This window comes from Periplaneta americana, chromosome 17 (assembly GCF_040183065.1).
Source record: "Periplaneta americana isolate PAMFEO1 chromosome 17, P.americana_PAMFEO1_priV1, whole genome shotgun sequence".
Classification (NCBI taxonomy): domain Eukaryota; kingdom Metazoa; phylum Arthropoda; class Insecta; order Blattodea; family Blattidae; genus Periplaneta; species Periplaneta americana.
This window is the reverse complement of record NC_091133.1, coordinates 29,969,577-30,041,665: the sequence shown is the minus strand read 5'-3', so window position 1 is coordinate 30,041,665 and position 72,089 is coordinate 29,969,577. Positions and strand designations below refer to the sequence as shown.

General features: G+C 35.9%; 1 protein-coding gene across 1 annotated transcript; it reads right to left on the bottom strand.

The window, feature by feature from the left end:
- Positions 1–15,075: 15,075 nt before the first annotated feature.
- Positions 15,076–30,933, bottom strand: LOC138693080 (glucose dehydrogenase [FAD, quinone]-like). The gene is made up of 2 exons (XM_069816670.1): positions 30,803–30,933; positions 15,076–17,137 (listed from the first exon to the last, which is right to left on the bottom strand). The coding sequence occupies exon 2, from the start codon at positions 17,125–17,127 to the stop codon at positions 15,235–15,237; it is 1,893 nt and encodes a 630-aa protein (XP_069672771.1). The 5' UTR covers positions 17,128–17,137; positions 30,803–30,933; the 3' UTR covers positions 15,076–15,234.
- Between the last annotated feature and the right edge of the window lie 41,156 nt (positions 30,934–72,089).

Sequence of the window (72,089 nt, the reverse complement as noted above, 5' to 3'; positions counted from 1 at the left end):
CATAACAACACTGTAACTGTTAACAGCCTCTTGTTACAGTGTGCTTAACCCAGATAAGACTGACGTCCTATATATAGGACGGAACGTTTTATTTTTTTAACATTGCTGTGTAAGATTTTCATAGTCGGCAATCATGATACCATAATCCTTATGTGTTATAAATTGCCTCCAATTTTTCTTCTTATATTTAGTCTGTCATAGTCATTGTTATTAACATATTTGTGTGAAACGTCCGGTGTCCTATATATAGGACGTCAGTCTTATCTGGGTTTATGAATTTCATCACAGCCCATCTCGGCAGCTCAGATTAGAATGAGAATTTATTTACGAACTCTGATATGATTTCCGGTTCATATTGGAATGAAATAAGTGTGTGGACAAAATCTACGGATGAACTCTGATTTGATTTGCAGCTGATGCTGGAATGGAACTAATATGGACAAATTCTAAGAATAAACTCTGATTTGATTTGCAGCTGATACTGTAATGAAACTAATGTGGACAAAATCTAAGAATGGACTCTGATTTGATTTGCAGCTGATACTGGAATGGAACTAATGTGGACAAAATCTAAGAATGAACTCTGATTTGATTTGCAGCTGATACTGGAATGGAACTAGTGTGGACAAAATCTAAGAATAAATTTTGATTTTATTTTCAGCTGTTACTGCAATAGAAGTAGTATGTGGATAAAATATAGGGATGAACTTCGATTTGATTAGCAGCTGTTACTGAAATGGAACTCAGTTTGTTGACAGCAACTAGCGATGAACACTTATTTGATTTGCAGCTGATACTTGAATGGAACTGGTATGTGGACAAAGTCTAGGGATGAATTCTGATTTTTTTTCAGCTGATACTGGAATGGTATTATTATGTGGAAAAAATCTAACGATGAATTCTGATTTGATTTTCAGCTGATACTGGAATGAAAATACAAAATCTAAAGATATTGATAATCTGTCAGTAGCACATTTCTTCTCATTTCTTATGGTTTCGTCTTACAAAATCATTCATGGTATAAGGTGGCGTATTAAGTCTTTACTACCACTGAACATTAAAATATTACCTGACGCTGTGTTGGCGAATTCCTGTAACATAATACTGGAATCTTCCCGGTGCCAGTCGCAGACCCTCTGGCCGAGACTCGCCGGTGTACGATCTATTAAAGCGAAACAGCTAGATGATGCTGTGTATAGTATCTGGCGGCAGTTAGTGATCTGCGATATTTTCAGATCTAAAATCCATATGTAAAAATTTATCTTACTCTTCCCCTAGACCCTAGATGCTGAACTTATAATAGACCGATGATCCGTCAAGGAAAATTTTCAAAATCATAAAGTTAGAAACTCCCTTGAAAAGTCATATACGAGTACGTACTTTAAAGGAAATATTAAACAAAAAGGAGATGAAAATTCCGAGACACAAAAACATCTTCCAAAACAGCGTAAAATATAGCATTTTATTGGTCTTTCGTCAGACTGTTGGACCACTAGTGCTTGACACAGCTTTCAAGTATCTTACCCTTCTTATCTGCTATACTTGTAAATAAAATACCTACTAACTTCCAGTCTCAGACCTTCCGTATCATACAGGATTACTATTGGAAAATATAGGGCGTGTTTCTTAGCCCACAAATAGCTCCATTTCCCATGATCAGGAAGGACTTGGGGCTCCAAACCTCTTAGAAAAAAATGGTTTATTTAACGACGCTCGCAACTGCAGAGGTTATATCAGCGTCACCGGTGTGCCGGAATTTTATCCCGCAGGAGTTATTTTTTTTTGTAAATCTACTGACATGAGCCTGTCGCATTTAAACATACTTAAATGCCATCGACCTGGGCCGGGATCGAACCCGCAACCTCGAGCATAGAAGGCCAGCGCTATACCGACTACGCTACCGAGGCCGACCGAACCTTTAGATTTAACAGGCTACTCCTCCGCTAAATGGGACTTGACTCTATCAGGGATTGAGGCAGGATGGCCGACCTGTCACCATTGGATTCACGAATGTCACCCAGGCAGTTGGACTTTCTTCCGTCCCTCCATTCAGACACACAAACGTGAAATTTTGTGTTAAAATTTCTCATCTACTTTCAAGTTAGCCTATATTAAAATTTAATGACTACTTTGAAAAGGTTTTAGTTGATTTATTTCTTTCGTTTCGCTTTCCAATCAGTGTAGCTAAAAATTTTTATTCTGTGATATTTCTCTTCGACTTCTATATCTTTACTATGTAATATGAGGGCAATAATGATAAGAATCTGGTACATCGTATTTTAAAATAAAGAAATAAACAACGCGTTAGGGCATAGTCACATCTCCCTCAAAGTAGGTCAAACATTCGAAATGTTGGCGTATGGATCACAGCTTCAACAGCTTGTGAAGCTTTGCACCTGAGCTCGAGGAAAGCTAGACATTTTTGTCGTGGGATTACAGAAAGTGTGCTCAGAGATATCAGACAGCACCCGCATCTGACCCTGATGTCATTGTTTGCTGTAAAACCAAAGACGTAGACAAGGCAAATATCGGAGTTAACGTTTGCATTAGCGATACCAACAAAACAGATAACTGCGTTGTGGCAAGGTCCGTAGGCTATAATAGATGGTATAAAATGGTCGGTCGGACGTGTAATTTGTGGACATGGATACACTGCAATTCTAAATAAGAATAAAGCAATGGTACATTATTCACAAGAGGTGAATGGTTCAGTCTTGTGGATTTAGCAATTTGTAATAAGCTGAAAACTCTTCTCAACCGTTTGTTCATCTGAAGAATACGCTATGTTCTACCTTTAGCAGATTATGGGTTTTTTGCACTTTACCAGCAGTAGAAAAATTTCAAGCTACATATTCTCAGAAGTTTATTGTGATCTAGAACAAAATAATATCTGCTTTGGTGTGATTTTATTAAATAATTGTTCCTGAATTCCGTAATATATCCACAAGATATAACATCCATATTTCTTCTCCCTCTTTTTTTGCTAACTCAACTGAAATAATATTAACGTATGTGAAACAAAAACATATAAGCCTATTGTGCATAATTCACTAAACCTTCTAAAGAGATGTGGAGTAAAATTGTGAAACAAAGTGCTTTCATGTGTGGTATAAAAATTCCGGTGTATCCACATAATACTATTCAGATTTTGTACCGCACTACAGTTGTACAAACGTAGAACTACTTACCGCCTCCATCATCAGGGAATGCAAGCAAGTGCGAACCTACATTATCTCTTGAATACGTTAATAAGATTGAACCTAGCCTAAGAAGTAGGTTCCCCGTTCCTTGAATTCCTTAATTTTGGATTCTACAGGTCATTCCTAGACGTTGATGTTTGAACATCTGTTCCACAACGTAAAAACCGGAAACATTCTCACCATATTGTTTTTATGTACAAATGTGTGGGAATAAAATAAAATAATCTAAACATTGAAGGAAATTTTAAAAATGTCTTCTTATTGTGCTAAGTTTTGTAAAGTAAGCCTGCCTTATATAACACCATAAAGGTGAGTCTGAGGAAGTAAACACCGAAAAAATAACTGATGATGGGCGCACGTGGCGGTAAACAGTGCCATTTTGTGGAAGTATGGAAACGTATAGGACTACCTGTTACTAAAATTAAGAAAATTGTTGTTATTGTAATTAGAAGATCCTTGCACATATTAAAAAAGCATTGAATTTTTTCACATACATTCCTACAAAGTTAAAACCTGTATTTTTATATTTTATTGAGCTTTTAAAAAATTCAGTATTTTTTTTCACGGCTCTCTTGCAATGAAGGATGTACTGGTACCCAATATTTTGTCTTCTTCTTTCTAATTTCCTGCAGACAAATGACAAAGGCAATCTATTCCACGTCCTTTCTTCTTGACTGTCACTACAGTCACATGTGTGTCTCCTCGTTTAGTTGCTCTATTTCTGGTCTCTTTTAGACATATTTCGTATTGGAATATTACCTCACTTAATATATATTCACAACCCGCCATTACTGTTACAAATTTGTAGTTACAGTGACTTTGATATTTCTTACTCGTGGATGTTATTCAAACGTGCTTCATTTACTATAATATTGTAATACAACCTAAATCATCCAATCACTGCTCTGGTATATCGATCAGGTATTGTGGAATCTGTAGCTCCATGTAATCTCCCTTTACCCTCAGTAAATTAATTTCCGTGGCTGATAAAGTTGAGCTTTGCTACAAAAATTGTGTTCTGCGTTATAAATGTATGTATGGAAACGGAATATTGTTATCACGCACATAGGAAAACAAGCTCATCTCCGGTGCTGCTGGAACAAAAGTGTCATTAGTTGGACTGATTTATATAGCGCATTGTGGCGGCAAACTGCTGTATCCAACAGGATATTGTTGTGCTGCTTAAAGGGATCGCTTATCTGGAAATGTGACCGAACACTGTTCACAATCTGAGCTCGTTATAGAAATAAAATTTAAAAATCATGGAGTTACAAAATATGAAGTTGTGGCCGTATGTGAAAAACAAACCAAAAAACGATACCTGAGCATTGAAAGGTATGGTTACCGTTGTATATCCAATTAAACTAAAATACCAATTAGTTCGTATCGAAGCGGCTGATTGGACTTGTATTCTTCTTCTCCTTTAGAGCGACTAAATGTATAGTGTGATGAGCTTAGCTGTATCATTTTTACCAATTATGTGTCATCCAAGGCAACTCAGAGACAGATATAAATTTTGCAAAAAGTGACTGATTTAAACACCCTTAAATTCTCGCGCGTCAATCAGTAATTTCTAAGATACAGTAGCGACACTGTGGTCACTAGGTTAACAGCAATTGTACGGATTATACAATACAATCACGACGGTCAAGTTTGAGGCCGTTATGGGAAAGTTTCCTATCAAATGACCTGCCATACCAGAATATTGAATTTATGTCTTGCAATGAATGAAATAGAACAAACATTGTCTATTTCATAAATATAATATATACATCCTGTTTACATACTTTTAACACTCGTCTCGCAAATAATTTGTTAAATTTGTCAAATAAACAAGATTTTTAACTTTCCTGTGTTATTAATAAAACTGTTACGGTAAAATTATCTTAATTAATGACTAGTTTCGCCTTGTTCCCGCCATCTTCAGCTTTCTACTGAGGTCATGCGGTGTAAATTTCGTAATGCAGTGCGTTTAGTTTCTGGCTTTTCTGGTCAATGTTCAGATTTTCCATGTCAGTTTCTATATTGCTCTAGTTATGGTTGGTGTTGGTGATGTGTTCTGCATAGGGCGAAGTATTGTGTGGTCTGATGATGGTTGTGTTATGTTCCTTGTATCGTGTTTCAAAATAAATATATCTCAGTTCGTCGATATAGAAGTTGTTATAACTATTGCATGTTAATTTGTAAACTCCTGTTAGATTGTGTTTTTTTGTCTTGGTTATGTGTTGAGATGTTGTGTTGTGTGTTGTATTCTGTATGTAATGTTGTATTTTAATTTCCTGAATTGTAGCCTATATGCAATATTGTATTTGTTTTTATTTTCCTATATTAATGTCATGTATACACACACTATTTTAACAGTTACAAAATTGGATATTGGTTGTAGGATAGTGGTACAAGGGCAGTGTTTAAAAGAGATAAGAGCATCAGGAGCATTTGAGATTAATGCTTTAACGATAGCGATACGCAGTATTTGCTCTGTGCAGTATGTTTTACTATGGCATAAGCGACACGAATTTCTCGTGGTGGAAATACCCAGGTACTAATACAAATGAATTTATCCGGGCTATTTTTTATGGTTTCCTAAGTTCCCGTAAGAAATGGACCACTGCCATAATTATCCTACAAATTGAAATTCAGTTTATACAATTCGTGTTCTGTAAACGTTCACTTCTTTAGTCTGTGTTATCTTGGTTTGAAACCTAACTCTAAAGCAGCCGTGGCGAGAACGTGACTCGTGAGACATTGTGGCTCGCAGTGATAGCTGTGCATTTCGCTTGCTTCTAACCTCTGCCAACCCCTACCCTCTCACTCACTGGAGTCAAACTTGTATTTGTCTCTGACCTGCGAGTGGCATATGTCTCTCTCGAAACCATGTACGAAAGTTCCAAGTAGGATGGGAGGAAGCATTTTTTTGCTGTCAATATGATGAGAATATTAAATGTATGATTTGTTCACAAGTATTACGAGGAAAACGGTTGTATAACATAAAACGGCATTATACTACATGTTACTGATGAAACATTAAAAGGTTAAGTGTTATTGTTGTTATCATCATCATCATCATCATCATCATCATCATCATCATCTCTGTACGTTTACCCTTTTTCAGCAGATGTACGAATAATGCGGTTAGATCTTCAATTTGAACTCACTGATTTACCATGTGATATCAAATGAAAGCTAGATTAAGGACTTGACAAATGTTGAACTTTCAAATCTTTGCCAAAAAATAAATATCCGAAGCTTCGTTCTTTCGCTTGCTCTGTTGAAGCCATGTTTGCTACAACTTACGTTTGTGAAAAATTATTTTCAACAATTAAAATAGTAAAAACCAAATTTAGATCACCACTGACAGACAAATACCTTCGTGATCAACTACGACTGGCATTAAGTGACATAATTCCTGATTTTGAAACTTTGTCGCAGAGACATTCTGAAGACAGTTAATTTTAGGTTGTGATATTGTTCATTTCTTTCTTCGTTACACGTACTAAACATTAGTTTGTAGCCTTGTACTGTATAAAATTATATTAAAGTGCTTGACGTAAGGAAAATGAAAATCCGTTAATAAGTCAGAGAGTTGCTTCACTTCACCTTCGGGTGTCCGCCTCCTTCCATAGGTGCTATGCACGTTGCAGGTTACACAGTGACTCGGCGCACGATTACATTTTCGCCACCGCTGCTCTAAAGGAAGGAAGTAACCGAAGCCGTGGCATTTGACATAAGATAAATGATAGGTAGTGTTGCCCACAGACAACGAAAGAGAAATATTGAGTGTGTGTATGTAAGACAATGCACACCTTCCAATACTGTCATTTCTAATAATATTAGTATCACAAACACCACTGTTACCGCTTACTACCATTAGGTACTATTACTATACTAATAGTATTATCACTGACACTCTACAACTTAACTGCCAATGCTATAACTACTACCAACACTGACACTACTGCTAATACCCTGATACTTCCACTACCATTATTATCCACTACTGCCACTACTACTTCAGTACTTTGACAATCACCATGACCAACATATTTTTCAAGGCATTGTGTTACGACTGGCTTACTGGATATGGGTAATATCTACAAAACTGACTAATCATTTTAACTGTTGTTATTGTAGTTGATATTGTTTTTAATTAACTATCATATAGTTAATATTTAAAAAAATACAGGTTAGATGTTACAGTAATTATCGCAGGATGTTTATTGTGTAAATACGATCTATATCGAACACTGTGAAACGTATACATCATGTTTGGCCTTGACTCTGTTGTCTGTTCTGATCTGAAAACGCGATGTCAAAAGGTCACATAGTAGCAGATGGTTCACTAAATCAGCAAATACGAGGAGGAACACATTCTGCTGAATAAGATTAACGTGAGAAAATCTTATGCATGTTAGATGTATGTAGCCTATGTTTTCAAGTAACAAGCACATCGTATTAAAATGTCGAAGTTCTTTTGAATGACTCTATCTGTGCATCATAACTTTATCCGCCATAGATATTAGCCCATTATAATATTATCTTGTTAGACTGTAATATTAATAGATGGCTCAAAAAGTTGTTCATTTGTTAGACAATCTTTGTATATAGCCACTATGTTATGTAACTAAGAGTCCCATCAAACGAGGCTACTTTTAGTGGCGCGTTAGTGGCGCTGCTAAATTTTTGTAGAGAATTTTTCAGTCTTCCAATGAACATGGACGTAGAAGGTGATATACTTTTGGCAAATTTGCTCATACGGAGAAAAAATGGACGTAAAATTGAAAAAGAGTCAGGGTTCCTCCATAGTTTTGGAAAGACAGAATCGAGAACTATTCCATAGCCTACCTTGTTTGATGATTTACATCATGACTATAAAACAATTTTAATTTAAAATTACGCTAATGAGGAACGATATGGCATAAAACATATTTTTGTTTACTTTTTAAGAATTCAAAATTAAATATAATAGGCACCAAACACGAAACCAATCATAGCCCGTACGAGTAATTCAACCAATATACTAGAAATAGGTGTCTGTAGGATAATGGCAAAGTCAAAGGCCGTGGTGTAATTGAACCCAGATACGAACCTGAGATCAGCTAATTTTTCATCTCTTTGTTAATATTTTATTTATTGCATAATTCGCACTAGTGTAGCAATTTAGTAGTCTATGGTTATATTATTATTATTATTATTATTATTATTATTATTATTATTATTATTATTATCATTGTCATTATTATTATTATCGTGATTCTACATTATTCTGTCGTGACAAATTTTTCTAATTAAGCCTGTATACTGTCGTGACAGTGTAGGGAATTGGTGGCCCAACAGTCGTTCGTTACCAGCGCTACTGACGCGCGTTAGAAGCGTTACTAACGCGCCATAAAAAGTAGCTTCGTCTGAAGGGAAACATACTCCTAACATAAATAAATTGACGATTTTGTTACTACTGACGGGCTTCAGTTACTTCAAAATTATTTCAGACATTGTAATTCAAGACACGTTTTAAATACTTAGCTACGAAGCGCATCCAGAAACTAAATATTGATTATTTATTGACACATATAATTAAAACCACATTTGCTTCGTTTCATAAAGTACTTTGTAATATACAATAATCGACTATGGCACTCAGACAATTTTCGCAGGCAGTTTTTATACACTCTTTGTCATAGAAGTGAGCAACTAGTGACAAGTAAATTTTGAATGTTTTTCATCGTCTCTTCTCACATTATGGAATTCTGACAGAAACAGTAATCATTCGGCCCAGTTTCGAGCTTTGCGCAGGTTGATTCACAAGTTTCCTTCATTAGAGAGCAGTTGTGTCCTGGCCCGCGTCGTAGCTAACAATGTCTAGACTCGCATTCGAAATGCGCGCTGGTTCATATTCTTATGGAGAAGAAATTTTCTCATGAAATTTGGTCAGCGTGTGGGACCGTTGTATCCAGCATCGAGATTAATATGGTAACCCACGCTCTATGTAGCAAAATCCGTTTCGAAAACCAGCCCTAAAGGCTGGGGGATCATTGTGCCAACCATATGTTACGTTGGATGTTTCTTCACCTCTGCTGAAGCATGTGGACGCAGTGTTGCCACGACCTACTCACGAAAATCACGAGAAAACCATAGAAAAAAACAGGAGATTACAGTAGATTAATTAAACATGAATTTTCTCTTCGTATTATAATATTAATTACAAAACAGTGAATACTGTAAAAAAGATGATACTGTTGTATTACTATATCTAGCACATCCCTAACCAATGAAATGGAACAATTTTGCTGAATATTACTACTGTCATCTTTATTCAGCGTATGTAAATAAGTCATACAATTATGTTTTTACACAGTAATGTCTCATTGTCAATATTTCGCATCAAAATATATCAATCAGGAGTTTTCGTATATTGACAAGCGATTTTCGACAGAACAGATTTATTTTAAAGATGATATTAAAGACAGTACTTCATTAGCTGCGATTATAAGTCGAAAAATTATCCCTTTTCCTGTTTTTGCATAACTACCCTTTAAACTGTTCATAATTTTCCCACTCTGATTTATAATTCAGGGAAGGAGTATTTACTTTTCTTTCTTGCTGGGACGCTTTCACTCATTTTAAAAGATCACTGTGAGTCCACACCTGTGGAGTAACGGTCAGCGCGTCTGGCCGCGAAACCAGGTGCCCCGGGTTCGAATCCCAGTCGGAGCAAGTTATCTGGTTGAGGTTTTTTCCGGGGTTTTCCCTCAACCCAATACGAGCAAATGCTGGGTAACTTTCGGTGTTGGACCCCGGACTCATTTCACCGGCATTATCACCTTCATATCATTCAGACGCTAAATAACCTAGATGTTGATACAGCGTCGTAAAATAACCCAATTAAAAAAAAAAGATCACTGTGCACGATATGCAACACAAAAAGAAAATACCATTACCTACACTTTACTCTCTCACTGTTTCACGTGTTCTTGCTCCTTTAAGCATCATTGTGGCGAAGCATTATGAGCAAGGAGACACAACGAGCTAGAAGAATATTCTTACTTCTAGCTCGTTGGGGAGACAAATGAAAACATTGTTCGTTTGACTTCTTTATAAGATTCAAAAATAAGACATGGTGACATAGTATAATATGTAATAAATTGAAAATTCGGGCATAGAACCAGGTGACTGCAGCATGCCGAAAACGAAGGAGAAATTCGGACTTTTGACAAAAAAAAGTAGAGCAGTAGATTCAATGGAAAAACAGGAAATCTCCTGCTTAATCAGTAGGTATTGCAACACTGTGTGGACGTAAGGCGAGCAGTCGGTTGATCGGCCTTGGCCCTTCATGGACTGTTGCGCCATGGAAGATGGATAGTAATGTCTTAAGGTCCCCACACATAGTTACATATCTTTGAGTGCACTCCTCAGCGTTAGGAGTGCGCACTCTACTAACTCCCCGATTTGACCACAGACGATTCAGTTATGGCATGAGTGCACTCCCGAGCAAGCGAAATGCAATCCTTTCTATAAAAGAAAATGAGCAGTGGGTATCATGGCTATAGAAAGTGAGGAAACTAAAGGTAAAAGGGGGGAAAACAGGCGATATTTGACTAAGAATTGCAACTGGCTTCTACAGGGACATCATTTTATTTTTACTAACATTTCTAATATTAACCTGGCTATACCTTTCAATCAACGGTTAAGAACAGGAAACACCGTTTGCTACCTCCTTCCACGACTGGAGTTCGATGACATTGGCGTAATATACAAACAATTCACTTTACTAGGTATAGGAGGGAAGAAAAGTAGTTCATCCATTTACGTAAACTAGGAAATATCGCGATTTTGAGTTTGATAATTTTCATTAGGTTTTTGTTTAATCAAAATACAGTACAGTATTGATAGTGAGTATTTTTACTCACGAACTGAGCTTTCCATGCGGACGTATTCATTATGCAGTGTATATTATACTGTCTAAAACTCATTAGCGTACACTATAGAGAATGAAGTTAAATTGAAAAGTAATCATAATATGGATATTTAAACACATTTTTGAAAATGATGGCCGTTCATTTCAATACAGGCTTCAGTTCTGATGTGCATATTATCGCACTATAGACTATTGTATTAATTCCAATTACCAGGTTCGTACTTCGTATCAGTAACTCATGTTGCAATAATTCTGTACCTACTCTATAAAAGAGAACCTTACGTACTGTAAGTTCAATCTTCACTTCTGCCAGATCCGAAAAGACAAAATTACTCAGACATGCTATCTACTGTCCGTCCAAGTGGTTACGTAGCAGCGTCGTAGAAAGGGAGGAAATCACGTGACAGTTAATCAAAATACAGTACAGTATTGATAGTGAGTATTTTTACTCACGAACTGAGCTTTCCATGCGGACGTATTCATTATGCAGTGTATATTATACTGTCTAAAACTCATTAGCGTACACTATAGAGAATGAAGTTAAATTGAAAAGTAATCATAATATGGATATTTAAACACATTTTTGAAAATGATGGCCGTTCATTTCGACACAGGCCTTTTTATTGAAGTTATTTTAAACAATTGTATGGGTATAATATTACGTAGACGTCCAATTCCTAACAGAAATTAATGTTCTCAGAAAAGAGCTAAGACCGCCCAGCCACTAGCATTTACAGAGAGGCGAATAGAAGCAGGTGGGGGAAACCGGGATGCGACGTAGGCAAATGGAAAATGATGCAATATTGAAAGCTCTTTCGTCACTGGAAAACGCGAACATATTTTTGGAACGTACTGTTTACTATGACCGTAAGGGTACTATGACTGTATATGCGATCTTGGAAATGTGTGGAGGACGGTTGAACCTCATTAGTAGAAGGGGTGGGAGTGAAGTACATTCAAGAATTCAGGTACAATAACAATTGAAATAAAAATAAAATGATGTCCCTGTACAAAGAAATACACTTGGCCACATTTCAGAGCATTGTCCTCCTGACAGTAGTCAATGCAAAATATAAGTTTGTTTATGCTGATGTTGGGACAAATTGACGGATTTCTGATTGTGGGGCGATTGAACCTATGAAGAGCCAAGACCCACCAGTCGGCTTTTGCCCTCACGTCCACATGCATTAGCAGAAGTGAACGATCATCTTCCAACCAGAACGATGGTATCGTGTGTTCACCACCATGAACCCCCAGCCCTTATAGCGTAGCTCCCAAATATCATCACGGTGCTGGATGGGCATCGGTCTCATACAGTGGCCGAAATTTCACGAAGAAATTTCTTCCTCTTGATGACTTTATCCAGCGCACACTCCGTAACACGAATTATAGACATGATGCTTACTGTAGATCTCGACGTTACGGCACGGGATGATTGAGAAACACACTTGTATCAAAGTTAAATTTAAATAAGTTAAATTTATCAGAAAACAAAGACACTGTGGATAACTTGGATTTTGTGTTTATTGGTGCCTGAGCATTTTCTTTGCACAAGAATTTCATTAAACCATATCCTCAACGCGAACCCTCAAAAGAAAAATGAATATTTCGTTACAAAATATCTAAAACTATAGACCAAGAAGAGTGCTTGAAAATGCCTTTGGTATCTTAGCATCCACATTTAGGATCTGCCATACTCCAACTACCATCTCACTATAAAAATTTCGATGGCATTTCTCTGGCAACATATGTGCTCCAGAACTTTCTGAGACGCCATTCTAGACGTTCATACATTTATTCAGCCATAATACATGGTGAATTTGGAGTAGTTCCGTGAGAATGGAGACAAACTCCTGTAGCAGTAGCTGACATACAGAGAAATCAGCTCATTAGAAGCAACACTGAGGAAGCAAAACTATGTAGAAATAGCTGACAATATTTTACCAACAAGGGAGCTGCTCTATGGCAAGAAAAATGATCACGATATAGATCAATATGGATGAAAAATTTGCTGTAAGTTATATAGTTTGTATCTCACGATAGTAGAGTTAAATGACAAAAATTATGTATTCGATATCTGAATAATTAAATATGTGGTACTCGAATCTGTTCATTTATAATTACAATCTCGACATCCAAATTTGATACGCTGGTTCTTGGAGTTCCCTGTTTGCATATGAATAAAAGTAACATATATCAAAATATAATTAATTAGTATTGAGTCAATATGGCTTAAGCATTGAATTACATATGAAAGAAAAACATATGAGAAAAAATATTGATGTGTTACATCCTATTTAATCTTGATACAAACGCTTTCGCCTCTAATGGGGCATCTTCAGGTACAAATATAAGTATCATCTAAAATCAATTACAATACAAGCTTTACATTTGAAACTGCCTCGACTAGAATAAAATATGACATAGTGACAATATTATCTATACCAACATTAGATGTCCTGTCAAAATATTAAAAACAAATTTATTTTAAAACAATGTGAATTTGCTTAATTAAACACGCTTTTATGACTCCACATTTGATAATATTAGATTTTAATTTGTATAGTTTTAGTATTTTTGATGACTTTATTGACAACAACACAATACTTTTGAGATACCATACAAGGGATCTATTTCGTATAGCTAAGCACATTCACATTTTTTAAAATAAATTTGTTTTTAATATTTTGACAGGACATCTAATGTTAGTATAGATAATATTGTCACTATGTCATATTTTATTCTAGTCAAGGCAGTTTCAAATGTAAAGCTTGTATTGTAATTGATTTTAGATGATACTTATATTTGTACCTGAAGATGCCCCATTAGGGGCGAAAACGTTTGTATCAAGATTAAATAGGATGTAACACATCAATATTTTTTTTTTCATATGTTTTTCTTTCATATGTAATTCAATGCTTAAGCCATATTGACTGAATAATAAGTAATCATATTTTGACATATGTTACTAACACGAGGCTTAGTTGAACATTTTTCAACATGAATTGTAAATTATATGAATAAAAGTGAATTGAAGTACCACAATGATGGCTTTACACGCTGTCAACCCCAGGACTATATTGTTTAGATTTGTTCACTTTCATAACTCCTTCCGAAATACCACCTTTTTAATTAGGTTATTGTACGATTCTCAAATTCTCATTGTGCGCCCTATACGTATAAGGGATGATTCTCGAAGCCCGACGATTGTTCTGGCATAATTCCTGATTCCGATGATAACAGGCGGGCTATTCTTCCTCAGCTCTGATAGAGCCAGGTCACATCTCCAGATGGGAAACCGATATCTACTTTATAAACTCAAAATATTTAATTCCTATAGCAACATCAGAAACCTTATTACATTTTCACTTACATGGCTAGTCTACTGGTCTGACAGCTGTAAGAGGTGTTGTTGAGTAACAGATAGTACGATGTAACTCTAAATTTCTTAGAAGTAAGGGACGATTATGTAACGTTCATGATGGACGAAACAGACACTGAGTTCTATAATAGGACTAGCCAGAAGTGAAGGATGAACAGATAGAAATATACGGTCCTTCATGTCCACGTATCTCCCTTTTCATTGTAATTTGCAATGAAAGGCTTTTTTTTCATAATCAGTTACTTCCCCGCTTGTTCTCGTATGTTTTCTCACGTCACAGCCACAGAAATAGGGACGTTTAAAATTTTTAACTGCGAGAGCGAATCCTACACATCAAGCTGACATGGGAAGTTCTGAACAGACGAAAGAACGAAAGACAAAATATTATTTACTAACCACACGGATAGCAGAATTCGACATCATGGCTGCGATCGTGTACGTAGTTTTATTATATTTTTTACTTTATTTTTTAAGAAAGCGTAGTATAGAATGTAAGATGGTGGTGATATTCGTCCAATCATCACTTCTAGCTAGCCCTACTATTGTCATCATTAACTGTAAAATGTTGTGTGGAGACTCTATCATTATATATAAATCATTTAATCATTTGATGGAAATTAATTTGTATTTTTCGTTTACAAATATTGAAAAAAGATGTATATTAAATTTTAGTCCTTAACCATTGAGAAACAAACTTTTCGAGATGAAAAATAGCTCACTCAATTACAATAGTTAAATCATTACTTTAACCAATCATGTTTTATAAGATCGGCAGCCTTTTCACCGATCATGATAGTTGGAGCATTTGTATTACCGCTCACAATATTTGGCATAATGGAAGCGTCCGCAACTCTGAGCCCTTGAATCCCATAAACTTTGAGTCGTGAATCCACAACGGCGTCGTGGTCGGACTCTGGTCCCATCTTGCACGTTCCCACAGGATGATAACAGGTAGTGGACATCTGTCTTAAGGCGCAAGACCAGTAATCACGGGTGTTGAATTCAAACACGGCACACGCTTTAATCTTCAGTTCCTTCAGTTTGATTCCTAGTGCTTGGAAAGATTTCGTTTGTGCTAACTTCACAGCAAACTCAGTTCCTGATAACATTGTGTCTAAGTCATCCGGATGGCTGAAGTAATTTGGAAATATTCTGGGGTGTTCAAACGGATCGGAACTTCTAAGTAGTATCATTCCCTTGCTCTTGGGCCTGAGCAAAGTAGGAATAGGCGCTAAAATGTCATATTTACCACTTAACTTTGTATATGATTCTCTGATGTCTTCGGAATATCCAAAAGAATTTAAGTAACCTTGTAGAGCACTTCTATCATTCGCAGGGAATCCGTAAAAATGAATTTGTAAATCAGGGTAATCTTCCTGAAACTGAATGGATGAAATATTGGAATGGATGAACCCACAAACACTTAGAATTCCTACAGTTGATAATATTCCCGTGCCGTGTCTCAGGTATTCGTAAGAAGCTTCATGATAAAAATCATATATATCTTCTTCAGATGTAGATGACTCTTTCCCCAGCACGGTTCCAACGAATATCGTATGATCTTGAAGATTCTGTCCCACTTTCAGGTCTGCAATTACAGGATTTATTCCTATTTCACTTAAATGATCGTGCGGTCCAATTCCAGACAGCATGAGCAATTGCGGCGAATTTATGGCACCGGCTGATAAAATAACTTCCTTGGAGACCTTCACTTGATGTAAGCTATTCTTCCTTTGAAATTGAACTCCAAGTGTTTTCTTTGTATCTGGATCTATTATAATTTTTGTGACTTGAGCAAACTTAGCTACGTGAAGATTAAGTCTATCTTTTGCTGGATTAAGAAAACCTTTGGCCGTATTGCAGCGTCTTCCATTTCTGGTTGTTGCATGTAACACGCCAAAACCAGCAATATCCTTCCCATTGAAGTCTAGTTGTTCATTATAGCCGAGTTCTTTGGCACCGTTTATGATCATTTTAACTTGGGTATCCAAAAATTTGTAACGTTCTATCGTCAAATAGCCTCCTGAACTGTGATACTGCGATGTTTCTATATCTTTGAAATACTTGTCTGTCATATCTTCAGATTTCTTGAAGTATGGTAGAACATCTTCGTACGACCAACCTTCGTTACCATCCGATGCCCAAGCATCATAATCCTTCTTCATGCCTCTTATGTAAAGCATTGCATTGATTGTACTCGAACCACCGAGAACCTTCCCTCGCGGCCAGCTACAGCTATGATTCTTGAACGAGCGACATATCCCTTCGGAGGGCTCAGTCCTGTATTGCCAGTCATATGGAGTATTCTGTAGATAGGGGGCCATTAGCGGTACTTCAGAATCCAGCGAAGGGTCCCCTCCTGCCTCGAGTAGCAACACATTCCAGTTCGGCACCTCGCTGAGCCTACTCGCCACCACAGAGCCCGCCGATCCTCCGCCAACGACGATGAAGTCGTACTCCTCTCTCAGAGTCGCGATGTCCGCCGGGTATTCAGATGTGTCGGCAAGGTTGTCCTTTGCCTTCATAAGCGACGAGACCAGACTCGTAAAAAGAACGGCTGCAGCACCTGATACGCAAGAAGCTGCACTGGGGTCGCTCCAGTGTGAACTTCCGATGTGGCAGCTTCCTTCCATGTTTCTATGGCTGTAAGAACGGAAAAGAATGGCATTACTAAAAGAGATACGTGCTTTATACTGAGAATTGAGGAAAGTTATTCTGATGCTGTGAAATGGATTTCGCATGACGTAATTCTGTACCTTTGGGACATTTTTATATTCTGCGGTGAGAAGTTACTGTAAAACTTTTCTATGCTCATTCTATAAACCAGTATAAACAGATGTTTTTACGCCATTCAGAAATTTGCTAATATCCTACATCACACGGGTACATATTACAATAAAACATTTTAACTCACTTCGCTTCATTAGACCATAGATGATTCTTCTCATACGGATATTTGCGAATATCATACGACTGCGCGCTGAAAAGTAATAGTACATAGGACGCATAAGAACAAATGTTACGGAATTACCTGATTGGTGTAGAAACCAATAAATTATTCTTCGTCAGCAATACATGTCCGAGAATTGGTACTTTTAGCGATACGTCCGTCAATCATTACGTTACGTAAACCATGAAAAAACGTGTGGAGAATATCGCTTCAAGATTTTTCTAGCATTATTCACTACTTCTCACAGGACGAAATTTAAGGATATTATCTGTAAGGAAAAATTTTTCCTGTGAGAGAATTAAGTTAATAGAATTGGCCAATGAGCAACTAACAAGAACTGCGTGTGGTATGAAGCAGTAAAATAGAGTCGCGTTTGTGGCTCCAGGACTAGGTCGCTGATTTTTCTTTTAGGCTCCTCTGGTTCCGTCTCCTGCTAAATAGTGATGGAATTTGTGGTTGACAAAGTAGACTTTGCAGAGAGTTTCTCTCAGGGCACTCTAGTATTCCACAACGCACTCCATCTTCTCCTCACTTCGTCTATCATTTGCAGTAGTTAAAAGGAAAAGGTTTTGGAAATAATACGGCTTTCCACTGCCAATAGAAAGGGCCCTGAGGCACATCTGGCTACTTTTCTGTGGATGGGACCTAGCTGTGCCTGGACTGAGGTGGGATGGCCTTTCTGCCAGAATCGGATCCACGAATGCCACACAGGCCAACTGTAGAACTTGGACAATCAACGCATATATGGGGCACAGTGAGTCAAAACAGGCCTAAGTTTAAGGATCCGTTCCGGATAAAACTCTCGAAAAAGTTAAGCCACACCCAAGGCAAGCCAACACTAAAATATGGTCAGTATAAATGTAACTTTCACCTGTTAATGCAAGGTGCAGTAGTATATTAAGAAAGACTCAATGTATATTTTCTCTGTTATTTTCAGATTTTTCAACTATTTCTCAAAATTTGTGTTTCAACGTTACTGTGTATGTGCAATTCTCTTGGAAAAAATATTATCACGTACTTGTTAATACAATTACTTTACATTCTGTTCATTCATTAACATTGAATGGAATCGGTAAAAATGTAAATACAAAATCGCAACATGAACACGACTCAACACAAATAAAGACTTTAGAACATATTAAATCACTACTAACACGAATCCTAATTTGAGCATTTATTCTATGCGTGAATAAGTTTAGTAGTTTTTATTTATTACGTTTCGAAATAAATAGCTATTGTCACTACATCTGTACTTAAACATATAATGACTTTGAAACAAAATTTTATGAGTGAAATTACGTTTCCATTTCTATGTAAATTTTACTTTTAAAAGTTTTAGCAATTTCAGAAATTTCTAATAACCCAATTTATGATGAGAAACGAAAGTAAATTTAACATTTTCCGTTGCTTAATTACATATAATATGAGATTAGATAAAAACACGAAACAAGGGAACACTTTTAGTAGCGAGACAACAATTTGCTCTGCGATAGAAGAGATAAACAAGGTGACGTTAATACGACTGGTACCATGGGATTGAAACGATAGGTGTTGAACGTCGTATGTATCTGGACAGTTTGATTGTTTCCAAGACGATGCAGGGTTGTTACGAAACACCCTGCTTTGCTTTGTACAAGGCATTTTCCATGTCGGGAAACTTAGTGCATTCTCCTGTCGCAGACCTTACACGCCGGACGTCCGTTGGGATGGGTGTGTATAGGATTCTGTTCTAGCATGGGCTGCAGTGAACCCTGCATTAGCACGGTCTTAGAAGAGAATGTAGAGTGGCTGTATTTGTGCTACAAATGGAACACGATTCTCTGTACTCGAAGGCAATTAGATGTTGAAAGCTCATACGAATTGTACTGTTGAACATGGTCCTTTTCTTCATCTTCATCATCATCATCATCATCATCATCATATCACCATCATCATCATGTCATAATCATTATCACCACAACTATCATTATCACATTCCATTGTCATTATAATCACTACGGTCACCATCGTCGTCTTCGTTACCATCATCATCAGCATCATCATCGTAAATAATAGTAATGTATTTTGAACACATCCGTGGCGGGAATACATGATATTAAATGAAGAGAGAAATGAATTGATCTGTCCCGTATGTTAACAGATTCCAAAATTTCGAAATAATTAACACTGAATGGTATCAGTTCGCTACTTCAGAGATAGAACCATTATCTCGATGAATATATATATATATATATATATATATATACGAAAATAAGAAAAAAAAAGAATTTACAAAAGTATAAGTTTAGCAGGTTCTGTTTATTGTATTTCGGAATAAATATTGTCACAACAACTGTACTGAAACATACGACATTAAAACACAAAATTTTGTGAATGAAATTGTGTTTTCATTTTATGTAAAGTTGTAGGTCTAAACCAGGCATGTCAATTGATGCCCACAGGAGCAAGCATGCGCTTTAGAGCCCAAGAGAGCCTGAGCGCTTTACGGCGGAAAGGAAAGAGACAGACGAAAGACTTGGTCGAGCTATACTCAGGGATGGCCAGCACTGATTCAATAGATAAAGGGAAGAGAGCTTATTAAAACTATATCCATGTTAATTTTTAGATTTGCCTGAGAAGTATAAATATATTATTGGAATGTAAGTTTTAATTTTAATGCTCATTTTTCACAAGTTTGATTTTTTTATTCAAAATAAATATTTTCTCAACTTTTCGTATAGAAAAGTGAAATTTTCAGGTATAGGTCTATTTATTTAGTAGCCTTACAGAATGTTTTCGTAAATCTAATATACCCTACATACTTATTACTGAAGATAGTGTATTGAAAATTTTGAAAATATTCGCATGGAAATTGTTTGTAAGGAAATGAATTAACAAAGCAACTACTCTTACATCATAAGCAAAAGATACGTGCCCATGTGTTGTAAAAAGTCAGCAGATTTCAAGCAAATAATTTAATATTCTGATGATAGGAAGTTGCTCACAAATATCACCTTAAAAGCATAATGCGATAAGAGTTTTGTTATGTAATATTAGTTACACTTAAAACAGATACAGTACCTAGGTAACTTTGCTTTGTACTATAATATTGTTTTGATTAGTTTATTGATTACTTTTGTAAGGCTAAAGATACCATCAATATAAATTCCAACTTATCATGTTATACTCAATCTCTTTCTTTGTAATATCACTTTCTTTATGAATGATGTGTTTCATCCACTTAATACAGTATAATATTATACCACTATCGAATTTAAGTGAATATTCCTTCTTAACTCTCTATTATGATATTAAGATTTAAAACACAAGTCCAATATTAAGAAATCAGTGTTAGTACTTTTGTTTTACAGACAATATAGATAATATTAAACAGAAAGAAGCCATATAAAAATAACGACATAAAATTTCACGTTCCATTTGAAGTTTGTGCACCACTGTTTTCGTAATCCAACAGGTTGCTTATTCATATACACAACCCTTCCTCTTTCCATACTTAGGGCTTACTGCCCGCGGACGACGTCAAGGTCAGAAAAATGCGCTTGCTTTGTCATCACTGGTCTAAACATTACTTTTGAAAGTGTAATTATTTCTATCTTTCTTTGCCAATTTTGTGAGAATACCAAGAACTCTTAGACCGAGTAGGTAGACGCTATGCTTTACTAAAAACATTTCCTATTTTATAGGATAAATACTGTTTGTTAATAAAACTTTGCTACATTGAAGAAGACTCTTGTGTTGTCCTCTGTGATGTCTTCTACAGATAATAAATATCATGTCGGTACGAAGCATGCGTGTCAAGTAGCCTACAAGACATGGCGCGAATAAACTGTAATTTAATACTTAATAAAGTTCAAAACATGCATATTATACAATTTACAATAAACATATTACTTAGCGTTTTAGAACGGCAACTTGTGAATCGAGATTACTCTGGTTAATTTTTAAATTGGTTAATTTACGATGCTGTAAATCAGGTATGCTCAAAATTGTGAAAGGACCGGTTACACGGATGATGCTGCACTGCATAACACACACAGTGTACGGACTGGGCTCCGCAAATACATTGCATTGCACTGTACATTGCAGCACCGCCCGCAGCATAGTTCTTACACTCTTACAAATACGGATAATAAACTGAATTTGAAAAAGGAAAGAGTACACACTGCAATATTCAGTTATTACATTATTTATTATATTTAATATAGTTATGATATAATAATATCATAGATAATATCTTTTCATATTCCACCATATAGTCTACATTGCGGTCTATTCAACATCTGCATTCTTTTCTGCAAGTAATCGGGAATCTATTTCCAACGAAAGATGCTCATCTGTTAATCGGGACCTATGTTTGGATTTAACAACCTTCATTCTCGAAAATAATTGTTCGCACACATATGTCGAGGCGAAGGTAGCTAACATAGTGGCAGCGAATAAGCTCATCTTATAATATTTCGTTTTGTTCATTTTTTTAAATAATTCTATGGTTGTCAAGTCATATTCTCTGCATTTAGTTCTGAATTCTACGTTACTTAGTAAATCAATTAACTCGTCCTTTAACTGCACTCTCACGGATTGTACTAAATTTACTATGAAAGGTTTAACAAAAAGACTAATATCACTCTCCATACGTCTAAAATCACTAAATCTATGTTCTTGAATTCACATTTGAGCTGTTGCAGTACAGAGACATAATTAACTATATTTTGTTCAGGCACCATACATCTCTTTACAAGTTCACCATCCGTGAAGGGTTTTAGTGCCTTAGCTAATTCCCAATATACTACATAGGCTAACTTGCTCCAAAACATAGACTCTGAATTGTTCGACTCTCTTCAATGTTTGACCTTTCATGAAGTTCTTTAAATTCTTGAAGCTGTAGTGCACGTTATACCCCTGAAAAATTATTTTATCAAAATATCTATTTCTGCTCGAATAAAATCACCACAATAACAATAATAGGTCTAATAATAATAATAATAATAATAATAATAATAATAATAATAATAATAATAATAATAACGTTGGTATATGAAAATAGGCTATATTACAGAAAACAGCTTCTCTGTCACTTCGGCATGTTCTAGGTAACAGAGCCTATAATGTAGTTTTATGTTGCTCAGTAGTATTCCTGACAGTACCTTACAATATAGTAAACACTTTACGTTTTCACCGAACGCACAACAAAAATAGTCTTCCTCCCACATTGTACGGAATGATCGTTTGTTTATAGAAGGTTTTGACTGTCATTGTCCTGCACTGTTTTTGCGTTTACTAAGTACTTGAACTGCCTTCTGCAGTCATCCGTCGAGCTTCGGACGAGGAACAGCACGCTCTACAGTGGAAGGTTGTGATTACAGAACGTAATCGGGAGTCAGAGAATGAGCATACCTGCTGTAAATGCATCCGAAACATAAAAAATACTGTCCATCTACGTCTACAATGTATGAACTTCTTTATTATTATTATTATTATTATTATTATTATTATTATTATTATTATTATTATTATTAGTATTATTACTACTACTACTACTACTACTACTACTACTACTGATATATCATCATCTGAAACGTATAAAACTATAACATAAAAATGCGTCGCTGAAGAATATTTGTGCGCAGAAGAAACTGTTGGCAAAAACGTGGGACGAGAAGAATTGGAAGGCATGTCTGTCGTGTCTATAAGCGTCACAGTTGGCTGAATTTTTGTACACGCAGGATTGATTTCCATCCCTACATCTCCCGGAGGACTGGAACGTTCTGCAGAACTGCTTCTTTCGAGCTCAGTGAACTATGTTAAATACGTTTCTCGAGAGCACCTCTGCAGTGAAAGGTTATAGGTTCGATACTCGATCTGAGTATTCAACATCACTGAACAAAGTTATCTCAGAATACGAATAGGATAATCTGTATTCAATTCACAACAATGGCACGCCAACAAGGATCCGCCTTTTGTTTGGGTAATACCGAACTGTTATCATGGAGACGTGATTTTGTATCTTCTGTTATAAATACTGTGTAGTAGGCCACACCTTGAAAATGATTTGCAGCAGATCAGTGTGCAGGTAAAGGTAATCCGCTTTGTAACAGTGGCGTGCCGTCAATGGACTAGTAGGACTAGCCTAGTCCTTTAAGTATCATCAGCTTATAAAATTTATTACATTTCATGTTTGAATTTTAGAAAGTTTCAAGACATGACAATTGACGACTTCGATCTCCTTCCTCCCCTCAGCGCTCAACGTCTGTAGAATTGGACTCGTCCAGCCCACGCGAACCAGTCAGCTCGGACAATCGGACTGGACTAGCAGATTTTAAAACTGTTCCCTTGCCTACATGATGTGAATAGTAAATACGGTTCGGCGATCTCTAGTAAACAATTTCCGTGTCTCCATTTTTGTTAGAAAGAATATATTACTACGTTTATTGTTTTGTGCATTATCAGTCAAGTATTGAAAGTGTGCCTGTGAAGTGTAAAATGGATTAAAACAATAGTGTGTGTTTTACGCTGTTTAGTAAACATGGAAAGGGACTTGTTTCGAAATGCGAGTCCATTGCAGCTCTTATAGTCGGAGGCACCGATTTTGGCAGATGACCTCGATGACATTTCCAGTAGGCGAGCCAATATTGTTTGTGTAAGCTGCGAGAATGAGATGCGATAACATTCTGAGTCGTTCATATTTTCATAACAGCAGCTCATATCAATTATCCTTATTATGAAACACACCACGGTACAGTCCTACTCAAAGAATACCTTTAATAAATGTAAATGACTTCCGTTCGCAATGATTTTACAATACCTCTCCTACATTTTCTAAATTAAATTAATTATTAATTAAAAGCAAAAAGCATTGCATTGCGCATATATAATCCTGCGCTTACTAGATCAATATACAAGATTTGTCCAGTAATAATCTAGGGATCGTCTACTGGTGGTGCGACAATTCAAGTTAATAAAATTACGATTCTTCTTAATAATCAAAATATAATTTGGTTAATTGGGTAAAATTGCATTTCACTTTACAACTGGGATGTTGCAGGCTTACTATTTGGAGCGAGGGGTTGTTTACCAAAATCTACATGTAATATTCTTAAATCCTTTAAAATTCCCTTTTATAAGGTTCAGAAGATTGTAATGGAAATTCTGAAGGCCTCACTTCAAATTTTACACTATCATCTATATATTAACTCGTAAATTTTTGTTTTAATGTACAAATCTAATCCATATTTTGCCGGTTTCATTTCCCATTATCTTTTATGTTTGTTAATTCCGGATCCCAGTGGTCAACCTCACTTGAGGACGGATGATTTTAAATCTTAGTAGTATAAGAGTATAAGATATAGGATTGTAATGGATATTACAAGGGCAATAATTTCTTCACGCGCACATTGTGAATAGAACAGAGAAGAAAGCATTTTAAAATATTCGAAATCGTACAAAATATCGGAGAAACCAATTTTCCCTGCACAAATTGCACCAATTGAAAAATATAATTACCATTCACAATAAATACTGTATTTTATGGATTGTAAAAAGTTGTTTATTAATCTAGAGGTATTGGCTGATGACTATATTAAATTCCAGCACGACATTTATTCAGAGTATGTAGAAATTACACTTTGGATTTTACTAAATGTATAGGCCTACTATCAAAAAGTGTTACATACCCCCTTAAATACTGTACATGTGTTACCTGTGCAATATCCGATGTTTAATTTTTTAAAATATAATTCATAGTACTGAAACTGCCATATTGAATTCGCACAAATTGTATTATTCGTAATTTTCGTCTCGAAACCCCCTAAGATATCTAATTTAATTTTTCACCCATTTTTGTCCCACTCCACCACTTTAGGGACAAAGTCGGACTAAATAATACCTTATTCGTATTCTGTGATAGCAAAGATCCCCAGATATCGACTTTCATCGAGATCGGATGACATGAGATTTCTCACTCCCTTCTGCCTTTTCATCAGTACCTTTGGATATGGTATTTAAAAAAATCTAAGAATGTTTAACCAATATTATATAGAGTAACCTTCATTTCAAGGGAGTAGCCTACATGAAATTGAATTTTTTTACTTTCCTTATACATTTTAGAAACAATTCTGAGAGATGAGATGAATAGTCTAACCCAATTTTATGAGTGAATCTTTGTTTTAAATTTAAAGGCTGCACGTCTGCTGGTTAAAAAAAATAAATCGGTATAATTATTTTGATCATTATTGCCTCCCACTTTCCATCCCTTAATGTTCGTATTTCGTAAAACTCAGTCTTATCTATTGACTAAGGATTAACATATTTCCATATACATATATATTTCCATATATAATAACAGATTATATTTTCATTTCGTACAATATTCTGATCACGAGACATAATCATATACTTTGTCTTTTCGGGATTTGCTACCAAACCTATCGCTTTATTTGCTTCAAGTAAAATTTCCGTGTGTTCCCTAATCGTTTGTGGAGTTTTTCCTAACATATTCACGTCATCCGCATAGACAAAAAGCTGATGTAACCCGTTCAATTCCAAACCCTCTGTGTTATCCTGAACTTTCCTAATGGCATATTCTAGACCGAAGTTAAAAATTAAGGTGATAGTGCATCTCCTTGCTTTAGCCCACAGTGAATTGGAAAAGCATCAGATAGAAACTGGCCTATACGGAGTCTGCTGTGAGTTTCATTGAGACACATTTTAATTAATCGAACAAGTTTCTTGGGAATACCAAAGAGACATATAGACTACTGTAATATTTGGTTAGTTTTTGGAGGTGTCTGTCCAGAGTGCACAAAATTTGTGCCACAAATACTCGGGCGTGCATGTTTACTCTTATGTCCTACCCATTCCACTGCGACAGAGATAACAGCCGATCTTGCAGCGGTGAGGAACTCGCTCTCCAGTTCACATTAAGAAAATCCATCTGCCAAAATCCCTGGCGCGACCTATACCAACTGCATCGTCTGAATCGCCGCCATCCGGCAGTGGTACCAGTCACGAGCCTCACGACTGCCAACAGTCACAATGTTATATTTTGGACCGTTTGTTAAGCATCGGTACTTCGTTTGGAAGTTTTATTGTTTTAATCCTGTTGTTTATAGATTGTTGTCAGGCAGGACAGTGACTGAGATAGTAAAGTTTTTTAAAGACACCGAGTTAGGAGAAGAAGCATTTCCAGAAGTTTATAAATTATGCTGCCTAATAGCTACAATTTCAGTGAGTACCTCCACTTTAGAACGTACTTTTTCCTGTATAAAACGTGTAAAGAGTTACGTACGGAACACTGAGTGCAGTGCGAAGACAGGCTTTCGCGACTTTCATTGTTATCGATCGAAAAGGCTCTATTGAACAAAATTCAAAGCCAAAGATATTTTTACGATGACGTCGTAGAAAAATTTGCCCGAAAAGGAGAAAGGAGGATTCCGTTGATGTACACATGAAGGTGGTAACTGATAAGTCTTACTTTCGTTGTAATACGTATTATCTAACAAATTTTTTATATTTTCTGTTTATTATTAAATAGTGTCACGACAGTCCTATTACTGCTAGTACCCCCCCCCCCCTGAAAAATGTCACCGCTCGCCACTGCTTTGTAACTACTGTACAACCTATGTGAAGCATAGAGAGCTATAGCTCACTGTGACCATGGCACTAAAATACTTGAGTGGACCATAGACGAACTCTGCAGTGGCGAATGAGACTCGTGATTTGAGGCTGTGCTTGGACCCAGGTTCGAATCCCGCTTGGGCTGATCACCTGGTTTAATTTTCTTCCGAGGTTTTCACCAACTGTAAGACGAATGTCAGGCACTCTCATGACGAATCCTAGATGTCATCTCGCTATCAACAGTTACACCCGACGCTACATAACTTGGCAGTTAAATGATCGTGGGCGTGGCGAATAATTATCGCATCAAAGTAGTGTACTCGATTTTATATCAGCACAACCGAATGCATATAACGTCACTGTCAAATCTTACATTTATAATGTCATAATGAATTTATGAAAACCACAATCACTTCATTATCATTGGCCTTTTTTACTTGATTAAATATCTTTAACTTTTGTGGGGTTTGATTTTTATTTCTGAATAATATATTTCGCCTAGTTTATCTTAAAAATAATAAAACCTAAAAGTTAAAATATTCGCCAATTCATCGTATTGTTATAACACAACCACCATTTTAGCGTCCGACATCATCACCACTATATCACCATAATCATCATCATGAGAGACGTACACGATATGAATAAATAAGACATTTATTTTGGAAAAAATATGAAAATATGAATTGAATCTTTCAGTACTAACCATTTGGAGCAGGTTTACATCACTATTTACAAAATAAGTGTGCACAAGTTAATGGTTTTGTATATCTACGAGTATATTCAATATTCTACTAAACAAAATACAATATAAATCACCATTATTACACACTCTTTTATCATCTTCAGATTCTTACCTGAATGAAAGAACTAGATAACTAGTATTTTACACTGAAGAGAGAGAGAGAGTGAGAGAGAGAGGGAGAGAGAGAGAGAAAAAGAAAGAAAGAGAGTTCTTACATTGGCTGAACTCAACATTTGCTACAACACAAGTAACTTTTTCATATTTTCTAGAAAAATACGTATTATTACACCTTCTGTCAACTACTATTATTTTCTACGATAAAAACCCATGACGATGCAAAAAGTGAAGAAAAATTGATTGTTGAAATCCATTTAAGACATTAATTTACACACATATAAGTAGACATGGCAAAGCTGAAAAGACTTTCACTGGAGTCGAAAAAATTAGTTTTGGCTTCTCGAATTCATTGACGTACGAGTTCAGCGATTCTAAAGGGAAATCTGAAGATTTCACTTGCCGCAAATGTTGGTGAAATGGATGGTTTGGCTCTTTCGATTTTTTTTCTGGAAAACAGCTCTATTGTCTCCTTATAACGTCTAGAAAGGCCATTCAGTGGTATTTATAGAAATATTAACGGGGAAAAAATAATCATGCAAAATATGGGGGAAAACATAAAGATTTTTATGAAATATGAAAATTTTATCAAAATATTATGTAATATTATAATATTATTTTTTGGCGTTAATTGCATTCTACAAATCTTCAATCGTCAAAATCCTTGTTCCTATACAACTAGTAAAAAGATTTTAGAATATCAAATTTCATATTTTTCCTGCTACTCGTCGTAGTCATCATAAAATAACTGGCAATTTTCCCTTTCCGTCATATTTACTGTGATGATTAGATGAGGTGTGTGTTTCCGGTGTAGCTCAGTCGGCTAAGGAACTTGCCTCCTGATCCAGAGTTGCGTTCGGGCGTGGATTCAATTTCCGGTTGGGCTGATTACCTGGTTTGGTTTTCTCCGAGATGTTCCTCAATAGTAAGGCAAATATCAGGTAATCTGTGGCGAATACTCGGGCTCATGTCGCCAAATACCATCTCACTATCACCAGTCCCATCCACGCCAAATAACTTGTTGATACAACGCCGTAAAATAACCGAGTAAAAAAAAACTTTGCGGAATAGATAGAGGACCCAAAGGAAAGCAAAAATGTTCATGTAAGTACATCGTCTCGCTTTGCTTTTTTTTTATTGTAGACACTTTTTAGTTAGGTCTAATGCATATTTGTTTATTACAACAGTTTGCATGATTTTATTTTAACTATGTAGCTACCGCACATTTTCCATGGATATTTTAGAAAATAGTAACGCACATTTCCATGGTTTTATTTTCATTATAACACACATTTCAATAGTTTTATTTTAATGGAATAACTAAACATATCCATGGTTTTACTTTAATAGTATTTTACATATCCATTTTTTTTAATAGTGTCGCAAAAATTTGCATGGTTTTATTTTAATACTACCTCACATTTCCATGGTTTTCTTTTGATAGTATCACTAACAGATCCAAGGTTTTATTTTAAAACTACTGCACATTCACATGATTTTATTTTAAGATTGTGGCACATTTCTATATTTTTAATTTATGTAAATATGTATGTATGTATGTATGTATGTATGTATGTATGTATGTATGTATGTATGTATGTATGTATGTATGTATGTATGTATGTATGTATGTATGTATGTATGTATTTATTTATTCATTCACACTGCAATGGATATATACCTGGTGGAAGTGGTAACTAATTACACTCAATAATAACAATAATAAACTTATTAATTAAAAATACAATTAGTAATAATACTAATAATTAATACTAACAATAATTCAGTGACGCACAATTCCAATGTTTTATTTTAATAGTATGAAACATTTAGACGGTTTTATTTTAATTGTATGGAATATTTCCACAGTTTTATTTTAATTTTATGGAACATTTCCATGGTTTTATTTTAATAGTAGCCCTATGGAAAATTTCCAAGGTTTTGTTTTCTTAATATCGAACATTTCTATATTTGTATTTTAATAGTACCGCACATCATCTTGGTTTTATTATTATAGTATCGCAAACGTTACCATGCTTTTATTTTAATACTACCGTACATTTCCGTAGTTTTATTTTAATAGTATCAAAACATTTGCATGGTTTTATTTTAATAGTATCGCAAAACATTTCCATGGGTTTATTTTAATATTATCTCACATTTCCATGGCTTTATTTTAATAGTATCGCAAAACATTTCCACGGCTTTATTTTAATATTATCTCACATTTCCATTGTTTTACTTTAACAGTACTGCTAAATATTTTCATGGTTTTATTTTCAAAGTATCGCAAAACATTTCGATGGTTTAATTTATTACTACCGCATAGTTACTTTTTTCAATAGTATCGTAAAACTTTTCCAGGGTTTAATTTTAATACTATCTCATATTTTAATGGTTTTAGATGAATAGTATGAAATATTTCCATGGTTTTATTTTAATAGTACCGCGCATTTCCTTGATTTTATTCTAATAATGCCGCACAAACGAGTTTTCCGAAAATTGTTGAGTGAAACAGGAAAATGAGAATGCACCCGGAAAAGTCTACCGGTATATTATATATCTTTTTCTTAAATTTCTACTCAATACGACGGAATTCGAGCTCGGTCTATCGTGAAATGTTAACGGTTAGCCATTAGCTGGCTTACCACCGAGTTTCAGAAATATCATAGAAGAATACAAAAATAAATATTTACTTTCCGTACAATTTGTGGAAATTTTGAAATATTTACATATTCATAATATTTCAAAATATACTATAGTATTACGTAGGTAAACAGTATTCAACAGGATAAACAAGATTTTTGAAGTGCATTTGAAGAAATGTTTCGTTGCCGATACACTCATACAAGTATTTATGTAAAATAGAAGGTACAGAATGACATACCTGCAACAGTTCTTAAATCCCTCTGCAGATCACTCACAATACAGCAGTGCCTCAAGAACTACTGCGATATGTATGAGTTCTGTTATCGAGAATGAAGTTAGGTCATTCTTTATCAGTTGAGCTGTATGTACATAATGGATGCACGTCACTTCATTTTTTATTTAAATTCCAGGAAAATGTTTTAATATGATAAACAGCTCAGAGGAGCACTAAGATGAATGGCGTCATGTAAATAACACTTACTATCTCATTATACAATCGCATATCGGGGGTTTAGAGTCATAACGACGTATCTACAAAATTCGTGTTTTGAGATAAATGCAAAAGAAGTTTTGCAACAACTGAAACACTATCAATGTTACCGCCTATGTTATTGTGTGCGACATATGTGATAACTCGTTGTTATTAGAGTATGTTCACATCTGCTCAACAATTTTTTTGTGTTTAAGCTAAGTGTTGCATAAGAAAAAAAAAGACTGTGTTGTAGATACGTTGTTTTGACTTTAAATAAATTGTTCTTTTTGCAAGTTACACTTGATTTTAATATTAATGACAATAGAAGTAATGCACTGAATTATTTATATATTATTGTGTAATTACATATAATTATTGTGAAACAAACAGTTTTATAAGTCTTTCTTCTAATATTGATTAGCAAGGTGCTGGATAATATGCCAAAATTTTTAAAATACTAAACTGATGGCAATATACCGTAATTCACCAAAACAAAGTTCAATTACTTTTACACAAACCTGTATCACTGAAACAATAGTAAAAAATTGTTATATTGAAGAAGGAATAGTCCTCAGTAATAGTAATAATAATAATAATAATAATAATAATAATAATAATAATAATAATAATAATCGTAGCGCTACAGCACTTTAAGGGTCCAGACCGACCAACCAGCTGCTTGCCTCAGTTACAGATGCTTAAGCAGAGGTGGAATCTAACTAGAATTGAGGTATCGTGTGATTAGCACGACGGTCCCCCTACTAGCCGTTTCTCTACTTATCATAGCTCTCCAAGTGCATCACAATGCTGATTATCATCATCATTATCATCACTTTCATTAAGTTTCGCTTCTTTCCCGTCTGTAACATCATTTATTAATTACTTACAGCATTGTGATGATACTTGTCAGGAATAATCCCCATATTGCGTAGATCCAGAAGATCTTTAAGTTTTTGTTTCTGAATAGGAACTGGAGAAGAAAACAAAGGCTGAAATGTGAAAGAATCTCGCATTCTTGTTTTAGTTCTGCGGATTAGTATTCTTCTAAAGTCAAATTCTTGAGAAGTCCCGTTGCTGTATTTAAAATAAATGTGTTCTAAGTCTTCTTTCCTGTACTGAAACCAGGCCATCTTGAGCCAATTGACATTATTTACATCACTGAAATCTTTTCTGTCCTTTCTCATGTGGCGCCTCAGTTCTGAAAAATTCGGTACATGCTGAATTTAAATTATATGGCATTTTTTGTTTCTCATTCTGACAATAGTGCATCATCCCGATGTGAAATAATTTTGTTCTTTTCTCTACTGAGACACATGGTCAGAGTCGTACTCTATTTGTGCCCTGACTCAAAGGACATATCATTGATTAAAGGGATGTCAAGATGCCCAACAGCATGAAGAAACATAACAGATATATTTTATATTTCTGATTTGTCCACCGCATGTTTTGAAAAAGGAATTCCATTCCTTACCATCTGCATTTTTTGTAGGAAATTAAAAAGACATGAAGCAACTTCTGCAGATCCACGTTTGGCAGTTCTTTCACTCAACATAGCATGCGACTTCTCTACAGAAGTTTTATTGTATACAGTTAAGTTGTACACAGCCAATCGTCGCCCATAAAATAATGCTTTAGCATCTGTTTTGGGACAGCAGCAGACAGCCTCCAGATCAAATTCAGCTAAATGGATTTCCAGTTGCAGCTTCCGCATCAATGTTGTCTTTTCTAGCCCTCGCTAAACATTTCTGTTCATTGTGAGCATCCTGATCTTGACAGTGAATTTCTTTGCCTCCGGCATTCATATGAGAAAATCTATAGCATGTATCCCACAAATCATTTTAGGCAAATGGAAGGGCAAGTTAAATTCTGTGTTGTGAATATATTTCGATAAAATTATTCTTTTCGGTAGTTATGCCATCATTTTCACATTTTTCAACTACAGTTTGAACATTTTCCTACGATTTAACTAATGAAGCAAGTACTCTCTCTGAATATTTTCAGGCGTAATGTGATATTATTTTTGGAAAGTCATTAATATGAAATGTAATTCCTTCCATTACAACATCTGACTTAGACAAGCTGGTTTGTGCTGACCTCTTTGATCTCTCGAAATTATATAATGTTCATTCCTTTTATACATATAGCATTTTATGTGTGAACGATTCAGGCAAATCGAGTGTTGCAAGAAACTACGCCTGACAAACTTGCCATTTTTCACCATATACCTTTGGTTAAAATCTGATTATCTGTGTCATTTAAATTCCAAAGTTCTTCATGAACTGGTAGCCATTCAGCCTGAGTAAATTTGAAATTGCATTTCCTTATACATTTTGAGCAATCTTTCGGTTTAACCGACCGTCCAGCAATTGATTTGCCTTTGGTAGATATTCTGAACTTTCAGATTATGGAATATGGCCATAATTTTCTCAATGTGCATAAAGGAATAATTTTGATTTAAAGTATGTACGTAGTGACTAATTTCTAAGTAAAATGGTTTATAAGCAATTATAACGCACTTTACATCTTTTGATTTTATCAAAATTCTAAAATTGAATATTAACGAAGAGTAATGAAACAACATTACCGGTATATAATCTTACCATTGCAGGCTTCAGTATTGATCCTTAATGTTGAAAAGGCATTGCGGAAGTTAACTGAATCTGAATTCTCTTCAGTAACACATTTTTCATTTTTCAAGAATTTTTATTCCTCTAAAAACACATCGATTGCTCAGCACAAGTTCATTGAACGATATCTTTGCATGACTGAAAGTACCGATAATATGTATAAATGTTAAATGTTATGTTTTATTTAACGACGCCCGCAAATGCAGAGGTTATATCAGCGTCGCCGGATGTGCCAGAATATTGTCCCGCAGGAGTTATTTTATATGTCAGTAAATCTACTGACATGAGCCTGTCGCATTTAAGCACACTAAATGCCATCGACCTGGCCCGGGATCGAACCCTTAACCTTGGGCATAGAAGGCCAGCGCTAAACCAACTCGCCAACCAGGTCGACAATATGTATAATTGGAGCGCAATAGGGATAACAATAATTTTTAAAATCCTTTATTTCAAGGATTACGCCAACAGTTAGTGAATGTAAGGATGCAGATACTCTGTATTATGATTTCGTATCTGAAAATAAGTGGCACGCATTTAGAGACAAAACAACGGATCTACACATACGCTGTTCTGACATTCAACACCATAGCGTAATATATGGAGCCAAATTAACGTATAAGGTGATACGTTCTTCTGACATTAAATAATCACTTGCATTTGTAGATACGTAGCACACTTTCTCCGTAACGGTTAAAGATAGACGTTCCGCTGTTTTGTTATTAAATAGATTGGTTCCCCAAGTCAGTAATGATGTAGATATGTCAAAATTGCCAATTTTGTAGATACGCTGTTATGACTCTAAACCCCCGACATTATGTATTACACAGTCATTTTAAGGACATTTGCGGTGAACGAACTGGGTGAAGATTTGTGTAAGGGATGCTCGTTAATCTAGTTACGATTTTGTTGACTAGACGATAATGTGTCTATCTGTAACATTTCCTCGAATATTGTCAGTCGTTTTGATCTGTCTCTTTAAGGGGACACTCAACTTAAAAATTGGAGAAAAAGTGTCATAGAAATGAAAAATTAAATTTCTACACTAATTTACATGACAGAACTAAATCAATACGCAGAATTCTTCTCTTATTCATTGAGATGTCACAGTAAAATGCACAAAGCCAAAAAATAAAAAATGATAATTAAAAGTGATATTTCAATTAATGATTGATTAAAAATTGAAATATTTTTTATTTTGAAAAGTATTGGATATAATGAGCTGAGATTTTGCATGTTACTTTCCATGTGTATATTAAACTTTTTCTCCAAATTTGAAAAAGATTAGTCAAATAGGAAAAAAGTTCCAAAATATAGTTGTGTGTCCCCTTAACAAACAAATAATGTTACTTTATAAAAGTAATGTATGTACAGGAGTGGCAAAAAAAACCGCAACGATCCTTGTTGCTGATTTCAGAGCCTTGTTCACTCCAGAGCACGATAGACTGGTAACTAAGACTTTCGTGGTTCGGATCCTGCCTGGGAAGGAAACTTTTTTTTGCTCCTTATTCAAATTTATTGCTAATACTTTTTCATTTTCTGGAAATAATAAGTTAATTAGGTAGTAAAATATCGCTACAATCGAAAAATATTGTGAATAAATTTGAATAGGGAAGAAACATAAGTTTCCTTCCCAAGCAGGATTCGAATCACGAAAGTCTTAGTTACCAGTCTATCGTGCTCTGGAGTGAACAAGGCTCTGAAATCAGCTACAAGGGTCGGTCCGGTTTTTTTTTTGCCACTGTTGTACACATTTTATTTATCTTAAAGATTTGTAGGCGCTCTTTGCCTGCTGGTCCGGAGATGTGCTCGGGCCTGAGCTCGATGTCCGCTTGGGTTGATTGGCTGGTTGGGATTTTTTCCGTGGAATTCTCTACCTCGTCTCGCCAAATACGATCTCACTACTATGAATTTCAGCCGCGCTAAATAACCTAGTAATTGATAAAGCCCTGTTAAATAACGGACTAAAAACTTAACTTCCGATTTGAGATTGAACTGGACATTTTGTTGATAACATACACAATGTTTTATCGATATTATGCGAAGAGTATTGTTTCAAAATATGTTTTCTCTATTCTTAAAAAATTGAACCTGTAGGCTTTTTCTACATTCTGTGAACACAGAATTCGAATCTGCAACGATAAAGTAACCAAGCGACTTTTCTACCATTTTAATGTGATGTTAAAAAGGGAGTGTTGATCGAAGGAAACCGGAGTTTTTCATTTCACGAGGAAAATACTTTTTTTTTTTTACTAAGATGGAGAGAACTCATTTTAAAACGATGTTAATCTGTTGTACATGGTTGACAGAAGAATGTACAAGATGAGCGGACGGACATACAGTATACTTGGCTCGGAAACATGACGGCCTCTCTTCTTGGAATTGGTAATCCCCCATAAACCCCCATCCTCTACTCAACCCCTAGCCGCGTGGCAGAAATACAATAGATCCCAGCATTGCCAAATCTAGTAGTCATTGCCTCTACCTGTTGGGTTTCACCCATTCTCAGTGTCTTTGTCGACGTGTTGTTTTATACCGTTGTATGCTTCAATATGTATAATATTTATTCCGGCCATGAGTAATGAGTGTTGGAGCAGATGATCCGCAGCCAGGCCTCCTCATACACCTGAAGATCCAGGACCATCACGACAAGAACAACAAATAACACCGTCGAAGAAAACAGAATATCTTATTTGCAGAGGAGCGTAGCTAAGAAAACAAAGTGTTAAAATTGTGCCTAACGTTAGAAATTCTATCCATAAAGCAATCGAAAGTTCAGGCAGTTTAATAAGTATAAATCTTAATCACTTAACATCGGACGCAACCGACGGAGTTGGATATATGGGCATAGATATTAAGAATTACGGTTCACCAACTAAAGAGAAAATAAACAAATTAAAACAGAATTCGGTAAGACAGGCGATTTTAAAAGTGATTTACTTCGCCGAACAGTATGTGAACAGTACGCGAAAGAGATATCGCCAACAGCAACACCGTCCTTGGCAACCTAAATAATGACATTATTCATAGCAGTGCTTAAAAGTTTTCTTAACTTACAGCAGTGAATTAAATGTTTCTAAATCACTCTCTACATGACAACCAACATGTTAGCATTAATTAAAATGAATATATATGAACTTCTTCGCCAACAACACATTACAAAGAAAAGACCTACAATTTAAAATTAAATTTACATACCAGTAATGAATAAAATATTGTATACCACACTAGAGTAAACAGATTTTATGCGCTCGTGGAAATTATCACCCAAGGCGAAGCGGATAAAATCTAATTTTACTCTCTTGTACTATAAATTGCTATTCAATGATCACAGTTCCTGAAAATTTTACCAGCGCAACATCCTTAATTAAGTATAAAATTCTGGAACTTCAATACCGGTAACATGAGAATTTAACACTTATTATATAATTCTGCATTTCTTTGTTTATTTAGGCAAAACATGTTAGTGAAAATATAAATATAAAGTGTTTTTAAAATAAGTTTGTTCATTTTTATACCAATTTTGTTTTAGTAATCATAAATTATGGTATATTTCCAAAGATAACATAGTCCCGCTGAAAAAGGCCGTTTCGCGGAACACAGTTTGAAAAACGTTCGCAAATCACAATGACTTCAAGAATTGGCAACTCTGCTAAGGGTTTATCCCTTGCGCGTGCCTACAGTTAACTGGTGAAGGGTATGAGGGAAGGTCGTCATGTTTTCGTGCGAAGTATATAGTACATAGAGAAAGACAAACATGTTTTGCGGACAGACGTACATAGGCCTACAGATATGAATGACTTGCATACAGAAAGATATAAAGAAAAATAGCTATACTTCGCACGAAAACATGACGACCTTCCCTCATCCCCCTCACCAGTTAACTGTAGGCACGCGCAAGGGATAAACCCTTAGCCGAGTTGCCAATTCTTGAAGTCATTGTGATTTGCGAACGTTTTTCAAACTGTGTTCCGTGAAACCGCGATTTTCAGCGAGACTATATTATCTTTGTAAATATACCTTAATTTATAATTACTAAAACAAAATTGGTATAAAAATGAACAAACTTATTTTTAAAACACTTTATATTTATATTTTCACTAACATGTTTTGCCTAAATAAACAAAAAAATGCAGACTTCTATAATAAGTGTTAAATTCTCATGTTATTGAAATTCCAGAATTTTATACTTAATTAAGAATGTTGCGCTGGTAAAATTTCTGAAATTGTGATCATTGAATAGTTATAGAATTTATAGTACAAAAGAGTAAAGTTAGATTTTATCAGCTTCGCCTTGGGTGATAATTTCCACGAACGCATAAAATCTGTTTACTCTAGTGTGCCATACAATATTTTATTCATTACTGGTATGTAAATTTAATTTTAAATTGTAGGGCTTTTCTTTGTAATGTGTTGTTGGCGAAGAAGTTCATTTACATTCATTTTAATTAATGTTAATATGTTGGTTGTCATGTAGAGAGTGATTTAAAAACATGTAATTCACTGCTGTAAGTTAGAAAACTTTTAAGCACTGTTGTGAATAATGTTATATTTAGGTTGCTAAGGACGGTGTTGTTGTTGGCCCATATCTCTTTCGCGTACTGTTCACATACTGTTCGGCGAAGTAAATCACGTATAAAATCGTCTATCTTACCGAATTCTGTTTTAATTTGTTTATTTTCTCTTTAGTTGGTGAACCGTAATTCTTAATTTCTATGCCCATATATCCAACTCCGCCGGTTGCGTCCGATGTTAAGTGATTAAGATGTATACTTATTAAACTGCCTGAACTATGGATAGAATTTCTAACGTTAGACACAATTTTAACACTTTGTTTTCTTAGCTACGCTCCTCTGCAAATAAGATATTCTGTTTTCTTCGACGGTGTTATTTGTTGTTCTTGTCTTGATGGTCCTGGATCTTCAGGTGTATGAGGAGGCCTGGCTGCGGATCATCTGCTCCAACACTCATTAATCATGGCCGGAATAAATTAGACATATTGAGGCGCACAACGGTATAAAACAACACGTCGACAAAGACACTGAGAACGGGTGAAAGCCATCAGGTAGAGGCAATGACTGTTAGATTTGGCAATGCTGGGATCTATTGTATTTCTGCCACGCGGCTAGGGGTTGAGTAGAGGATGGGGGTTTATGAGGGATTACCAATTCTAAGAAGAGAGGCCGTCATGTTTCCGAGCCAAGTTTACTCGTAGGTATAGACAGTAAAGTACTGTCCAAATTTCACGAGAGGATTCCTGCGAGGGGAGTGTGGTCCTTGCGGGGTAAGGGGAGAGAGTAAGCAAGTAACTCAGCGTTCTTGAAAGAACAGGTGGATGGGAGTGGTGTCAATGGCTGGTCGGTTCCATGCCGGGATAGGTTATAAGAGTGGGGGAAAAACTCACATTCCTTGCTCGGATCTTCTCGTAAAATGCGGACACAGCTTGGAGCCAGACATAAGGAGTGCTAAGCAATCTGTGTCCTATGATCCCAGTGAATTATGTGAGATCTGTGATGGAATAATCAACTTTTGGACAGGTCTTTTTTCAATCATTCTCATTAAACTATTGTTCATTCATTAAAATATCATAGTTTTGATTGCTCTCTGAGTTTGAAAGGGGAATTGAATAAGAAAATACAACTAAGATAGATGAGAGCTTTAGGGTATTTCGAGGGCTGTTTCAAGAGTTCATAGCCTGACATAGAAATTAAACTAGAATTATTCTGAAATAATCTTCATTTCTCAACATTATTTCCCCTGAGATTTACACACTTGATCCACCGGTGCTCCACACCTGTGGAGTAACGGCTAGCGCGTCTAGCCGCGAAACCAGGTGGCCCGGGTTCGATTCCCGGTCGGGGCAAGTTACCTGGTTGAGGTTTTTTCCGGGGTTTTCCCTCAACCCAATATGAGCAAATGCTGGGTAACTTTCGGTGTTGGACCCAGGACTCATTTCACCGGCATTATCACCTTCATCTCATTCAGACGCTAAATAACCTGAGATGTTGATAAAGCGTCGTAAAATAACCTACTAAAAAAATCCACCGGTGCTGCAATGTTGCTACGCCACCCTTTTATACAGATTTCTGGGAGTCTGTAGAAAACCTTCTGCTGCTGCGATAACTTCTTCATTTGACGAAAATTTCTTCCCAGCCAAGTGAGTTTTGAGTTTCGGAGGCGAGATCTGGTAAGTAGAGAAGTGCTATAACAATTCGAAGCGTAGTTCATGTAGTTTAGCAACCGCGACTGCAGTCGTGAGAGCAGGTCCATTGTCGTGACGAAACACTTTCTTCTTAGGCAGATTCGGCCTCTTCTCGCGAATTTTTCCTTTCAATTGCTGCAGGAGATTTGAATATTTTTCTCCAGTTATTATTATCCTATTATAATCCCAGAACACGGACGCCATGACTTTCCCAGCCGATTGGACAGCTTTTGCTTTCTTTGGAGACGGAGACTCACTGTGCTTTAATTGCTTCGACTGCAAATATAACATTGTAGAATCCCTTTGCAGAACGAAATATTACAGGACGAAACTAAAATTATTTCAATCACATGTCATCATAATACACTGCTCTCTTAAAATGATTGAGTATATTGGGAATTAAATCAATGGCTTTCCCAAAATACGTTATACAGTGCTGTCATGGAGGCCATACGGGGCCATACATTGCATGGGAACCTAGAATATTTTATTGCACCGTATGGGGAAGAGAAAATTTTGCCTGAATGGAGCCATACAATGCATGGGTGCCTAAGTTTTGTACATGGAGATTATATTTTTACATGGAGATCTGTACTGATCTTAGATCATCTCTTGCAGGTCCTAATATATCTTCTTTGATGTTCATAAACATAGACGGTCCATCTCTCAAGTGCTGGAATACAGAAGTATATATAAAAATGGTATTTTTCCAGAAAAGCTACACCAAAGGAGGCAGTTTCCGTTTGCTTCACTGGCTTCTGTGTGATGTGGATAGTGATAAACATATGATTTTAGTTTGCAGCCACAAATACTTTCAAAATAAAAATCGTTTGATACTTACTTACCTGTTTATTCTAACGCTCTGTTTTAGGTTAACACTCCCCCACTACTTGTTACTAATTACCAACATAACATGTCAGAGGTCCAGGACAAATTATTAGGGAAATGTTATCTTTCCTTAGTATTGTGTCCTGAACCACTCGAGTGTAATATTTGTAACAAGTTGAAGGGTCTACAATATTGCATTAGAATATACCGTACAGGTAAAGTATCAAACGATTTTTATGTTGATTGTGGGCAGACTAAAACTACTTGTTTATCACTATATACATTTAACAGAAGCCAGTGAAGCAATGAGAAATTGCACTTTCTTTGGTGTAGCTATTTATTTACTACTTCCTTGACATGAAAACATCCATCAAATGACTGTTGGAGGGATAGAGAGAGAGGGGGGGAGTAAAGTGTATTTCAAGAGAGAAAATAAGGAGTGTGGCGTAACGCCAAGAAAAGAATTACCATGACAAACTGCGCTATGATATTTAGTATTTGTTTATTTAACCTGGTATAGATAAGGCCGTCAGGCCTTCCTTGCCCCTCTACCAGGGGATTACAACTATAATATGAAGAATAAAATTACAATTAATATTAAATTTACAATTACAATTACAATAAAAATTAAAGTACGACAATTTTACCTGATTAATGAAAGCTAGACATTTATCATAGAAGTTAAGAACAAAGAATATTTTTGTATTTACTGAATTACAAATTAAACATAGAATAACAAAATTCTATAGTGACGAAATTACCGGATATTGAAATATTTTGTGATATATTAAGAGAACTATTTACAAGAAACCATGTCTGAACGAGTCTCAATTACTGACCAAGTGCCTAGTAAGTTTGCGTTTGAATTGAGTTTTATTTCGACAGTCCCTGATGCTAGCAGGTAACGAATTCCAAAGTCTTGGCAGGGCTATTGTGAAAGAGGATTAGTATGAGGAGGTGCGATGGGATGGTATTGTTAGTATTGTTTCATGGCGAGAGCGTGTGTTCAGATTGTGGTGGGAAGAAAGGTAAGTGAAGCGAGAAGACAGGTAAGAAGGCATAGATATGATTCATATAAAACAATTTTTATTTCGAAAAGGAAGCGAAAACGAGAAAAATTGTATTAAACACTTTTGTTTGAAATATCTCAAAAAACAACCTCCTGAAATTGATGACACTACTTACGATTCACTCTGTATACAGCGCTAGGGGTTGCCTTCTTTTTGCAACAAAACGATTGAGAGTTCAGCTCCAATTCCACTGTAACTGACTACCAAATGCTCGGTATCACACCGTTCTTGCACTAAAAGGTCGGGCATATTTTTTAGCTTATTAAAACATTAATTTAATCAAAAAGGGAGCCAATTGTTCTAATTCTACCAACAGGACTACGGCCTGGTGTTCATCAGCCTCTAACAATGAGTACCAAGATGCTTTCTTGGGAGCAAAGTTCGTCGGCATGTGGGACTGTCATCCGTGCTGCTACTGTTTATTGAAACCCTTGTGAAGTCCTTAAATTTGATGGGTCTCCCTTTTGCTTTAATAATGACGTCAACTACGCGTGGCATACTCTCAATCACTTTGGTTGTAATAATCTGTTTAGGCATTTTCTTTTTCACTAGTTCCACAGATTCTCGATTGGGATCAACTCCGGAGAATTCCGGACCAAGACAAAAGAGGTATGCTTTTCTGACCGAAAGATTTTCACTCTTTTAACAGTGTGACAAGGTGCCCCATGATGATACAACTTAAGGTTCATTCTATATATAGTTCCGGGAGCTGTCATTTTGTAATCTGGAAATATAAAGTGTTGAAAATTTGTTATCAAAATATAGTGGGGCGTTTTTATATATAAAATTGCAGTAAATGTAGAATAATAAAGTGCTTTAAAAATTGTAAGTGATTCTATTTATGTGGCCAGCTACTGTACGTAGTCATTGTGATATCTTCAAGGTTTAACGTGAACGAGAATTGCACGGTGAATTGTGGCTGGGTTTTTTTCATTGACGGACAGCGTTCCTTTGCGTACCGCACTTGAGAATTCATAGTTTCCGAATCTATGACTTCCAGATAAAATATAAAACACAAAGCCACCGAGGGTAAGTATTGAAACTGATAGATTATATTAATTTTCTGTTTGTCGAAGAACAAGTAATTCAAAGTACAAGATTATTTTAAATTTCAATCTGGCTTACAAGGGACATTGTTCCTAGGACCATGACTACATCAGAAATACAGAAATATTAGTAACTTATGGTGTAGTAAAGAAACAATGTTGTAGGTAATTGCACTTGATTAGCTATAACTTCAATATCAATATTATTAGGAAATGTTGGGTAGGTACTCGTAATAATCTTTTTGTACTTTCTCAGAGCGAAATTCTTGACAGAATTTCTGAACCAATTCCTTTCCTCTAGAAGAGTGGTTACGGACTGTTTTTATTTTCTTATTCATTAATGCAACATTTATTGTGTTTACATACAGATATGAGGATACTGACGTCTCACTTTGATTACAAACATTCGATAAGATAGTCTTCCTTCTTCAAAGCTACTACTGCGAAATTCTGTTAATATTACATAATAATAACAACATGGACATAAACAAATTTATATATATATTATTTATGTATTATTTTAATGTACCGAAGTACATATGATGTTTCCATGCAGATATTCTGCGTCATCGTACGATGAAAGAGTAGTGGAACGGAGAAAAGTTTGATTTGAACCCGGGTTTTCAGCTCTACGTCCTGATGCATTATCCACTAAGCCACACGGGATTCCCATCCCGGCGTCGGATCGAATCGTCTCAGTTTAAGTTCCTCCTTTTGGGTTCCCTCCAGTGGCCTGCACTCTGCAATACGTCATGCTGTCTATGAACTTAGGACAGTGTCCACATGTGCGGAGGTGCACTCGTTATGAGTGATTAATTGGCCGGAATCCGACGGAATAAGTGCCGTCTTAAATCACAAAGTGATTTACGCATATCATATATATTATTTTAATGTACCGGATCCCGACCAGTCAGTCACTCATAACGAGTGCACCTTCGCACATAATATGTGGACATTGTCCTACGTTCACAGACAGCTATGACGTAGTGCAGAGGGCAGGTCACTAGAGGGAACCCAAGAGGTGGAACTTAAACTGAGACGATTCGATCCGACACCGGGATGGGAATCCAGTGTGGCTTACTGGATAAAGCATCAGCACTTAGAGCAGAAAACCCGGGTTCAAATCCCGGTGCCGGAGATAATTTTTCTCTGTTCCAATACTCTTTCATCATAAATAAATTTGTCGTCTTCGTTGTGTTTAACATGTAAGTATCGAAATATCCGCGTACTTTAACTTTTGTAGCAGTGGTAGTAACAACATTGGTGGTAGTGGCAACAGTGGTGGTTGAAGCAGTGGCAGTAGTGGTAGTGATGGCGGTGGTTGGTAGGCCTAATGGCTGTGATGGTGATCATGGTGATGGTAGTAATGGTTGTAATTATAACACTAGCGGAAATAGTAGTAGTGGTGGTGATGGTGGTGGTGGTGGTGATGATGGTGGTGCGTACAGGAATTATTTAGTCATGTATTTATAATATTAAAAACTAGCTGGAAGCACCCAGCGTTGCCCGGAGTTTCCTTTTTGCTTCTATATGTAATTGAACAAATTTTTAGACTTTTCGAAGATCTGCGCAACTCATTATAATTTTTTATTTTAATTCAATCTTCCTCAACTTGGTGAGGTTGCCAAAGACAAAGAATTTTAAACAGTAACATTTAAAATGACATTAAAAATATCTTACAAGAAACTAAAATTTGCAGTAGATAATATTTCATATAATGAAAACGTATAAAAATACAGATAAAAAATAGACTGAGAAAATTCAACTGTAATTTGAATTGAAATACAAATGTCGCTGAAAAATCTGCAGAGTATCAAAACGAATTGTGTTTACTAAGCTTTCCTCGTCTCTAAAAATAAATATTTAAATAGCGTCACACGAATTAATTACTTTCTTATCCGAAATGTCTATCAGGAATAACTCAATTTAAAACAGCTGAAGATCAGGCACCGAAAATAAAGCATTTCATCATGTGCCTTACGTTCAACTGTTTTTGTTTTTAATTATCATTGCCTTGAAGGTTAGCAAAACAAAAACACACCCTCGGTCCCTGTACGCCCGCTTAGCGTTGACTCAATGTTCTACATTGAACTGAAGCTGTGCTGACATACATTTCATGTAATTTCATGTCCATGTGCTGCGCTTTCACTTACCATAAAAGACAGTTGACGGTAACAGAGAATTCCCTTGTTCCCGGTTTAAACTCCTTGGGGTGTCATGGTGAGCTAAAATTGTTCCTCTTTATCATAATGTAATTTATATTCCAGTATTTTTCATCCCTTGACCGATGTATGCCCGTTTCTTTAAAATATGGCTTTAAAAATGCCATCTCACAAATTCAGAACGTATTAATTATTATAGGACTATTATTTTTTATTTTAAATACATAATTCAGATGGGTATAATCTCGCAGTAAGTAATTTTTGGAGTTAAAGATTAATATGTTGAGAAACATATAGCCTATTTTAGAAATTAAGAGACTGCTCTTTCCAGCAGGCATAACATACTACTGTGTATTGGCAACGTAATTACACAGATATACAGAGTGAACTGTAAGTAATGTCATTAATTTCAGGAAGTTAATCTTTCAGTTTTTTCAAACAAAACTTTAATACAATTTTCCTCTTTTTCGAGATAAAAATTGTTTTATGTAAAACATTTCATAGCGTGTTTTGAGAAAGTCATTGATTTAATTACCAATATGCTCAGTCAGTTTAAAAAAAAGCAGTGTGTTATGATAATAAATGATTGAAAGAATTTTAGTTTTGTCCTTTATATGTGCATGAATTTCATTTGAACAAATGTAACTTTTCGTTGTACAAAGCAATTTTACAATGCAAATCTAGTCTTTCAGGTAAAGCTCCCTGTAATGCAGATTTGAATAATTTCAAGGGAAAAAATGTTCCGGGATCGATACCCGGCCCCGGAACAATTTTTCCCTTGAAATTATTCAATTTTACAATGTTACATTTGTTCGGATCAAATTTCTGCACATTTAAAGGACAGAACTAAAATTCTTTCAATCGTTTATTATCATAATATACCACTCTCTTAAAGTGACTGGACATATTGGAAATTAAATCAATGGCTTTCCCAAAACACGCTATAAAATATTTTTATCTCGAAAAGAAAGCATAAAACGAGCAAAATTGTATTAAACCTTTTTGTTTGAAATAGGATCTCAGAGTACAACCCCCTAAAAGCTATGACATTACGTTCGGTTCATCTTGTATAATTACACAAAACACATTTTCGGACATGAACAACAATATTTTGACAGACATATATTTTAGAATTAATACACTCTTATTTTCAGTGGGTTTACGTACGTTCACGTAATACATTAATACAATAATATGCTAAAAGCATTATTGAATTTCCTTTTGATATGTGTACAAATCTTTGTTTTCCCCTTTATTGCATAAATACAAGATGGAAGAGAAATAACACTCCAGATTGAAAGGCCAATAAGGTACATTTAATTGAATGTATGTATGTATTTATTCACACTGGAAATGGGTATATACCCGGTGGCAGTGGTAACTAATTACACTCAATAATGACAATTAATAATAAACACAACTAATAAAAAACAATAATTAATAATAATAATAATAATAATAATAATAATAATAATAATAATAATAACAAGGAGCATCCTAAAATTAAAATGAAGCATGATCACTTAAAATAACATTTAAAGTAAATCTAATTTGCATCTTAACCCCAAGCTCGAACTAAGACCCACGAGTCTGACAGGTTCATATCTGCACAAGTACCTTTCGGCACTACACTTATTTCGCTGTCAACTCACTCACTGCACTGATTCTACCTGATTTCATTAATACTTCTAACCATTTCACTGTTCGAATACTTTGCACAGCCACTTCACTGACACCAACACACTTTACATACACAATAGACATCACTTACGCAATAGACTTCACTGACACTACACATTTCACTTACACAACACACTTCCTCACTGATAGAACACTTCAAATAACAAGATATCAATTACATCCTTTAACTAGTGTGTATAATATACTACCGTCTATTAGTAAAGTCCTTAAGCCTATTTTTAAATACATTTCTGGTTATTGGTAAAGCCTTTAGTAAGTCTGCAGGTAAAGCATTCCAGTCCTTGATAGTACGATTGAGAAAAGAAAACTTTCCAGTGTCCGTCCTCTGTCTTCTTTCCCTCAATGTATATGAGTGGTCATTCCTTGAAGAGTAATTTGGCGGCTGCAACCTATTTTTTATTTCGCTCCAGGCAGCCTCACCTCTGTATGTTCTGAACATTGCGCATAATCGAATTCGCGTTCTCCGGTCCTTGAGTCTGTCCCATTTTAATGGTGAATTATTACGACAACACTTGAGAGCCCGTTTTTTAATCTTTTCCAGTGTCTTAATATGTTCTAATCTGTAAGGATCCCAACATGATGCACCATATTCCATTACTGGACGAACTTGTGATTTATATGCTTTATCTTTGGATTTATCAGAGCCTTTCCTTAGTACCCTCATCACAAAGTGTAACGCCCTCCATGCCTTTCCCGCTGTGTCAGTAACGTGTTCCCCCCAGCCAAGATCGCTGCTAAATGTTATTCCTAGGTATTTACATTTGTTAACTTCCGGAATGGTTTCACCCCCTAACATATACGATGTGATTATTTTATTTCTTTTTCTTGTAAAGCTAATGGCTTTGCTCTTTAGAGAATTTATTTTCATTTTGTTGGCCATTGCCCAATCGTTTATTGTATTAAGGTCATTCTGAAGAAGAGTAGTATCTTCATGACTTTTTATTTCCCTATATACGATACAGTCATCCGCGAATAATCGAACCCTGGACAAGATGTTAACTGGCAGGTCATTTACAAAAGCAAGGATTAGAAGGGGCCCCAAGACACTCCCCTGCGGGACCACGGAAGTAATTTCTATTGGGCTCGATAATTGCTCTCCCACCCGTACTCTCTGAATATAAAACCTATATATGTTTTGTGATTAAATGCACGGTTAATTAGAAAATTAAGTTTGAAGTTTCAGCAGTCCGACAACGTCGCCACTAACACACTGTTCTCGTAAAACAGTTGTAAGAGGTCAACGAAATCGGTCTGGCTCGACGTTGCAATCTGCTCGCTTCGTGCTGTGGCTTGAAATTAGTAGTTTAAATTAATTACATTTACATGAAAACCGTCCAAGCTATTGAAATACGCCAGAGGGATAAATTATTCTTTATTATATTTTCTATCGATATGAATAAAATCACGATCCTACTCTAAATAGTGACCGAATAAGATGGCGTTAAACATCTGGGGGGGGGGGACTTTTTTTCTGAAAGAAAAAAACTATTAACTTTCTACCTATATGATATTACAGTTTTTTTTACACACAACATGAGCTATTCGCTCTGGAAATCTGCAGAGTTATTTCACTTCTACCCTATATATATATATATATATATATATATATATATATATATATATATATATATATATATATATGCCTTAATAAAGCAATTGATTAATCGTCCGAGCTTTTGTTCACTGAGTTTAATGTTTTGAAAATTAAACAAATTTATTATATTGCCTTATACGAAGACAGGTTTTGAAAATAAGATAGAATAACATCAAGGTTTTAAAATAATAAAAAATTGAAAGTAGAGAATTAATGAAGTTATTAATGTATTCCGATAGCTATATTAATTGGTATAGGTTCAGAAGATAATCTGACTTTATAAATTGGTTAACTACTATATTTTAATTTCAATAAGAATGCATTTATAATAAATTTATTAGTCATCATAATAACAATGAATCGAAAATGAGTACATGCGATACAATGATGAAACTAAATTGAGGTTGATTATGTAAGGAACTTGTCAAGTTTGTGTTTAAATAGATATGCGGTAGTCTTCATAGAATTTGCGCAGACTTTTCTGCTGACAAGAAAATATTGCAAGAAATAAAGATTAACCTACATATGGAATGTACCGATTCAGCTATTTCAGGCTCATGACTTACAGTATGTCGACATCTGCTCACCTATTTGAAATAATAAGTTATTATGTAAAATAAGACCTAATAATTACAATTAAATTGTGAAAAGGAGCTGATAAATAAGGTTTAAAGTGTTAATGGTTATTACGGTTGGTTTAAACATGCACTAAAACCAGACGTAAGTGCAAGTTTGAACCAATAAATTATTGAGATTTGCGATAAATTAATTAGTTTAGGAAATTGTATATTTATTATGTACCTATAACTACATTTGTATATAGATCTTTTTGTTAAATGATTAAGTTTTGTACTTTTGTGAACTAATATCAATAAATCTATCTATTTACATTGCCTTATACATAAAAATCGCAAAAAATTCAAATTGTATCATCATAAATATGGAACTAAAAGATCCGATTTTATACGACTAGAGGAACCAAAGTGTTTCATAAGCACAGCTCTTAGCCATGGTACCTACTTTGGTCCAAGGTTATACAATAAAATAATTGAAAAATACCCAAATTTGGAAAATTTTAGTATCAGAAATTTAAAAAATAGCGTTAGGAATTTAATGTTTCAAGTGTATATATATATATATATATATATATATATATATATATATATAATATGTATATGTATTTGTATGAGTTAAATTGTTAAAATTGAAATTGTATTTTTAAAGTCAATTTACTCCTATAATTTTTTTCCTTGACCCACTTTGTGTCAAATAATTATCTTTGTTTGTGTTAAGTATGTGTTTAGATAATTCCCTGAGCACGAGTTTTTACTCCTTCAGGGAAGAATTAAGACTGTATTTTACTAAAAATAAACAATAAACAATATATAAAAGTTCAGGTGTGTCCACTCGAGAGTAAACTACATAGTTGTCAATGTCGAAAACACGGAGATTTTAAGTTAATGTCTATAACTTTGAGCGAATGACCTTGAGATTTATTTTAATATGGGCATTCTTTTTTTCGCTCTCTCTTTAAGAAGGAGGGACCCGAAGGCTTACACTGCAGCCTGAGACTTACTGTGCTCACCACCGTGTATGATACAGTCATGTAGCCCAGCTGTGGCAAAATGAAACAGATCCCCAATTCACTCGAACACAACCCTTAAAGCAACAGAGTGGGATCATGGATAAATATATAATAGGATGCGAAACTTAATCAGTTTCCCGTAACACATACTAGAGGCGCTGTTGTAGAAATTGATCTTGCTGCCATCTATTTCTGGGAGGGGCGTTATTACATCTAGCAGCGCACCAAGTAGCGAAAAGAGTAATTACTCCATGCATTTAGCAGCGCACTTGGTGACGAAAATGTTAAACTGTGCAGAAAATATTCCCTCCCACCCTCATCGATATTCAAAACTAACCCAACATTTACAGTTTTATTCCTCACAGCATATTCTACTGAAAATTCTTACCGGAGCAAACAGGAAGATAAAAGAGACGATGTGTTTTACACTACCCGATTAAAATATAACCAGACAGAGACAAAAAATAAAGCAAAAGGTTAGATAATTGCGATTGTATTCTTTGGGTATTTATTGTAGCCTACAGCACAATGGAAAAGTCTGCGAGAACTACTTAGATAGTACAATTTATTATATTACTATTACTTTACAATACATTCAACAACGCTATTTTCACAACGTCCATAAACATCACTGTTTAACATACACTGCTTATACACACACGTATCACTTTATGTTCACTTATTAGCAAGTTTCAGTCCGCCATCTCGGCTCTTCGACTCTCCCGTACAGCAATATCTCGAACGGATAAATAGAGAACTCTGGGTAATGTACCCAACACGTAGTTCTAATATTCACCACCTACGACTTTTTTTTTTTTTTTTTTTTTTTAATTCGTCAACTTTTGGATACAGTATCGAAATCTTGGGTGATCTCCCGACTGTTCCTAATTACTTTTACTTATTGCTGAGAGGTAGTTCATTTTTGATGCTGCACTCCCGTCATAACCAGGATGAACAGCATGAAAACAAATTTGACAGATAACTATGAGAAGAGGAACAAAGGTGTACGATGTCTTGTGTAGTACTGAGGGTTATAAGTTCCTAGTTTTGATACATACACATTTTGGTGGGAATGTGCCTGTTTATAAAATGTTTCAGCGAATCTCCTAATGATAACTGGGATACTTTCCACTTTTAGATCTTGATGTATCTCTTCGTTTCTTGTGTACCACCCGCTGTTATGAATTACACGTAATACTTTATTTTGTACAACTCGAATGGGATCTAATGTTGTCTTAGGTGCGTATCCCCATACTGTAGAACCATACAAAAGCACTGATCTAATCAGCAATTTATAAATTGTTACTTTTTTAGATGTTGACAATGCACGTGTTTTTAAAAGGGGATACAGTTGTACCATTCTTGCTATTGTTTTTGCTCGTATATTTGCAATGTTGGTATGCCATAACAGACGACTGTCCAAATGGATTCCAAGATACTTAACAGAATCCTGAAATTCAAGGGCAGTACCATACAGTGTGAGTTTAGTTTGTGGTACACTTCGAGTTCTACTGAAGGCTATGACTTGACTCTTCATTGTATTTACAGTTAAGCGCCAATGTCGGAACCATTTTTCTAAAAGGTGGACATGCCGTTGAAGTCGACCAATGGCTAGATCGGCATTACTATGTGTAGTGTATGCTAGTGTATCATCTGCATATAAGGCTAACCTGGTGACGTCAGTGTCTGGAAGATCTGAAGTATATGCACAATATAAGTAAGGGCCCAGTACTGAGCCTTGCGGAACTCCTCCATGAATTTTCTTTTGTCTTGATAAACAGCCGTCTTCCTTAACACAGAAACGTCTGTTCCGAAGAAAATCAGCAATAATATGAATCAGTGCATCAGGAACCTCTGATTGGATTAATTTATAAATTATACCAGTATGCCACACAGAGTCAAATGCACTTTTGACATCGAGAAATATTGCTACGGTAGTAGCTCTGTTGTTGAAACCGATAGTTGTTTGTTCAACAAGACGCAGCAGTTGGTGTGTTGTAGAGAGACCTTGTTGATATGCAGCCTGATAGGGTGGAATAAGGTTTGGTGCACTTTGTAGAAGTCTGGCCATAAGAATTCGTTCGAATACTTTGCCAAGGGCATTAATCAAACTTATTGGTCTGCAATTTGCTGGAACCTTTGGATTTTTCTTTTGTTTGGGAATGGCAGTAATATATGCAAGTTTCCAAGCATCTGGAAAATATCGATGAGCTATACACTGATTGAAAAGCTTGGTAATATACATAAGTGCCTTTCTAGGTAAGTTTTTAAGTTCCATGTTGTTAATTTTATCAGGACCTGGTGCCTTTTTTGGTTTAAGGCGTTTAATAATGGTTTTGACTTCTGACGGGCTCGTTAAACAAATGTACTGGGATACGGGACATAGTAGGAATGTGCTGACAGTTTCCTCGACATGGCGATAATGTTCAACTAAGCTGTCACATTCATTAGCAGGTTTAAATTGGTTCTCAAAACAATCGGCTATCAGTTCAGCTTTTTCACAAGACTTATAAACTGGGCCATCTCTGCCATGTAAAGGTTGATTTTTAGAGTAGGAATCATGTTTGGTTAACCGTTTGGTGATTGTCCAAATTTTATTTGACTGTCGTGCATCAGCAACATCTTTTTCAAATTTCGAAACTTTGATTTCTAGTGCCATTTTGTGCACTCTATTTTTCATAATGTTATATACGTTTTTGTCAATTTGTGATCTAGTTTTTTGCCAGCGCTTACGAGCTCTCTGTTTAGCCATTCTTAGTAGACGTAAATTCGAGTTTTGATGGAGATAACTTTGTATTGGTTCTTTCTCTAGTGAAGCATATTTTGCTGCTTTCAAAGTATTTTCAAAGATTTTAATTCCTTCATCAATGTCTTCTTTTGTTGTAATCAATGGATTAGCAGAAATTGATTGTGAAATATATCCCCGATAGGACGACCAATCCATGCTGCTTAAGAAAGCTTGAGGAAATAGCCTCTCAGTAGTTGCTCTTTCAATGATTAAAACAACAGGGTTATGATCAGAGGACAGTTCTTGTAAAGTGTCTATAAACAGGGGTATAGTATTACATCTGAAAAGAAATCCATCAAGTACATCTGGTTTATGATTTGCATTTTGAGGGTAGAAAGTAGGTTTGTTAGGAGCTAAGATTTGATAGCCGTGCTTGTCAGCATGTTTTGAGAGTATGCGACCTCTGGTTGTTGTTACGCGTGAATTCCACTCAATGTTCTTAGCGTTGAAGTCACCGCCAATTATAAAATTATTTGATATACAGGATATTGCATCAAGTTCTGAAACTAAGAAAGGCTTATTTGGAGAGCAATACATCGATCCAATTAAAATGGTTTCGTTATTGTACTGAATTTCAATTAAAGTTATAGATATGTGTGTAAGCTGGGGTGATTGTATTCTGTAATGTCTAATACAATTTTTAATTAAGATAGCTGTTCCACCAAAAGGGCCATTACTTCCATCAGAGCGATACACTGTATAATTTTTAACGCTGAGTCTCTTATTAGGTGTTAATTGAGTTTCTGTGATTAAAAACACATCTATATCATGCTGATGTAAAAAGTCGTCAAGTACATTTTTATCCCTAGTCACTCCATTGGCATTCCAGGTCACTATTTTTAGTGGCTTGTGTAACGTTTGACTGGGTTTATTTTGTTCCATTTCCAAACAGACTAGAAACACCATCAATGAACACTGATATTTTATTAAAAATATCATTTTGTTGCTTCACTTGCAAGAAGGTTTGATGTAAACATCTTAAATAATAACTGATGTTGAATGTTTTTAAAAAGTTCCACCATTCTCTCAATTCATGAAAAAATTGACTAAAAGATGAACTGTCAGCAAATTGATCTGGTGCCTGTCGAGTATTATTATCAATATTTACCTTTCGGAATCCTTTAATAACCTGTTGAGTGACAGGAAGTGGAGGAAAAGACTGGGCAGAAAGATCTGGCTGCTTCTTATGGGTAGGATTCCTGGTTTTCACTCCATTTACGTAAGCTTGGTATTTTGGACACTGTCTAAAATTAGCAGGATGATCCCCTTGGCAATTTGCACATTTTGCAGGAATAGAAGTAGGTTTTTGACAAGAATATGATTCATGGTTCTCACCACATTTAACACATCGTGGTTGGATGTGGCATGAATGAGCCTTGTGGCCAAACCCTTGACACTTGTAACATTGAATCGCCCCTTGCCGGGAGATGTAATCTTCAATTTCCACTCTAAGATGGCAAAGACTGCGTAACTGACGAATATCGGGTTTGTCTTGTAATTGATTTACTGTCAGGACCCAAATTGGCATAGGCAACCATGTCATTAAGCCTGTGTTTTCATCTTGGACTTTTTTTCTTAATTGTCGAACTGACTCAATAGGATAATTTAAACTCCGAAGTTCAGTTAGGATTTCTTCAGATGAGGATTCATTTGGAAGTCCTTTTAGAACAACTTTCAATACTTTTGAAATGTTATAAGGAAAGGTATAGAAATTATATTTTTGCAGAATCAAATAATCTTGTAATTTCTCAAAATCATCTTTTGTTGAAACATATAGTTTCAGACCGACAGGACTAAACTTCCCTTCTGCTAATATTTGAAGCGAGTTCTTCAAAGTTTGTTGCAACTTAAAGTAATCAACTTTACTTGTTACCACAATAGGGGGTGGTGGCTTATGTTTCCGACTTCCATTTTGGGAATTTGCAGATTTTTCTTCTGTGGTGGAAAAATCCATTTGTGATGTAGGTTGTTGACTTATAGAATTATCTATTTCAATTTCTGGATCTTCTAATAGTGGTTGGAAAACATTGTTAGTTTTCACCGGAACTGTAGTTCCCATTTTCTTATACAAACGAGTAGCTGAAGTTCGGGGAAGAACTCCCTTCATTTTACTATGTACTGACTTGAATTTAAATTCATGTATGTCGGCTTCTCTAGGTAGGACATTTTTCCGACTTTACGCCGTGTTCCAGAAGAGTTATGAACTTCATCAATATGCGAAGAAATGGCATTCTTTTCCAGTTGTGGATTTATAGCAGCATCATAGATGTCTGAATGAACCTGAGCAGTAGTTATAATTTCACTGAAATCACTCGAATTTTCATTAGAAGTCATATTGAATAAACAACACAATGGGTCCGTCTACAGACGGCCCAAAAACGAAGAGAATGTAACTCAAATAAATATAATAATTGTAATTAACACACAAAAATTAAGAACTTGCTTTCAGCACAAATTTTAAATAATCTGAACACTAGTGAAAGTTAAACACAATGTGAGCACTGTACGCAAAAAGACGCAGCTACTAACTGACTAGGACTGCTCTCCACCGCGTACCACAGCCAACTGGACCTACGACATTGGGCGCTGATCACCTTATTTCAAACCCCCAAATCCTGATGGTGCTGACCGCAGTTTCGCATCCTATTATATATTTATCCATGGTGGGATGGTCAAGGAGGAAAGGGGATACGAAACTACAAGCAGAAATTTTCTCTGTCAGTGGCGGATTTTGTTATTTTTCGTAAATATAATACACATATCCTTGTATGCACAATACGTTACAAATTATCCAGTGTCTAGAAATGTTCACAGTTGTTATTCCCTAAATCACATCAACTAATTATGTTAATAAATTTGTTTTACATATTTCATTAGTATTTCTCAGATTAAGATAATGTTAATATATTTTCATCTTATATACTTTGCATCATACACGACAAAACATTAATGCATATTGATATATGTTAGCCTCTCAGAATCAGTGACTGAAAATCGGGAGTTACATCAGTTACTGTCAGCCGCAGTTGATCAGAAGATGATTGTCTGTCAGTCGGATCTACATCTGGATTTTACATGTTTTCATTACACTGAATAGTTGTTCACAAACATACGTTGTAGCGAAAATAGCTTCAATGGAATAGGCAAACTGACGAAGCTTTTGATATTTGTTTTTACACAAATTATTGAAAACTTGAGTATCTATTAATTGCTTAGATCTAATTTTAGTGATAATATCATGTTGTAAATCAATTTCTCTCTTTGAAAATCAAGTCTAGCATCTTTTCACATCTATCGAAAAATGATTAACATACAAAGAAATATCGTGCTCCGAAACTCTTAAATAAGGGAATCGGACCTCACAAAATTCATCTGTTAGAATTATTACAAGGACATCAACATAATTATACAGTTTATAGGAAGGAATATTATGAAGAGAATTTAAGCAAGGAAAATAGTGTAATTGCACATTGTAAGATTTCATCAAGAGAATATAATATATGTTTATTTTATTGGGTTATTTTACGACGCTGTATCAACGTCTCAGGTTATTTAGCGTCTGAATGATAGGAAGGTGATAATGCCGATGAAATGAGTCTAGGGTCTGTCAGTGATAGTTAACCAGCATTTGCTCGTATTGTGTTAAGGAAAAACCCCGGATAAAACCTCAACCAGGTAACTTGCCCCGACCTGGATTTCAACCCGGACTACCTGTTTTCGCGGCCAGACGCGCTGACCGTTACTCCAGAGGTGTGGACTATATGTTTATGATTATGAATGCCTGAATTGTACCACACATTTTGAAAATGTTTTGCTGACGTCTTTGCAGCCTAACATTTAACTATTTAACTATTTAAATGTCCAGAAATATCACATGGAAAGCTATACGTATATAAAAAGCAAATAATAATTTCTCATGAATTAATAGACTAATAATAATAATAATAATAATAGTAGTAGTAATAATAATAATAATAATGATGATGATGATGGTAATAATAATAATTGTAACAATACAGTTTGTAATTTCTAATACTTGGTATAAATTACAATGACGTTTTATATTGCGCTGTAATGTTCCAAGTAACACTTTTGAGTAAATTAGACACTTTATGTTTATGTTTTCACCATACCCAGAAAAAAACTCTTGCTTAAACTCTTCATGAAATTTCGATTTTTAGAGGTAGGTAGTTTTGAAAGCGATATTGTAATCCGCCACGTATACCAGGTAATAAGCAATTAGCACAGGTACAAAGACACTGCAAGCCCAGCGGTGGTAGAGGGTTTGGCTTGGTTTGACTTGGCTTTTATGTGAACTGGATCCGGGACGGTCCGTACACTCAGGCACGGTTTAGACCATTGTTTACCCTTGTCCAAGTCTGACAGATGACCTGGTGGCATTCGTGAATCCGACGCTAGCACTGTAGCCACATACGCGGCGGCAGGGGGTTGAGTTGATGTCAGAAATGCGTTGTAAACAGATTCACTATGTAGGCTATCACGATTCACGGTTTGGTCATCTATGATAGTTGAACGGCCGCTCTCTTGTCCAAGTACAGCACGCTGCACCGTGAACTTAACCTGAGCTAAAGTGTGGATGATGATGATGATGATGATGATGATGATGATATGTGAATTAATGATGGCGAAATGAGTTCGAGTTACTCAACAATTCTGCTTCAATTGGTTGAAGGAATAACCCCGGAAAAAAAAAAAAAAAAAAAAAACTCAACCAGGTAATTCTCCCAACTAGGATTTGAATCCGGTCCCGTTAGTTCTACGGTCAGTCGTGCTAAGCGTTTCTACGCATGCTAGTCTCAATGGAAATTGCAGTGCTTAAAAGCGTGTTAGTCGGTATCATATAAATACGTGGGATAAAAACAGCGTCTCCTCTCGTTTTGCTAGTTAATATTGTCGCGTCTATTACGTTTTGTATGAATTTGTTCACATCTTCTCTTTTCCATTACATAATTTTTGTGGGTCAGTCTTTCGCAAAAGTATTATTGGTAATTCAATATTAAGTATTAAATTATGTGCTAGCATTTCTTCTGGTTTCAAAGAATTCGATAATTCAGTTGGATAAAACACAGCCTGCTCAGTATTTACAACTGTATCAAGAAACACCTGGACATGGACTGTGTAATAGCTACTTTTTGTATGAATTTTCTAGATTTTACCTTTCATAGTCAACGCTACCGACGTTTTATGTCTGAAAATCCGTAGATGACTACTAAAATTCCGTACATTGGGTATAAAAATCAGGAGAGTTTGAAACTCTGTCCATGCCTCTTTATTTCGGTAGAACTTCACACTAACAAGCTTAGAGAAAAATCAGTAACTGCCTTTCTTACTCTTAGCAAGCCATTTATGATCTTCTTCCCAACATGAACTGAATTTCATAATGTTTTTCTTTTTTTTATGGCCCTTCATATAACTTTGCTCTTTTATCCTCCATACAAATCAGAATCTTTATTTTTGGAATTAAGAGTTACCTAAAATTATAATAAAGCACGACAAGTAAAATTTACTACTACTACTACTACTGCTACTGCTACTGCTACTGCTTACCGCTACCGCTACGATCACCACGACGACCACCACCACTTCTTAACTCTGCACCAATCCAACCATTGATAGCAGCGTTGCCAATAATTATTTTCACCTCAAAGTCGCCAAATAGGATGACAAATGTCACTAAAAAAAAAGTCGCTAAATTCAATTTACAAGCAAAAAAAAAAAAAAAAGCGTACCATATGTAAAGAAACGGGTGGGTCATTCCATGTCAAACCGAACACCTACGAAACATGACAACTTAGTATTTGCTCCAAATTTTTTATGCAGTCCTTAGGTTAAAACCTTAGGGGAGGCCGAGACGTAGATGGGAGGATAATATTAAAATGGATTTGAGGGAGGTGGGATATGATGATAGAGAGTGGATTAATCTTGCTCAGGATAGGAACCGATGGCGGGCTTATGTGAGGGCGGCAATGAACCTTCGGGTTCCTTAAAAGCCATAAGTAAGTAAATTAAATAACACTCAATTAGTTTTTCGGCTAGACACAATTATTTAGTCATTTAGTAAATATTCTTTTTTCGTAAATTTGAGTGCAATTAATGTAGAAATCGTTATTCTCAAGATTCTACAGTTCGTAGACATTCCGGGTGCTATTCATAAACATTTCGCAGCACGCGCTACGAGCGTACTAAGCTAGTCCCGGCTATCCACTGGTTACTTGTACAGAATTCAAATCATATCCTATCGCTAACACTGGTTTATGAATACGAAAAGCGCTGATCATCCATCGGAAGCCCGCACTAAAAATGTCTATGAATACGGCCCTCCGTGTTGATATCATTTTAAAGTGCAAGAATTAGACTACTATATAGGCCTACTATTTTTTTTAAGTTTCAATCAAAACATAAAATTGGCCCCTATTACGGGGTTATATTTTTAAAATATGTTTTTATATAGAAGGAATATACTTTTTTACTTCGTTTTTTTAGCGACACTGTATCAAATACAAGGTTATTTAGCGTCGATGGGATTGGCGATAGTGAGATGGTATTTGGCGAGATGAGGCTGAGGATTCGCCATAGATTACCTGACATTCGCCTTAAGGATTGGGAAAACCTCAGAAAAAATCCAACCAGGTAGTCATCCCAAGTGGGGATCGAATCAGCGCTCGAGAGGAACTCCGTATCAGCAGACAAGCGCCTTAGCCTGAGCTACGTCAGTGGCTGGAATTTAGTTCTAAATGAGGTGTGAAAAATATAATTCTATTCTTTGAAATGTTTTACGTAGAACTGCGCTGGTATCAGAATGGTATTCGAGTAAGAAGTAGCTGTACAAATAATTTCCTGATGACATGTTTGGGGGCGGGATGCTCGTACTGAGTGGAACCTGTGCTACTCAGAGCAAGAGGCAGTGATGCGGAGGCCATTTCTCAGCGAAGCTGAAGGCGCGTTATCAGTAGTGCGGTGTTACTATAAATAAACAAATAACCTCTAGGTTTGACCCTAGATCATATCTAGGGTTTGACTTTGGAAGTACTTACAGTGTTGTGTTGTGTGCATATAAAAGTGAAGATTGCAATCGTAAATAAAATAGCACCAGTGCACTTCGCGAAAAGTTTATAATAATAATAATAATAATAATAATAATAATAATAATAATAATAATAATAATAACAATAATATAATAATAATTTGTTTTTCTCGTAGGGTGAACAATTACAATGATTAATCATTTTTCAAGAACAAGAGCTTTCCGTTTAACAGTAGGCTATTGAGCCGTTGAGAATCACGGTCACTGTTACTTGTACTTCAACACACCAAAGAAAACAAACTGAGTAGAAAAAAATTCAGAATATGTAGGCTTAAGCGAGCAGGTACAGAGGTGACCAAATTATTAGACTGAAGTGATTACATGTGCAACAAAGCTGTATTTACCGGCAGAAATAATGAACAAAAATGTATTTTGCACAGAAATAACGAACAGAAAATTCAGTCTGGAGGTTACTAATATTTTTGTGAACATGCCCTTATTGTTCATTACCATGTTGATTTTATCAGGAATGCTGGTAACCAAAGTTTGACACTCTTTGAAAATCAGTATCATTTAGCCAGATATCAGACAGTTTTTCAATGAGTTCATCTTTTGTTGTAAGCTTCTTTTTGTTCAGTTTTTCTTCTGTATACTATAGACCACAGATTTTCAATTCGGTTCATATCCGTCCATTTTGTAGGCCACGGGAAAACAGACTGTTAAATTCTTCAGCAGTATATAATTAAAACACCAATAGTACCAACACCCAGCCAGACAAAATATATCCAATCGTTGGAAAAATATACCAGAAGATGTAAACAATCATATTTACAACAATATAGACTCTGTGAATTATACCGACTGTAGTTATGGCGAATTATATTACGCTAAAAAACGTTTTAGTCTAATAATTCGGCCACCTCTGTAAATACTGCATTATTATTATTATTATTATTATTATTATTATTATTATTATTATTATTATTATTAATACCGCGCTGTCATTATGTATTCCTACTATTAATCCATACTTATGAAATACATATTTGAGTAAGACGCAATTAAGACAATTATTATTATTATTTTAAAAAGTAAAAGTAAAGAAGCAGAGAGCTGCCAGGTTGCAGAAAAAAGTACCGGGCGGCGCTTTGGCTCGCACTCTTTTGTTCCAATATCAGTATCTCAGGCCACAATAAAAAAAACTATTCACTTCAAAGAGAGGGGAGAGTTGTAGACATTTAAAATTATTTGACAGATAAGTGATTATAATTTTGAAAGCAGCGTGGCGTGAAAAATAGTGACTATTTTTATTAAATACTATATATTTTAAAGAATGCTTATTATTGTTGTTGTTATTCAACTGTCCAAAGACAGGTCTGAACCTCACAAAAAGGCACCACTTATGAGGGAACTACAGGAGATAATGAGGTAGGGTGGCCAGTTTCTTTCGCTCTTCATTGCATACATCGCCGACAAGCTGTATATTACATTTCAGATGCATACAAACAATTGTTTTTCCTCTGACATATCGTCAAGTGAGATGTACTGCCTGATAAATAATAACGTACATGTCAGCCAGAACCTCAGTCAGAGATAGAATGATTACAATGTTAATTAAATATAATGGGTCATGTTGAGTTCGTGGAAAATAATGTGATGAACGTGATAGACTGTGAAGTGGAGATTGATCATTGTCACTGATAAATGGTTTATTCGTACCTAAATACGGACGTATCCAGAACTTCGACATTGTGACACGACACCGCACCGACATGCAGCGGTACTACGCGTATTAGGAGCCAGCCGGCCAATTCACGACGCATGACTTGGTAACTTATTTATCAGTAGGCTACCTATTAAGAATATCATTTTGATTTTTTCTAAATAATATCTTCGAGGTAGTCAAAGATTTTTTTCTGAAATTGTAAAGCCAATTTCTAGCATTTAAAATAATGTTTATAATATTAAGTGTTTTTTAAATATTAAATATTACAAAAATTGAGGGGTTTGGGGGAAAAGCCAGGCAGTTCCAATTCAGTACTTTTCGAGATAATGAAGAAAAACTTACCGCCAAACAATAAGCATGTACAGAAGAGGTAGGTCCAAAATGCATTATAACTGTGAATGTAATTCTTGGAACTACCTGGTTCTTCGACCAAACGATAGAGCGTATTTTTTTTTTTTGTCCTCTGTACATAAATAACTCAAAAATGAAAAAAATCGGAGTTGCTTGGTTTTTCCCCCAAACCCCTCAATTGCTTTTTGTTTCAGTTGATAACGAAGTACGTATTTTAACCTTCAAAGTGAGCCTAAGAACGTAAATCTCTGACAACTAGTACCAGGAATATTCAGAGTTAATACAACGATGCGCGCAATATTTCAGAAACTTCAGTGCTTTCTAGTTACCAAAATAATCAAAAGGGAGACTAATAAATAAACACGTTTAATGTTTTCACCCATAGAATATTATGTAAATTTGTTTTCAGCGAAATCAGGGAACATTGAAGATCAAATTTTCTTTAAATTAATCGAATAAGATTAATAATAGCAAACATTTATCGTAACTGTTAGAGATATAAATTATCCATATCCTTCTAATGTATAGTACGATTATTCAGTCCTGACAGTCGCCGGAGATGTGCGCCTGGGTGAGGCGAGTCCATTTAGTTCCGCCAAGGTGTGTTTGGGTTATTCACTCGCTAGCCTTCGGAGCGATCGGATGTCATGCGTGCGGTAGAGCGGTATGTTACAAGTACAATTAAGCTGTACTGCATTCCTTTACCGATCGCTCGCCTTTATCTCTACTCCGGAGCTCTTCCCATTACTCCTATTATTTCCCCTCTTTCGCGTCGCTGAGCTGTCAGGACTAAATAATCGTCCGTAGGCTTTCACAACCGGCGTCAATGAGGTCAGAGTTTTCCGGCATAATAGGCCGTGGTCTACTGTCGATGTAACGAGCAGACGTTCGTCTACAACTGCAGCAGACATCGTCAGAGGTGAGGCACTCTGGGGCTGGAAATGAAACGTAAATACGCATCAGTATTTCCAGTCTTTCGCAGAACGCTTTCACGAAATTTCGTATTTGCAACTCGATTTTCTCTAAATCCTCATGGTGTTCCTTGCATGAAGTATAGCACTTACTGCTTTGATATGAATTCTGTTGAGTAATTTTGGTTTCACTAAGTTATACTGGCTGAACAGGCGTTCTACCTAAGCATTCGGATAGGAAAGAGGAACCACAGCCATAGCAAATATACTGTAACTATTAGAGTTAACCCCGGCAGAACATTTGTACTGGTAGGCTCACTTCAACACAAAAAGTTCACTTTGATAAAATATTTCATCATTTAACAACGTCAAGAATTCGCCGGAGGAAACATAGTGCATGGTATTACCCAAGATGTCATGATGCGTCATACAGGGTTGTTCTTATAAAGTTTTGAAATTGTATGAAGGAAAATATTTTCTATAATATTAAAAATGTCAAAATACAAAATGAATATTTCCAAATACGTCTTATTAAAACAGTTACTTAAATGATTTAAAAAAACGTAAAAATCTCTAACTTTGTCGCCAAAGATTACTAAAAACTCCAAAAGAATCGTTGGGCGCTGTTTCATAATTTATATAGGTAGACACCCCCTCAATGTCGTTAGATCTAGCGACTTGTCGCTGACGTTGGAAACTGATTGACAGACAGACGCAGGCATCGCACCCGATTGGCGATTCCTCATTTAAATTCTCCACCTTAAGAATGTTCATTGTTGTTGATGTTATTGTCGTCTGGCGTCAAACAAGGAAATATAGTCTCTTAAAAAGATACTGAAATGGAATGTCATATCAGCATTATGCGTTTCATATTTAAAAATTGAAATAGAATCTGATCTAACAAAAATTCATAGATCCAGTTGAAATATCCGTGTATCTGTAGATGCTCACAAAATTTCTCAGATATACGGATAAATCTGTAGAGTTGGAGACGTTGTTCATAGTATATCTACAAAGTTAATTAAATTCGTATTATTTTTTTCCATGGCTCCATGAAAGTCCAAGTTCAGTATAACAGAAATAAACAATAGGCTTACATTGTTTAAAAAAAATATATTATTTCGATCAAACTGTATTGATTTAATCGGATTTGTTTACAATATACACGAAGTTCAGCAATATGGAATGCAAGAGACAAAGTGGATCAACTTGCAATTCATGTGCTGCGCTTAGAGTTTCTCGTCAGCGTGCAAACTCGAGTTTACATTACATAAAATATCTTCCTAAAGTTTTTTCCATTGGTTATTTTACGACGCTTTTTCAACTTCCATGGTTCGTCTGAAAGAGATGAAGGTGAAATGAAATAAGGCCAGGGTCCAACGCCGAGAGTTACCCAGCATTTTCTCCTATTGGGTTCGGGGAAAACCCCGGAAAAAACCTCAACTAGGTAACTTGTCTAAATAGGGATTTGAACTCCTAACTTTGACACGGAACTTGATCGTCCTCGGGGCTTCTAGTGACTGCCAGGCTAACTGTTGGATCCGAGGTTCATGAGCGTAGAGCTATAACATTCTTTGTATGATTCCTTGGGGAAGGAAACTTCGTTCCTTATGCAGAACTTGGGGAACATTTTATCGGCCATTTGTTATCCACGTCGAATTTCACATAAATAAAATCTATTGTTGAAAGTATCTTTAATAAATTGTCACTACTACTACTGCTGCCGCTGTTACCATCGCTGCGTTTAAGTATACTGTAAGTAAAGATGCGGGTAGACAAAGGAGAATCAATGACACCAAGGAAAGTATACTCAGTTGCTTAGAAGAAATCGACCTGTAGGAGAGATGCAGCCGATACTTTTTAAACTAAAATATACTAGGCCTACTAAAAGAAGAGGAACAAGAGAAATCGTTCTCAATGTATACAAATTTATGTGGAAATAAACAGAGAATCAAAACTAAGATACAGACAGTAACAGAGCAAACAAGGTCTCTATCAAAGATGAAGAGGATTTTGTCTGAACAAAAATAACATGGCGCTGAAGGAACATCAATGAGTGCACCAGGGAAGAAACGTCGATGACAAAATATCGCTACTAATATTGAAGACTTCGACAAATCCATGATACGACGAACGATTCAGGAATTCTATCTTTTGCACAAAATTTCTCCTACAATTTCGAATTTATTACCCATTCTACGCGAAATCAACCATCATTGATTGGAGAGCACTAGTTTAAGGAGTATTTTAAGAGAGTTAGAGTTCAAGTGTGAGAATATGGGGAAAAATAGAAGTGTACTGACCGAGAGAAAAATAATATTACCACTCTATTAGTCATAAAGTTTAGAAAGGAAGGCCGATCCATCATCTACGGGGACGATAACTACATAACTTACATAGAAGTTATAATGATAAGAGGATAGGATAGAGATCATAATAATAAGAAATTACAATAGTGGCAACATTTTCTAATAATAATAAACGCACAATCTGTTAACGTTTTATTAGATTTGGTATTCATAACTTATTGGCATTATAGGTCTTTTACACGAGTTCTGAGTGTACTTCTACTGTCACGGAGATTGGCAGGAGGGTATCTGTTGGGGGCTGCAGCTGGTTGGGAGAAGACATACAAGTTGGATAGTGACTCGCTTCTTTGCTTCACATTTAAAATTTCAGGAGCCAAAAAGATCTGCGATACTTATACCACTACTACTACCGCTACTGCCACTACAACTACCGCTACTGCTACTTCTACTGCTTCTGCTGTCGCCACACGACGAATGCCAGTGCTTATTGCAAATTCATTGTGTTGGGTTACAGAAAGATCTTGGTATACGAAAATAGAGTTGTTACTGGAAAAATCTGCTACGATTGTTTAATGTTGAAGATCATATAAAATCATCCCCATATCATCGCTTCGGCCGCGTAATCTTTGCGCACGAGTAAAAAAGTATTTTCAGGTAAAGGATGTTAGTCAGAACAATTCGCTTTCTTTACTTTTCTGTGACATTGACAAATTGTGGGAATAATTAAAAATTTTACTCGACAGAATTCTCTTTAACTCTAGTACTCCACCATTGTATACATGAAGTACAGCGTGTAGAATCTGTAAATATATAGGGTAAAGGTTGGTAATATTGTGATACGAGTAATATTGTGATAGTTGTTTTTGAGAATTTATTACAATTTTACTGAACGACAAAAGGACCGGTTTTGTGCAGAAAGTTGTCTACGAACATTCCCTTAAAACGTTGACACCAAAAACCCATCTTCCTCTCGCTCAGGAAAATTGTAATACATTCTCAAAAATAACTATCATAATATTACTCATATCACAATTTACCAAGCTTTACCCTATATATTTAACAAAATAATCTGCCCTCAATGAGAGTGACCACAAAGATCCAGAATAAAAACACTACTGTACAGACTGTTTAGCAAGACAAATCGATTAAATACAGAAATTGTTAATTAAAAAAACTCAGAGAAATGCAAACCCAATAGAACAATTAATGGCCAAAATATAAATGATAATGTGATTATTTGGATTAAATCCTTAAGAATATTCAATATATTTTTTTGAATTTCAAATAATTGGAGACCGAGTGCTTTTAAAATATTCCATGTGAATTTAGGAAGTGTGCCACGTGCAGCAAACAAAAGACCAGAAACATTCCACTGACTAGTGGAAATGTTATATTTCTCAGTAAGGGGTACGGGATGCAGGACTCATAACTAGATCTCTTCTACTCATCAACGTATTGTGCCTGCTGGGCATCCTTCTCTATCCGGATTGTAGGCTCAAGAGAATTCCCTTAGATTGAGTCCCATGGATGGCTACAATATCAGCGCTTCTGTTCGAATCTAAGGGTGAAACGTAGGTATCTCCTCGTGTACCTCCCACCCACGATACTTGAGGACATCAGCAATCCGGTCCTGACCTTATGGCAGTAGTGTCAGAGTTGTAAGCTCCGAAACCGGTTGTGGAGCTAGAGACGTCCAGTCGGAGTGTGAACTTGCTTATGTCTATGGAAGCACCCGGGCACGCAACGAGTTATAGTGGAGCGCTCCGCTCCGTTTAGGCTGAGTTGTTGATGTTGATGTTTATTGACTTTACTGGCTTTGAGCCAGAGGCCGTTTTAGGGTCTTATACGCGCAGGATGCCCTCTCCAGCCATTGTACATAAATAATAATAAATATATATTTACATACTGTGTATGACACTATTTCTGGCATAAGTGCCAGTAGGTGTGTGAGTGCGGTGATTGGCTTTTTATTTATTTTATTTTATTTTATTTTATTTTTTACTTTGTTTTTTTTTTTTGCTTTAATTATTTTGGTGTAGGCCTAATTTGTTAATTTGCGAAGCTTAAGGAATGGTGAACGGGACAAGAGTTCGGGGTAAAAGATATCAGTTGATAGACAGCATTAAGGTATTATATGGGGAGATTAAGAGGAAAGCAAGAATGGGAAATGCTGGGTTTGCAGTTAAAGACCTGCTCTTGGGCAGAACACTTTGCATACATACATACATACATACATACATACATACATACATACATTTTTTTTAAGTTTCCCCTTCCGGTGGCAGAAGCGTCTGAATCGTTATGAAGACTTTCATGGTGTGGTGTTATTTTATTCATCTGCCTCTCTGTTGCTGTCGTGTGTCCTCTCAGACAGTATTCAAATTTCCAACAGTGTTTGCGGTTTTGTTTGTGTGTTTTAGTTTGGTGGTGGGGGCTGGTGGTAGTTGTAGAGGAGTTTCTCCAGTGTTGTTCTGTTGTCTGTGTTCGGGGGATTTGCGAAGATGTGTTGTGTATATACGCGATTTACTGCCGAATGTGTGTATTTCCTGTTTATGTTGTTTAGGTGTGTGAAGAGTGGCTTTGTTTTTGTCGTAGTGTAAACTGTGTTATTTCTGGTGTGCCTGTGCAGGTGGAAGATTTGGCGGCGAATTCTTCTTTCGCGTGCTTCAAATTTCAATTGGGTCGTTGTAGGGGCTTGTGTGAGGAAAATGGAGGGATGTATGCATAGGGATCTAACCAATGCTTTGTATAGGTGGAGGAGTGTTTCGGTTATACAACCGGGACGATTGATGCCACTTAGGTAGCTTATTGCTCTGGTGGCTGCGTTATATTTCCTCCAGGTTTCTTTAGCTACTTCGGTCCAGGAGAGTTTGGAGGTGAGGGGTATTCCTAGATATGTGAGATTCCGCTGGAGTGGAAGTTGAGTGTTGGCTATTGTGATTGGGTTGTTCTGGAGGACCCGAGTCCTGAGTTTTGGGCGGAAGACGCATATCTGTGTTTTGTCTGTGTTGACTGTGATCCGCCACGTATTGGTCCAATTTTGATACTGCCTGAGTGTTGCGTTTAGTAACTTCCTAGCGGAGGGGAGTCGGGGGTGTGTTGCCCAATATGCGACGTCACCTGCATATTGTGCCAGTCTGACAACGCTGACTTATGGTGTCGATTGTTGCGCAGCAGCTCCGTTTTTTCGATAGAATCCCAACACGTGACCAAGAGTTTCCGTCTCGTTGCAGCCGGGAGGGCGACAACGGGTTGTGTTGAAACTTCTGCCGGGTTACAGATCTAACCTCAGATAGATTGCTGGACATTTTAATTGAATGAATGTATTTTGAAATTGATAAATTTAGTATTGATGACATCCAGGAATTTTCCTTGGAGCACTCAGAATACAGGATAACTTCTTTGCCCTTTTGAGGTAATTTACACCATGATTCAAACTTCTTTTCCTCAAGATCTCCCTTAATTGTCGACCCTTGGGAGCAATGAGTGAACTCAGTATTTTTAATTATTTATATTTAATTAATGTTTTTGTTATTTAGTTAGTAATTAATGTAAATTTAAAAATTTCAAAGTACATGCATTCCAAGAATTTATCGTATTATACCAGTGTAAAAATGTAAAATTATATGTAGAGAACCTTTCTTCTGTGAAAACTCTCCCGTAATTATCTTTGAAATCGTTCAACATCGGGTATAGGAGTAGGTAAGTTATATTTGTTTAAACCTAAATAGGCCAATGTAGTTGAACTCAGACGATACTTGCACATTCTTCCTCATACCCTATATTGTAACTTGTAGGTCTATTGCATATGGTAATAATTAGCAGATTACTTGGACATTTTAATTCCTAAAAGTTGAGGCCTACATAAATAAGCCTTAGGCCTATACCTTTCGTATATACTTATATTAATAATTTGCAGTGATCAATCTTAATGGCTTAACAAGAAATATACAGAACAAGTTACATTATAACTGTTTTAAATATATTTTACGTAACATTTATATGCTTTTTATTATAAGTTCAAACGTTTTCGCCCTCCAGGGGCATCATCAGGTTGAAATAACAATATCAAATATCAAAATCAAAAGTTAAATAAATATGTGATAAAATTGGATTTTATTAAAAATATGGAGTGTGTTTCATATTTTGACAGCTGCACCGGGGCTCGAACGCGTGTCCGACAGGGAGCGCGGCAAACGAAACGCTGGTACGGGGAGCATCTGCAATGCTGAGAGGGCAGAGGGGGTGTATTACGGCAACGCGGCGAGGAGAGGTTGCGCGCGCACCTGCTACTTGCCGAGTGATGAAGGAAGCAAACTGCTACGTGCGGAGTGAAGGGGGGGGGGACCCTCCCGAATCGTCCAGAAGTCCGTCGAAGTGGAAATCCAGATTATTCGAGAGTGGAATCTTTCGCGAACTCTCCAGAACCTATAGTTTGGTTATAAAAGAGAAGACGCAAGTCAGTCAGTCAGTAAGCCAGTCTTGTGTAGCAGTGAAGCCAGCTTCGAGACCAAAGCGCGACTTGAGTTGTGTCCGTAACTGTGGAGCCTGAAGCCCGGAGTTCGAGTGCAGTGGACCGCAGTTGGGGGACCTGAGTTCGAAGTTCAGCGGATCGTCTCTGAAGGTCTGGGGTTCGAGATTGTGTGAACGCGAGTGACTGAGCTAGAAGAACTAGCCAAGACAAACGAGCTGTGAACTGAGAACTGACAGTTTTGTGTTGTAAATAGTGCTTTGTGAATATTAGTTAAGATTAACAGTTCATTGTTGTTCGTAATAGTCCAAGTAAATTGTCATTGTCGTCAGTGGAGTGCACTAACGAATACTGTGTTACTGTGTGGAGAGCAAATCCCATTGTTGACGGGAGTGAAATTAAATTGTAGAGAGTGATAATTATTGTTGCTTTGAATAAAAGTTACATTGTTGAGTTGGAATAAATTTACAATATTAAATTTATCTATATAATATAAAATGCACAAACACTATAATCTGTGTGAGAACATACGTGAATAACAACATCGATAAATGAATATTAAAACTTTTGTATGTTAGGCTACATGTGGGGCAAAGTATTCTCAAATTGCCTAAGATGGCTGTTGATTATCATTATATTTACGTGATGTAAAAAGATGGAAAGTATTTCCTAATTGGAATATCTACTTTAAACACGGTGTTACATTTATGTGAGAACCTTATGTTCTACAATTATGAATAAAATATCAATACATAAATATTAAAATAGAATTAAAATTAACAAGCAGCCTAAAATAGCTATTGGTTATCATGTTATACTACTAGGTTCAAAAAGTTACCGGAATTTTACTACCATTTTTCGTATTAATATATAACAAGGGATATTATACACTTGTTTTGTTGGTAACATTCAGGATGTCATTTCCTTAAAGTTTGTTGGTAATGGCGATTGTTGGTTTTGAGTTGTAGGCAATTGTTTATCATAGTGTTTTGTTTGTTCGTCGCATTTTGTGATTATGTCCACAGAGCAACGTACAAACATCAAGTTCTGTGTTTTGTTACACAAAACTCCTGCAGAGACATTAAGATTGTTGGAAGAAGCATATGGCGAAGCAGCAATGAAAAAAACTCAAGTGTATGCCTAGCATAAACGCTTTTCTGGTGGCCGCGATAGCACGCAGTGGCCGATCAACAACTGCAACAAATGAAGCAATCGCTCAGCGTGTGCGTAATGTTGTGAGGGACGACCGACGTAAAACCATAAAAGAGATAGCAGCAGAGGTCGGAATATCAGTCGGAAGTGTACACAATGTTCTTCACAAGCATCTCAACATGCATTACGTGTCTCAGAAGTTAGTTCCGAAAATGTTGTCGGCAGAACAGAAAGAAACAAGAATGACTCTTGCTGGGGACATGATCAGTATGGCTGATGAAGATTGTGATTTCTTAAACAAAATTATTGCTGGTGATGTAACTTGGTGCTACTTGTACGACCCAGTCCCTAAACGACAGTCATCTGAGTGGAAATCGAAAACATCTCCTCGGAAGCAAAAATTTCCTAGGGACACTTCCAAAGGCAAAGTTATGTTGGAAGTTTTCTTCGACTCTCAGGGTCTCATCCACCACGAGTTCATTCCAGAAGGTCGTACCGTAACGAAAGAATTGTACGTAGAAATCCTCCGTCGCCTCCGGGACGCAGTGAGAAGGAAACGTCCAGAAAAGTGGGTAGAAAACAACTGGTTCCTTATGCATGACAATGCACCTGCTCATCGCGCAATTATTGTAAAGAATTTTCTTGCCAGGCACAACATAACTGCTTTGGATCATCCACCATACTCTCCTGATCTCTCACCACCTGATTACTTTCTGTTTCCCCGTCTGAAAAGTCATCTGAAAGGACGGAGATTCAATGCTGAAGAGGTTATCACAAACGCGACGAGAGCACTAAGACGGGTTTCACAAAATGGCTTCCAGGCCTGCTTCCAGGAACTCTACACGCGTTGGCAAAAGTGTGTTGTTGCGGAAGGCAACTATTTTGAAGGGAACGCTGTAGAATAGTGTTTAAGGTACGTTGTTTCTATGATACTAGCAAATTCCGGGAACTTTTTGAACCTAGTAGTATACCGTACATGATGTGAAGGAAATGGAACGTGCTTCTTGTTCGAGTGTGTAGTTTAAAATACTGAATTGTGTGCACTAAGTATGTGTTCCACAAATATGAATCAAATATCGATATATACAATATTCCATAAAATCCAATTTTATCACGTACATTGTCATCACATATTTATTTTAACTTTTGAATTTTATATTTGATATTCTTATTTCAGCCTGATGGTGCCCCTGGAGTGCGAAAACGTTTGGACTTGTAATGAAAGACATATAAATGTTACGTAAAATATATTTAAAACAGTTATAATGTAACTTGTTTTGTATATTTCTTGTCAAACCATTAAGATTGATCACTGCAAATTACTGATATAAGTATATATAGCAACATGAATTGTAAATTACTATACCTTTCGTTCCTACAAAAGGAATAACATAATTTATTTAATAATAACAACAAAAACATCAACTATAAGCCTGTTTCAAGATGAATGACTCTGTAATTTTCCAGTAGGCTATCTAGTCAGTTTAC

Bases quoted from the DNA above. Each gene is read 5' to 3' on its own strand.
- LOC138693080 (XM_069816670.1), bottom strand. From the start codon at position 17,127: ATGGAAGGAAGCTGCCACATCGGAAGTTCACACTGGAGCGACCCCAGT.